Here is a 72,089-nt window from a genome sequence, read left to right on the forward strand (position 1 = left end):
CCAGGCCGAGCAGCAGGGGCGCAGAGGTGAGGGAGGATGTACAGCTTAAAACGGGCGTATTCGGCGCCCTGGATCGCGAGAATCGCAATACAGTACCCCTTGATTTGGACCGAATGGGACCCAGAGGCGAGGGCGATGGTTTGGGATGCGGGATAGGTGCGCAGGGAGCAGCGCCTTACCGTTTCTGGGTGCACAAAACTCTCCGTGCTCCCGGAGTCGAAAAGGCAGGGAGTGTCGTGCCCGTTGATCTGGATGAGCATCATGGAGTTCTGCAGGTGCTTTGGCCGCGACTGGTCGAGGGTGATTGCTCCCAGCTGTGGGTAGTCTGAGTCTTCTGCCGAGTCGGAGTCACAAAATGGCCACCCCCGTCGGTTGCACGTGTCAGGTTTAGAAGATGGCCTTCACCAAGATGGCCGCCCCATGACTTGCACGAGGCCGATGAAGCGTCAGAAAGGGGCGTGCCGGCCCGTGGGCAGCCGTGTTGCGGGGCATGCGGGCCTGTGAGCTCGATTCTCGGGCCTGTTGGGCTTTTTGTTTCTGGGCCTTGGGCCTGGTCAGGCAGACCCTCGCGAAATGCCCCTTCTTTCCGCAGTCGCGGAACGGGCTGGGCAGCGCTGTCGTGGATGCTACCCACAGAAAAAGCACGGTGTGCCCCCGGTTTGGGCGGTTCGCCACGCGGCGCAGGCCTGTGGCGTGGCCGAGTCTGGGGAAGGCCAAGAGGGGCTTGCAGGGTCCGCGGGATACGTGCCGAGGTTCTGGTAGGCCACCTCCAGAGAGGAGGCGAGCGTTACCGTTTCCTGCAGATCTTTCACCCCGTTTTCCAGGAGTCGCTGCCTAATATAGTTCGATCGGATTCCAGACACATAGGCGTCGCGGATGTTTAGGTTCATGTGGACCTCCACGGTCACATCTTGATGGTTACAGTTTCTAGCGAGCATGGTGAGCTTTTCCAAGTACTCATCCAGCGATTCCCTTGAGTGCTGCCGGCGAATAGAGAGCAGATGCCGTGCATGTACCTCATTGATGGGTTTTACGAAACGCTTCCTCAGAATCTCGTTCGGCGCGCTGTAATTGGCCGCCTTCTCGATCAAGCCGGAGATTCTGTGGCTCACCCGGGCGTGGAGTAGGCGCAGCTTGTGAGGCTCGGCGACGGGGTCTGCCGAGGCGTCCAGGTAGGCCTCAAAACACCAAAGCCAGTGTTCAAAAATTTCTTTGACTTCTGGCGTACGTGCGTCCAGGTTGAGCTTTTCTGGCTTGAGACCGCTATCCATCCTATCGTAATCTGTTTATTAAATTGATATACTCTCACTTATGACACGAGAGAGTCTACTCGTAAAACGAAGGGTTTAATAAACAGAGAATTTCGCCAGCCGGAGAGATGAGTGCTCACTGTGCGCCGCCCACAGGACGTCACCTTATATCCAGCCCTGGGAGATGGAGTCGGAGGCGGAGTCCCCCGGGGTTCCAAACCCGGTCTTATAGGGGCATTACATGCATCATCTTAAAGGCACATTACCCATTCATCACAACCCATGTTCAACTTATACCCTGGAAAATTGCCAAATTCCCCCAGGATTCGAATTACTTCCCCCAACCCCTCCAACGGGTCTGAAATATACAAGAGCAGGTCATCTGCGTAAAACGAGACTCAGTGCTCCCCCCCCCCCCCCACCTACCCAACCCAGCCCTTTACAGTTCCTAGAGGCTCGAAACACCATGGCCAATGGCTCTATGGCCAGAGAAAACAGTAACGGGGAGAGGGGGCACCCTTGCCTCGTCCCTAAGTGTAGTTTAAAATATGCCAACCTCAGCCGGTCCGTATGCACACTCGCTACTGGTGCCTGATAGAGCAACCGCACTCTGTCAATAAAGTCCTCACCAAACCCAAACCTTCCCAGCGCCTCCCACAGGTAATTGCACTCCACCTTGGGCCTTGCCCAACTGCATGCCCTCCAGCCCCTCGATTATTTCCTCAATCTCAATTGGGGCTCCCAGCCCTTCCACCAGATTCTCATCTACCCTCGGAAACCTCAACTGATCCAAAAACTGCCTCATCTCCTCCACCCCAGCCGGGGTTCTGACTCATATAGTTTACTATAAAAGTCCTTAAACACTTCATTCACCCCCACTTGGTCCAGGACAGTATTCCCGTCTCGACTCTTTACTTTACCTATCTCCCTGGCCGCCTCCCTTTTCCTGAGCTGGTGCGCTAACATTTTGCTTGCCTTTTCCCCGTACTCATAAATCGCCCCCTTTGCCTTCCTCAATTGTTCCACTGCTTTCCCTGTGGTCAACAACTCAAACTCTGCCTGTAACCTCCGCCGCTCCCTCAGTAGCCCAGCGTCCGGGGCCTCCGAGTATCTCCTGTCCACCTGGAGTATCTCCTCAACTAACCTATCCCTCTCAGCCCGTTCCGCCTTTTCTCTGTGGGCCCGTATCGAGATTAATTCCCCTCTGACCACTGCCTTCAGAGCTTCCCAAATCGTCGCTGCAGAGACCTCCCCCGTATCATCTGTTTCCAGGTAGTTCTGGATGGACTTGTTAACCCGCCCACAAATTGCTTCGTCCGCTAGCAACCCCACATCCAGTCTCCACAGTGGGCGTTGCCCTCCCTCCAAACTAACCCGTAGATCCACCCAATGTGGGGCATGACCCGACACTGCGAGTACTCAGTATCCACCACCCCCGGTATTAGCACCCTGCTCAGAACAAAAAAGTCGATGCGAGAGTATACCTTGTGGACATGTGAGAAAAAATAAAGCTCCTTCGCCCTTGGCCGTGTAAACCTCCATGGGTCTACTCCTCCCATCTGTTCCATAAACCCCTTCAATTCCTTTTCCGCGGCCGGCCTCCTCCCTGTCCTGGATTTTGACCAGTCCACATCCGGATCAATGACTGTGTTAAAATCTCCTCCCATAATCAGGTTATGTGACTCTAAGTCTGGGAAATTCCACATCATCCCAATTCGGGGCATATATGTTCACGTGTACCACCCACTCCCCCTCCAGCTTCCCACTCACCATTACGTACCTACTCCCCTTATCTGACACGATTCTTCCTGCTTCGAATGCCACTCGTTTATTGATCAAGATCGCTACCCCCCTGGTCCTCGAGTCCTGAGTGGAATACTTGGCTAACCCACCCCTTTCTCAATCTTGTCTGCTCTGTAACCCCCCCCCCCCCCTCCCCCGCCCACTAGCCATGACCCTTTCTAGGCCAGCCTCTGGCTCGTGCCCTCCGCCTCCTCGAGCCCCCCCTCGGACATTCGCCATTCCAGACCTCCCATTTGTCCCCTAGTAACAGTTCCACCTCTGTCAGCAAAGCAGCTCCCCCCTCTCCCTCCCCCCTAGAAACAACACTAGAAACCCAACCCACAAGTCAAGCTCAAGCTTAACCCCTGCTTGCCCCTCACTGTGCTTCCGTGAGTCAGTTGACCCAAGCTGACTTGATAGCGCACGCCCCTGGCACCAAGCAGTCTGTCTCCCTATTGTTCTCATCCCTCTCCCCCCACTTGAACAAACATATTAAGAACATCACATTCTCCAGTAAACAAACATCAGAAAAAAACAGTGAAGAAACAGCCACTTTAACAAATAAAAACTCCACACAAAAACAGAACCAGCCCCAAAGATCACACCCCCTAACCAGCTCCCTGCCAGCCAAAATTACCTTTAGCCATCCAAATAGCCCCTTATTACACATAACACTATTTATACTTGTACAGCATAGCATAACAAATCGCCACCACAGTACTCTCCAAAGCTACAGTGTCTTTTAGTTCGTCTCCAGCCTATTTTCTTCAATAAAAGTCCATACTTTGTCTGCTGTTTCGAAGTAGAAGTCCCGTTCCTCATGTGTGACCCATAGACGGGCTGGGTATAACATCCTGAACTTCACCTCCTTCTTAACGAGCGTCTCTTGGTCAAACCCGGGCCCAGGTCTAGATCAATGCGCAGCTCACAATTCTCCCATTTGCTGCTCCGTTCCTTCTTGGCCCACCGCAGAACGTGTTACTTGTCCAAGAATCGGGGAATGCGTACCACCATCGCCGTCGGCGGCTCGTTCGCTCGGAGCTTCTTCACGAGGGCTATGTGTGCTCTATCCACTTCCAGGGGCCGAGGGAACGCCTCAGCCCCCATCATCTTCTCCAGCATGTCCGTCACATAAGCCCTCGCATCCGATTCCTCACTGCCTTCAGGGAGGCTGACAATTCTAAGATTCTGCCTCCTGGACCTGTTCTCCAGGTCTTCCAGGTTCTCCTGCATTCTTCACTGGCGGTCGTTCATCATCACCATCTTGGTCTCCAGCACGGTTATGTATTCCTCGTGCTCGGACACCTTTTTCTCCACCTCCTGGATCGCTCTTCCTGGGTCTCTTGATTCTGCACAACTTGATCAATCGAAGCCTTAATGGGGTCGAGCGTGTCCATCTTCAACTTGGTGAAGCAATCTTCGAAAAACTTCACCAGCTGCTCCGTCGACCACTGTGCTTTCCCATGTTAACTGCCCTGCTTGCGTCTTTCTTAAAGTACTTTGTCTTCTCACACGGCCACTTCTGGTCCAATTCTCCATACACCGGAAGGGGATTTTTCCTCATTGTCTCACTATTCACCGACTTATCCCATAAAATCCGGTAAGAAACGGGGGGAAAAAGGTCCAAAAGTCCGTCACAGGCGGGAGCTATCAAATGTGCGACCTACTCCTCCATGGCCGCCACCTAAGTCATAGTCATAGTTTTTACAGCACAGAAAGAGGCCCACTGGCCCATTGTGTCTTGTGCTAGCCGTTAAGCACCTATCTACTCTAATCCCCTTTTCCAGCACTTGGTCTGTAGCCTTGTATGCTATGAGATTTCAAGTGCTCATCTAAATGCTTCTTAACTGTTGTGAGGGTTCCTTCCTCTCTCACTCTTTCAGGCAATGAGGTACAGATTCCCTCTGGGTGAAAAGGTTTTTTCCCTCAAACCTTCTAAATCTCTTACCACTGCCCATAAATCTATGCCCCTGGTTATTGACGCGCCCCCCTCTACTATAAGACCATAATACCATAAGACATACAAGCAGAATTAGGCCACTCAGCCCATCGAGTCTGCTCTGCCATTCAATCATGGCTGATATTTTCTCATCCTCATTCTCCTGCCTTCTCCCCATAACCCCTGATCCCCTTATTAATCAAGAACCTATCTATCTCTGTCTTAAAGACACTCAGTGAATTGGCCTCCAAAGTCTTCTGCGGCAAAGAATTCCACAGATTCACCACCCTCTGGCTGTTTTAAAGGATCGTCCATTTAACCTGAGATTGTGTCCTATGGTTCTAGTTTTTCCGACAAGTGGAAACATCCTCTCCACGTTCACTCTATCCAGGCCTCGCAGTATCTTGTACGTTTCAATAAGATCCCCTCTCATCCTTCTGAACTCCAACGAGTACATAGCCAGAGTCCTAAAAACGTTCCTCATATGACAAATTCTTCATTCCAGGGATCATTCTTGTGAACCTCCTCTGGACCCTTTCCTAGGCCAGCACATCCTTCCTTAGATATGGGGCCCAAAACTGCTCACAATACTCCAAATGGAGTCTGACCAGAGCCTTATACAGCCTCAGAAGTACATTCCTGGTCTTGTATTCTAGCCCTCTTGACATGAATGCTAACATTGCATTTGCCTTCTTAACTGCCGACTGAACCTGCACATTAACCTTAAGAGAATCGTGAACAAGGACTCCCAAGTCCCTTTGTGCTTCTGCTTTCCGAAGCATTTCCCCATTTAGAAAGTAGTCTGTGCCTAGATTCCTCCTTCCAAAGTGCATAACCTCACACTTTTTCACATTGTATTTCATTTGTCACTTCATTGCCCACTCTCCTAGCTTGTCCAACTCCTTCTGCAGCCCCCTTGTTTCCTCAATACTACCTGTCCCTCTACAGATCTTTGTATCATCTGCAAACTTAGCAACAGTGCCTTCAGTACCTTCTTCCAGATCATTAATGTATATTGTAAAAAGTTGTGGTCCCAGCACAGACCCCTGAGGCACACCGCTAGTCACCAGCTGCCATCCTGAAAAGACCCCTTTATCCCCACTCTTTGCCTTCTGCCAGTCAGCCAATCCTCTATCCATGCCAGGATCTTACCCTTAACACCATGGGCTTTTAACTTATTTAACAGTCTCCTATGCGGGACCTTGTCAAAGGCCTTCTGGAAATCTAAATAAATCATGTCCACTGATTCTCCTTTGTCTAACTTGCTTGTCACTAAGGGAAAGCTTCTTCCTATCTACCCAACTATATCCCTCATAATTTTATATGCCTCAATCATATCCCCCCTCAGCCTTCTCTGTTCTAAGGAAAACAACTCCAACAAGGGAAGGGGCCGTACTAGATCTGGTATTGAGGAATGAACCTGGCCAGGTGGTCGAAGCTTCAGTAGGGAAGCATTTGGGGATCGGTGACCATAATTCAGTATGTTTTAAGGTACTGGATAAAAGCGAATTACTGCGGATGCTGGAATCTGAAACGAAAGAGAAAATGCTGGAAAATCTCAGCAAGCCTGGCAGCATCTGTAGGGAGAGAAAACAGCTAACGTTTCGAGTCCGATGACTCTCTGTCAAAGCTTTGAGTCAGGATTCTTCGAGTCAGGATTTACTCCCATTTGGAAGCAAATGAACATCTTAGTGTGGTAAACCACGTTATTGCATTATATGTATTGTATCGTATTGCGCATGCCTGGGCTTGTCCAGTCTGGCCCCGCCTGTGGCTCCTCCCCTCGGGCTTCTGTATAAAGGTGGCAAGTCTCCGCCTCCGGACCCAGTTCGGGTCCAGAGGCAGGAGGCTTGCTGTTTAGTGTATTAAAACCTCAGTTACGTTCATCACTCGTCGTGTGTTATTGATGGTGTATCAATTTAATACACTAAACTCCTAAAGATGAACTCATCACTCAAGCCTGATCGCTTGGAGCTGGACCCACAGGCAGCCGACGCTACAGAAATGTTTGAACACCGGCTAAGCTGCTTCGAAGCGTACCTCACATCCTTCAACGAAGACTTCACAGACCTCCAGAAGAAGCAGATACTCCACGCACGGGTGAGCCCAAGAGTCTTTCTCCTCATCAGGGACGCCCCCTCGTACGCGGAAGCAGTAACGCTGCTAAAAGGACAATACGTGAAATCCGTTAACCAGGTATATGCTAGGCACCTCCTCGCCACGAGACAGCAACGCCCTGGGGAATCACTCGCAGAATTCCTGCGTGCCTTGAGCATACTCTGCCGGAACTGTGACTGCCGGGCGATATTGGCTACCCAGCACGCGGAGCTGATGATCAGGGACGCTTATGTCGCGGGCATGAACTCTGACTATATCCGCCAGTGGTTGCTAGAAGGGGGGACACTCGGCCTCCCAGAGACAGTACAACTCTCCAACTCGCTGGAGGAGGCCTCCCAGAACATGGGGGCCTACACCTCGACCCCGCGGCACCCTCGTGGGGGCAGCCATCAAACGACCCGGATGCCTCACAAGTCTGCGCCGAGTAACGGCCCGCCAACGCCGGAGGCCCGAGGTGCTACTTCTTCGGCCAGGGTACTCACCCCAGACAAAGCTGCCCGGCACGGAATGCAACTTGTAACGGCTGTGGGAAGAAGGGCCACTTCGCAAAAGCCTGCTCCCCTAAATCTTCTCGGCCCAGCAACGCTGCCTGCTGCCTGTTGGGACCACCCCCAGCTGCTGCGCCACCCGCCATGTGCGACCCATGGGTGCCGCCATCTTCGCTGCCATCTTTAATTTCAGCCACCACGTGTGACCCACGGGGCCACCATCTTGGACGCCATCGCCGTTGCCACCCGCCATGCGCGACTCATGGGGGCTGCCATCTTGGGACCACTCCGCAGCTTCCCGGGAGCCCAGCTCACCCGACTGTATGCTGGCTACCTCTACCTCCGACCAGCCTACCGACCGCCTTCCGACGCTCGCCTCCGTCACACTCGACCAGTCCCGGTCACACCACCTCGCAAAGTCCACGATGACTGTCCGGATCAACGGGCACGAGACGGTCTGCCTTTTCGACTCCGGGAGCACAGGCAGCTTCATACACCCAGATACGGTTACGCACTGCTCCCTCCCCATCCTATCCGCGACCCAGAAAATCTCCCTGGCTTCCGGATCCCAGCAGTAGTAATCCAGGGGTACTGTGTCGCGACCCTTATCGTACAAGGCGTAGAGTACACCAACTTTAAGCTCTACGCCCTCCCCCATCTCTGCGCTGCCCTGTTACTGGGGCTCGACTTCCAGTGCCATCTCCAGAGCCTTACCTTAAAGCCTTACCTGTAAGCCCGTCGCTACCAGAAGCAGACTATATAGTGCCCAGGACAGGGCCAATATCAGGTCGGAGGTCCAGCGACTCCGGCGAGAGGGGATCATTGAGGCTAATAACAGCCCCCGGAGAGCCCAAGTAGTGGTCGTCAAGACTGGGGAGAAGCACCGGATGGTCATCGATTACAGCCAGACTATTAACCGCTACACGCAGCTCGATGCGTACTCCCTCCCCTGCATATCTGACATGGTCAATCAGATTGCACAGTATCGAGTCTTCTCCACAGTCGACTTGAAGTCCGCGTACTACCAGCTCTCTATCCGCCCGGAGGACCGCCAATACACTGCCTTCGAGGCAGATAGTTACCTCTACCGCTTCCTCAGAGTACCCTTCGGCGTTACCAACGGGGTCTCGGTCTTCCAAAGCGAAATGGACCGAATGGTTGACCAGTAAGGGCTGCGGGCCACGTTCTCGTACCTAGACAATGTCACCATCTGCGGCCATGACCAGCAGGACCATGACGAGAACCTCCGGCGCTTCCTCCACACTGCTAAACTCCTGAACGTAACCTATAATAGAGAGAAATGTATCTTCCGCACAACCCGCCTAGCCATCCTTGGCTACGTCGTAGAACATGGAGTCCTAGGGCCCGACCCCGACCGCATGCGCCCCCTCCTGGAACACCCCCTCCCCCACTGCCCCAAGGCCCTGAAGAGATGCTTGGGGGTTCTTCTCGTACTATGCCCAGTGGGTCCCCAACTTTGCGGACAATGCCCGTCCACTGATCAAATCCACCATTTTTCCCCTGACGGCTGAGGCCCGACTGGCCTTCAATCGCATCAAGGCAGATATTGCCAAAGCCGCGATGCACGCTGTGGACGAGTCCATCCCATTCCAAGTGGAGAGCGATGCGTCGGACTTTGCTCTGGCTGCGACACTCAACCAGGCGGGCAGGCCCGTGGCTTTCTTCTCCCGTACCCTCCATGCCTCTGAAATTCGACACTCCTCTGTCGAAAAGGAGGCCCAAGCCATCGTAGAAGCTGTGAGAGATTGGAGGCATTACCTGGTCAGTTACCTTCATGTTCAATAATACACAGCAGGGCAAGATCAAGAATGACAAGATTCTGAGGTGGAGGATCGAGCTCTCCACCTACAGCTATGATATCTTGTATCGACCTCGGAAGCTCAATGAGCCCCCAGATGCCCTCTCCCGCGGTACATGTGCCAGCGCACAGGTAGACCGACTCCGTGCCCTCCACAACGACCTCTGTCACCTGGGGGTCACCCGTTTTTTCCACTTCATCAAGGCTCGCAACCTGCCTTACTCCATCGAGGAGGTCAGGTCCGTGACCAGGGACTGCCAGGTCTGCACGGAATGCAAACCACACTTTTATCGGCCAGACAGAGCACATCTGGTAAAGGCCTCCCGCCCCTTTGAGCGCCTCAGCATCGGCTTCAAAGGGCCCCTCCCCTCCACTGACCGTAACGTGTACTTCCTCAACATCGTTGACGAGTACTCAAGATTCCTCTTCGCCATCCCCTGCTCTGACATGACCTCTGCCTCTGTTATCAAGGCCCTGCACAGTCTTTTCACCCTGTTCGGGGTCCCCGCTTACATCCACAGTGACCGGGGCTCCTCCTTTATGAGCGACGAGTTGCGTCAGTTCCTGCTCAGCAAAGGCATCGCCTCCAGCAGGACGACCAGCTATAACCTCCAGGGAAATGGACAGGTGGAGTGGGAGAATGCAACGGTCTGGAAGGCCGTCCTTCTGGCCCTGCGGCCGAGAAGTCTCCCAGTCTCCCGCTGGCAGGAGGTCCTCGCCGACGCGCTCCATTCCATCCGGTCGCTCCTATGTACAGCCACCAACGAGACCCCTCATGAACGTATGTTTGCCTTCCCCAGGAAGTCCACCTCCGGGGTCTCGCTTCCGTCCTGGCTGATAGTCCCGGGCCCATCCTTCTCCGGAAGCATGCAAGGAGCCATAAAACCAACCCCCTCATCAAAAAGGTCCTGCTCCTCCATGCAAACCCCCAATATGCCTACGTGGCACACCAGGACGGGCGGCAGGACAGTGTCCCTTCGGGATTTGGCACCTGCAGGCTCCCCGACGACCATCACCACCACCCCCCACCCTACACCATCTTCCCCCACCCCTGCCCACCTCCCTCACAAACTGACACCCGCAGCCCACCGGCGACAAGCACCACCATCTCCGCCCATACACTGCCCCCCACTTCGCCGACTCAACATCTGGGTGAAGAAGAAGACAACACGCTCCTGGACGGGCAGGTCTCGACGCAGGCGCCCACACCACAGCCAGGACTGAGGCGATCACGGCGGAAGGTCAAGGCCCCTGACAGACTTGACCTTTAAGACCACTTTGCCCCTGCCGGACTCTTTTTTTAAACAGGGGGTGAATGTGGTAAACCACATTATTGCATTATATGTATTGTATTGTATTGTGCATTCCTGGGCTTGTCCAGGCTGGCCCCGCCTGTGGCTCCTCCCCTCGGGCTTCTGTATAAAGATGGCAAGTCTCCGCCTCCAGACCCAGTTCGGATCCAGAGGCAGGAGGCTTGCTCTTTAGTGTATTAAAGCCTCAGTTACGTTCATCACTCATCGTGTGTTATTGATGGTGTATCAATTAGCGAGAGGCAACATGGTTTTATAAAGGGAGGTCGTGTCTCACTCACCTGATCGAGTTTTTCGAGGAAGTGATGAAGGTGATTGATGAAGGTAGGGTAATGGAAGTTGTTTACATGGATTTCAGTAAGGCCTTTGACAAGGTCCCTCATGACAGACTGGTACAGAAGGTGAAGTCACACGGGATCAGGGGTGAGCTGGCAAATGGATACAAAACTGGCTCAGTCATAGAAGAGGTAGCAGTGGAAGGGTCCTTTTCTGAATGGAGGGCTGTGGCTAGCGGTGTTCCACAGGGATCAGTGCTGGGACCTTTGCTGTTTGCAATATATATAAATGATTTGGAGGAAATGTAATTGGTCTGATTAATAAATTTGCGGACAACACAAAGGTTGGTGGAATTGCGGACAGCAATGAGGACTGACAGCAGGATATAGATCGGTTGGAGACTTGGGCAGAGAGATGGCAGATGGAGTTTAATCTGGACAAATGTGAAGTAATGCATTTTGGAAGGTCTAATACAGGTGGGAAATATACAGTAAAGGGCAGAACCCTTAAGTGTATTGAGAGGCAGAGGGATCTAGGTGTACAAGTCTACAGGTCACTGAAAGTGGCAACGTAGGTGGAGAAGGTAGTCAAGAAGGCATATGCCGGGGCATTGAGTATAACCATTGGCAAGTCATGCTGCAGCTGTATAGAACATTAGAATCTTAGTTAGGCCACACTTGGAATATAATGTTCAATTCTGCCAAACTACCAGAAGGATGTGGAGGCTTTGGAGAGGGTATAGAAGAGGTTTACTGGGATGTTGCCTGGTATGGAGGGGCATTAGCTACGGGGAGAGGCTGGATCAACTCAATTTGTTTTCTCTGGAACGACGGAGGTTGAGGGGCGACCTGATAGAAGTCTACATGATTATGAGGGGCATAAATAGAGTTAATAGTCAGAAGCTTTTTCCCAGGGTGGGAGTCAATTATTAGGGGACATAGGTTTAAGGTACAAGGGGCAAAGTTTAGAGGAGATGTGTGAGGGAATTTTTTTACACAGAGGGTAGTGGGTGCCTGGAACACGCTGCCGGAGGAGGTGGTGGAAGCAGGTATGATAGTGACGTTAAAGGGGCGTCTTGACGAATACATGAATAGAATGGGAATAGAGGGATACAGACCCAGGAAGTGTAGAAGGTTTTAGGTTTTAATGGGCAGCATGGTTGGCGCAGGCTTGAGGGCAGAAGGGCCTGTTGCTGTGCTGTACTATTCTTTGTTCTTTGTTCCAACCAGCCTCCCTCAAAACTGAAATGCTCCAGTCCAGACAACATCCTGGTGAATCTCTTCTGCATCCTTTCTAGTGCAATCACACCTTTCCTATAATACGGCGATCAGAATTGCACACAGTATTTTAGCTGTGGCCTAATGATTCTTTTATACAGCTCCAGCATAACCTTCCTGCCCATATAATATATGCCTCGGCTAATAAAGTTAATTATCCCATATACCTTCTTAACCACCTCAGGGGACACGGAAGCACAGTGGCTAGCACTGTTAGGCATGATTTCCTCTTGATGAAGCCATGCTGAGTATCTTTGATTAATCCTTACTTTTCCAAGTGAAGATAAATGAAATGAAAAATGAAATGAAAATCACTTATTGTCACAAGTAGGCTTCAAATGAAGTTACTGTGAAAAGCCCCTAGTAATTCTGTCTTTCAGGATTTTTTGAAATAATTTCCCTACCACTGATGTTCAACTCACTGGCCTGTAACTACCTGTTTTTTCCCTGCTTCCCTTCTTGAATAATGGTACCATATTAGCTGTCCTCCAATCCTCTAGCACCTTTCCTGTGGCCAGAGAGGGTTTGAAAATGGCTCCTGTGACCACACCAGCAACCGCCACTCCCCAGTTCGATGTGCACCACCCGATGCCACGAGGTCTGTCTGAACGCCATTCACAGGGAAGTGGTCGAAATGTCCGGTGCACTTAACCATGAATGTGGACGTTGCTCCGGACTTAAGGGAGGAGGAGTGTTACAACCCAAATGCATGTCTCGGGATCAGGACCAGACAGTTTCCCATGGCCTCCTCGGAATATGAACGTCCCCTCTAAGGGGGTGGGACTTCCCCACTAAGAAGGTGTGGTCATGGAAGCCAGCAGGGGCGGTGGCAGAACATCCGTCTCAGATTCCAAGTCGGGGATAGGTGGTTCTTTGTCTAGCATTTCGGTGTCCTCAAAAATGACTTCTGGATCCTCGAGGGAGTGGCAGAGGCAGCTGGGAAGATGATGGAGCGTGCTGAAAATGTGCCAGAGTTTCTCTATGGTGGCCTGGGCTGTCGGTACTTGACCTCCAGCCACTTGAAGTGGGCATCGATGAGGATGAAGAACATTACGCCCTGAAAGGGGCCCGCAAACTCTATATGGAAGCGAGACCACAGATGACCGGGCCATTCCCATGGGTGGAGTGGGGCTGCAGGGGGTAACTTCTGTTGTCCCTGACACTGGACGCAGTGCTGGGCCACCCGCTTGATGTCTGTGTCGATGCCGAGCCCCCACATGCAGCTGCGAGATAACATTTTCATCTTTGACATACCTGAGTGTCCATTGTGAAGGTCCATCACGAGCAGGCCGCAATCACATTCGGGGACCATCACGTGGGCCCTCCAAAGAAGCACGCCGTAATCTATGCTAAGTTCCTGCATTTTGGTGGTGTAGACCTTCAGATCCTAGGATAGAGCCCTGTGCTGAGCCTCATACTGCCCAATGTGGCTGATGCGGTACAGCTGGGGGCTGCCCACAGTCACGTCTCCTTGTCTACCTGGGCAGGACCACGTCATCTGGGACACTCCAGCCGTCTCATCGGTGTGGGAAATCTTGGCCCCGGAGTGGTGCTCCAAACATGGCTATATGGTGCGAGCAGCAATGCCCATCGCTGAATGCGGGCGGAAGCAATGGGGGGAATTGCTCAAACTTCTTGTGAGGAGCTTGTGATCTGTGAGAACAGTGAAGTGATGCCCGTAGACATATTGATGACATTTCGTGACCCCGAACACAACAGCCAAACCCTCCTTCCTCGATCTGGGCATATCACTTCTCTGCGTCGGCTAACGTTCTTGAGGCGAAGCCGATCTGTGATTTCCGATCCGTCGTCCATGGTGTGAGCCAGCACAGTCCAGCGCCGCACAGAGAAGTGTCGTGAGTCAAGTGGAGTAGTCGGGATGGGTCGAAGTGGGTTAGCAGTCTTGATGAGGAAAATTGTTATTTCACCTTCGCGAAAACTGCATGCTGTTCTCAGGCCCACTCCCAATGTTGCTCCTTCTTTAACAGACGATAAAGGGGGACTAAGTTGGTGCTCAGGTTTGGGAGGAACTTTCCATAGTAATTCACCAGACCAGGGAATGATCGGAGTTCCGTTGGGCCACCTCGTACAGAGCCTGCTGATTTGCCTGGATCTTTTCTTCCACCGGTTTCAAACCATGGTTGTCTACGTGGTAGCCGAGGTATGTTACTTCGGCAGTGTTGATGACACATTTCTCTCACCAAAGGCAGACGGCAGCTTCTTCAAAATACCTCAACACCTGGGCCAGGTTTTTTAAGTGCTCCTGGGCGGACAAACCCGTGATCAGGATGTCGTCGAGATAGACAGCTACATGAAGTAGACCTTGCAGGATGTTCTCTATTACATGATGGAATATTGCACACGCGGAGAAACTCCAGAAGGCAGATGGGTGCACCATATAGCCCTTTATGTGTGTTCACGGTTATGAAACGTCTGGACTCAGGGGCCCGGACTAACTAGAGGTAAGTGCGACTCATGTAGAGTTTCGTAAATGTGCGACCTCCACTGAGCGTCGCGTAAAGATCCTCAATCAAAGGGACCGGATAATGGTCCAGTCAAGACACATGGTTAACCGTCATCTTATAAACACCATACAAACATATTGATCCACCCAGTTTCATGACCGAGGTGACCGGCACCACCCAGTTGGAGAATTGCACTGGACTTATAATGCCCAAATTCTCCATCCGGTCAAATTCAGCGTTCACCTTGGGTGTGGCACGGAAGTAGTGTGGTTGGGCCACCGACTCCACCTGTAGGGCAGCACGGTAGCGCAGTGGTTAGTACAGCTGCTTCACAGTTCCAGGGTGCCAGGTTTGATTCCCGGATTAGATCACTGTCTGTGCGTAGTCTGCACGGTCTCCCATTGACTGCGTGGGTTTCCTCTGGGTGCTCCGGTTTCCTCCCACAGTCCAAAGACGTGCAGGTTAGGTGGATTGGCTATGCTAAATTGCCTTTGGTGTCCAAAAAAAAGGTGAGGTAGGGTTACAGGGATAGGGTGGAGGTGTAGGGATAGGCTGGAGGTGTGGGCTTGGGTCAAGTGCTCTCTCCAAGGGCTGGTGCAGACTCGGTGGGCTGAATGGCCTCCTTCTGCACTGAAAATTGTATGATTCTATGATTATTCGGGCATAGCCCTTTTTATAGTGCCCAAGCCATCCTGGGACACTGATGGAAACCTTGACAGAACCGCTTCAGGGCCATGTGGGTGCATGGGTAGCAGGTACAATGTTTGTGTGGTCTCATGAATATTAATCAAGCCATTGGGTTGAATTTTACATTTGCAAAGCGGGACTGCCATCCTGCCACAGACATATAAATGTGGTGTGGTGACATTGGGCTGAACCCAACATTATCATGCCGGTCTGCCACGATATGGTCAGTGGCTGTGTGCAAAATCAGCAGTCAGCCCTCCATTTTAAAAAAACGCATTAACAAGTGGTTAAGCTTGTTTGAAAGCCAATTGACCGCAATGAAATGTTGCCCATGCCACAAATTGGTGGATGTACGGGAAACATGATTGGTGGAGGTAGGATTTTTTTTCAGGCACTGTTGAAAAGACGGATATGAAGGCTGCAGTTCATGCCTGACTTCAGCAGAAGAATTTGCTGCTGAAGCTGTAATAATTAGCTAGAGATGTAACTTTTAATTTTCATAAAATTTACATTTACTTCAGGGCATTTCCTCAGGAAAGGGGGAGAAAAGAGAGTACTCGCATCAACCTTGTGCATTGCACAACTTGTGCTGTAAATTGGTGTCCTATATGGAAATTGTCCATTCCATTATAGGCATCTCCTCCAATGAGGAAAATAAGAGGGGAGGAGAGATTTTTGCTAGTTTACATTCATAATCTGTTCTCCAGTTCTTTATCAGTTTCTTGGTCTTCCTTTGCTGTATTCTAAAAACCTCTCAATCCTCAGGTTTACTATGATTTCCAGCAACTTCACAAGCCGGTTCTTTTAATCTTTTAAAAAAATAAATTTAGAGTACCCAATTATTTTTTTCCAATTAAGGGGTAATTTAGCATGGCCAATCAACCTACGCTGCACATCTTTTTGAGTACTGGGGGTGAGACCCAGGTAAACTCTGGGGAGAATGTGCAAACTCCACATGGACAGTGACCCGTCTATGTCTCATGCCCATGTCGGTGTCATAGTCATTGGTCGGCACCTGGGGTTCTGGCTGTGGTGTGGCTGTGGGCGGGGGACACCAGAAAGGCCTGCCCCATCACCACCAGGTACTGCAAGATACAAGACAAGACGCATGATTAGACGACTGGCCGGGGGGGGGGGGGGGGGGGGTTGTGTTTGGAGGGGGGAGTAGGGGTGGTGGTGTGTGGTGGTGTGGGGGTGGGAGTGATGTGAGGATGGTGTGGGGGCTGAGGGTGGTGTTGGGGCGTGGCTGACACACTAGCCATGGTGAACCACAACTCAGCTGGTTCTCACTTCCTTTCCCGACGCCGACCTCTACTCCGGCGACTGCTCTTTCCTCGGGCCCGCTGACCACGTCCAGGGCCCGCTGCTCTTCCGCGGTGAGGGGCCATAGGTCCGGCGGTCTCCCTCCTGTCCTTTCTCACTCCCATCGGTTTTGGGCGGTCTTCTCATTGCGGGGGGGGGGGGGGGGACAGAAAATGCACAGCATTATACAGTCTGATGCCTGCAGCCCAGGGGGTGTGCAGCTGGTGGCCATGGAGGCCGATGTGGGTGCCAGCATGTGGTGCAGGGTGGGGTTCGCCTGCCCTCCTAGTTGGGAGGAGGGGGTGGGGTAGGATTACAGGTATGTGGTATTGGGGTTGGTGCAGGGGCACAGTGGTGCCGATTCACCCTAGCTGCCCTGAGGAGTTTCTTCTGCCGCTGCTGGCTGGTGTTGCTGATGGCGGTGACAGCCTCTGTCACCTGCGCCCAGACATGGCGAACAGCGGTGGCTGGCAGCCTCCTTCCCGGGCCAGGGTACAGGGTGCCCTACATCTCCTCCACAGCGTCCAAATGGTCTTGACCTCGGCATCTGTGAATCTTGCCACTGCTCTCCTCGCTGCCATCTTATTGCTGGTGTGTGCGGAGAGTGAAGTGTGTATTGTGGCTGCAGCTAGTTAGCTTCCTGAGTGTCAATTTCGAACCTGGCGATTCCCGCACTGCTTCTCGTTGGAATCGATTGTGTTCCACATGACGCCAGTGCTAGCCCCTTAACAGTCGTTGAATCAGGCCAGGTGCGGCGCTAGTTTTGCTGTCATAGAACTCTGTGAATCCTGCCCCGGTGTCAAAACTCAGAGCTGGATTCTCCGATTCTGGGGCTTTGTCCCCACGCCGGCATGGGAATGGTACGTTTTACACCAGAAAAAATGGCGTAAAACGGCCACCGATTCCCCATTTTGCAGGGGCCTAGTATGCCGGCAGCTTAGAGCACTCGGCTCTAGCTGCCGATACAGCTTGGAGAATTGCAGGGTCCGTGGCTGCGCATGCACACGGCCGTGTTACATGGTGGAAGCAGCTCGCGAACACGGCCTGCGAAACAGTGCCCCCCCCTTTGGCCGGCTCACGCTCCCCGGACCATCGCTCCACAGTCCTCCCCGCCCATGGATCGACCCTCCCCAGACTGTGGTGGTGCTGGACTGAGCCCGCAGCTTCCAAGGAAGCCTCTGACACTTGTAACAGCTGCTCCTTTGAACACCTCTATCTGAGGCAGCAGAAGTAAGTGAAAATGCAATGATTTTTCAACGTACTGCCTGGACTGCTGTTCAGCTACAGGCAGGGGTCTCTGATGAGGGGTGAGGTGAGAGGGGGGGTCTCTGTGGAGTTTGGATTTGGATTTTGTTTATTCTCACGTGTGGTGGTATGTATTAGGGGTAATACGGTACACCACGTGTCGACAGGCGATTGGTGGAGGGATGCCAGGTCCTGATAGGATCTGCCACCTACTGGACTCCACCCAGAAATGTCGGTATAAGAACCCAGTTTTTCCCTCCATTTCCCTCAGCAGTTGCATTCTGTAACCACGCTGCTGGGGATAATGTTCTGCTTAATAAAGCCTTCAATTGACATTACCTCAACCTGCCTCACGTCATATTGACGGTGCTACATCACGTGTACCGAGGTACATGAAAAGTATTTTTCTGCGAGCAGCTCAACAGATCATTAAATACATGAAAAGAAAAGAAAAGAAAATACATAATAGGGCAACACAAGATGCACAATGTAACTACATAACACCAGCATCGGATGACGCATACAGGGGCGTAGTGTTAATCAGGTCAGTCCATAAGAGGGTCGTTTAGGAGTCTGGTAACAGCGGGGAAGAAGCTGTTTTTGAGTCTGTTCGTGTGTGTTCTCAGACTTTTGTATCTCCTGCCCGATGGGGTCTGGTGGGGGGTTCTCTGTTGTGGGCCTGATGGGGCATCTCTGTTGGGGGCTGGGAGGGAGGATTTGTGTTGTGGGGATACCTCCAATGTAATCTACATTATACACACCCTGATGTGTTGGGTGCTCTGGAACCGTGGAACACATACAGGCCACCAACACTTAAAATAGTACAACACTATTTTATTAAGTTAGAAACTGTTGAACATACTTTCACGATGGGTTAACACGATGTTAGATTAAACTAAAAACCTATGCCTGTCCTAACCAGTCTATGCACTCAGCACATGGTGAAGATCTGTGCTGTAAGCTGTAAGCTCTGTCCTTCTGAGAGGCTGCATCCCGAATTAGCGGGAACTCTGATGCCTTCTGTCTATATAGTGAGTGTGCTCTAACTGGTGATTGGCTGTGGTGTTGTGTGTGTTGATTGGTCTTGCGGTGTGTCCATCAGTGTGTGTGTGTCTGCACCATGATACACTGGTGTATATTATGACATCTTCCCTTTTATAAAAAAAATGTATGTGTGTGGCAATAAATAATGTGTGGTGAGAATGTTCCTAACTACGTGTGGCGTGCGAAGACATATTTACAGGACTACGTACATGAGAACTAAGGTATTTACATGGGAAGGTGCCTGGTGCAGAGAAGCAGTATGCAACAAGAGTAACGAGATCAACACTATATACAAACCAGGGAAACGATCAAACAAAGCAACAAAACAATTCAGAGAGTCCATAAATTCAAAAAGTTCATATTTAGTCTCTGAGGTGGGCGACGAATTCTGGTTGACCGCCTCAAGGGTGGGTCGAGAGCCGCCAGTTCAGGAGCGGGCTGGATGGCGTCAAAGTCAGGGGGAGGCAGAGTGACAGGGAGCTCTGCATAGTCCGTGACAGGGTCAGCAGGAGGGCGAGGCGACACTGGAGGATCACGTGGCGAGCATGGAACGAGACAAAGGGCGCGCCGATTGCGGCGCAGAATAGAGCCATCCGATAGACGAACCAGGAACGAGCGGGGGGCCACCTGCGGAAGGACAACAGCGGTTGTAGATCAGCCACCATCCGGACGATGGACGCGGACGTTGTCATCTGGAACCAGAGCAGGGAGATCAGCTGCACGGGAGTCATGAGCCGCCTTGTGCTGTGCACGAGACAGCTGCATCCGGCGAAGGACCGGAATGTGGTCGAGGTCTGGGACATGGATGGATGGCACCGTCGTCCTCAGGGTGCGACTCATGAGTAACTGGGCTGGAGACAGGCCAGTGGACAGTGGGGCTGAGCGATAGGCCAGCAAGGCAAGGTAGAAATCAGACCCAGCATCGGCAGCCTTGCATAGGAGTTGTTTGACGATATGTACTCCCTTCTCTGCTTTGCGGTTGGATTGGGGGTACAGGGGACTGGACGTCACATGGGCAAAATTGTACCACCTGGCAAAGTTGGACCATTCTTGGCTGGCGAAGCAGAGGCCATTGTCCGACATAACCGTGAGTGGGATGCCGTGTTGAGCAAAGGTTTCTTTACATGCACGAATGACTGCAGATGAGGTGAGGTCGTGCAACCGTATCACCTCCGGGTAATTCGAAAAGTAGTCCACGATCAGGACATAGTCTCTACCCAGCGCGTGGAACAGGTCGATGCCCACCTTGGTCCATGGTGACGTGACCAACTCATGGGGCTGCAAGGTCTCACGTGGTTGGGCCGGCTGGAAGCGCTGACAAGACACGCAGTTGAGCACTGTGTTGGCTATGTCCTCATTAATGCCGGGCCAGTACACTGCCTCTCGGGCCCGTCGGCGGCACTTTTCCCCGCCAAGGTGGCCCTCGTGTAGTTGTTCCAGGACAAGCTGGCGCATGCTATGCAGGATGACAATGCGGTCCAGTTTTAGAAGAACCCCGTCTACTACCGCCAGATCATCTCTGACATTATAGAATTGAGGGCATTGGCCCTTGAGCCACCCGTCCGTTAGGTGGTGCATGACACACTGTAGCAAGGGGTCAGCCGCCATCTCGTGGCAAATTTGGACGAGGCGTTCATCCGAGGCAGGTAGATTGGAGGCCGCGAATGCCACATGGGCGTCAACCTGGCAGACAAATCCCGCTGGGTCACATGGAGTGTTGACTGCCCTGGAGAGAGCGTCAGCAATGATGAGGTCCTTGCCTGGGGTGTATACCAGCTGGAAGTCGTATCGCCGGATCTTGAGAAGAATACGCTGGAGGCGGAGCGCCATGTCTTTCAAGTCTTTCTATATTATATTGACCAGCGGGTGATGGTCGGTCTCAACGGTGAATTGAGGAAGTCCGTAGACATAATCGTGAAACTTAACAACACCGGTCAGAAGGCTCCTTTTATATTTGCGTGTAGCGCTGCTCCGTGGGGGTCATCGCATGTAACGCATATGCAATGGGGGCCCATGATGAGGCCTCATCACGTTGAAGGAGCACTGCCCCAATGCCGGATTGACTGGCATCGGTCAAAATTTTGGTCTCCTTTGCTGGATCAAAGAAAGCTAAGACTGGGGCCGGTGGTTGGGAGTCTGTCGTCTTCCTGACCAGGTTCCTGAGAGCCGTGGTATGAGAGGCGAGGTTAGGGATGAATTTCCCTAAAAAATTGACCTTGCCCAGAAATCGGAGGACCGCCTTCTTGTCCTCTGGTGTTTTCATAGCTGTGATGGCAGCTACCTTGTCCGCATCCGGCTGCACACCCAATTGGATTTATCGAGTTGGATTTGCCAGAATCCTTTTGAGGCGTCGCGTTTGGTAAAGACCTTGGCGTGAGCCATCTCACATGTGAGCTCTTCGCGCTTGGGAATTGGATAGTGCTCTCTCATAATATTGCGATTTAGATCCTTGGGATCAATGCAAATTCTCAATTCGCCGGAAGGCTTTTTTACACATACCATGGAACTGACCCAGTCGGTCGGTTCCATGACTTTGGAAATCACTCCTTGGTTCTGGAGGTCCTGCAGCTGCTGCTTGAGGCGGTCCTTAAGGGGTGCTGGGACCCTGCGAGGTGCGTGCACCACAGGCGTGGCATTCGGTTTTAATAAAATCGTGTAGGTGTACGGGAGCGTGCCCATGCCCTCGAAGATGTCGTGATGCTGGTTGATAATGGTGTTGAGGACTTCCGGGTGCGGCTATGCAGAGCTAGGTCGCATATTCGGTAGCTCCCACTTGGAATGGACTTTTGGGCTCTTGTAAACAATGCCCACGGCATTTGTTTGACATTTCCCGGTGTGGGAAGAAGACTGCAACATTCCCCTGACAGTGTCCCCCAGGAATGGTATGTCTCTTGGTTACCAGACCCGGCAGAAACAGTAACAGATTTGGCTGTAACTGCAGGAGAGAGAGGGGCCTCTTCCAGCATGCAGGCGGGGGGAGGGCAAGCTTAAAGTTGCAAGCTGACTTGAGGGCCTTTATTAAAGGTGAATTCTAGCAGCAGAGGGAACAACTGTGAAAAGATCTATCAAGGCCATTGAAGAAGCGGGGACAAGGCTTCCGGTGGCGGCCATGGAGGAGTAGGTCGCGCATTCGGCAGCTCCCGTCTGGAACGGACTCTCAGACCTTTTTCAGGAGTTTCCACAGACTTTTGGGGCAGATTGGTCAAGCGAACACTGCCAAAAGGATTCCCTCTCGAGACTTGCAGTTGCGGCTAGGCAGAGCTAAGTCGCACATTCGGCGACTCCCGCAAGAACAGACTTTTGGGCTCTTTTCAGGGCCCCCAAGGGCACTTTTTCGACGTTTCCCGGTGTGGGAAGGAGTTAATAATAGCTCCCCGTCAGTATATGGCTTTAACTAGGAGCGGGGCGACAAAAAAGGTGGTGGTGGACCAGAAGAAGGGAGGGAAGAAGGACAAAATGGCAGCGGGCGGAGACCAGGCAGCGTGGAGGCAGTGGGCGGAGGAGCAACAGGAGGGTATCCAGCGCTGCCTCAGAGAAATTAAAATGGACCTGCTAGAGCCGATGAAGGCTTCTATTGATAAGCTGCTGGAGACACAGACGGCCCAGGGGGTGGCGATCCGAGAGGCTCGACAAAAGATCTCTGACAATGAGGACGAGATCTTAGGCCTTGCGGTAAAGGTGGAGCACACGAGCCGCTCCACAAGAAATGGCAGGAGCGGTTCGAGGAGATGGAGAATTAGTCGAGGCGGAAGAATCTGCGGATTCAGGGCCTCCCGGAGGGGCTGGAGGGGTCGGACGTGGGGGCCTATGTGGTCACCATGTTGAACTCGCTGATGGGAGCGGGGTCCGTCCAGGGGCCTCTGGAGCTGGAAGGGGCCCATAGAGTGTTGACGAGGAGGCCCAAGGCTAACGGGCCTCCGCGGGCGGTGCTGGCGCGGTTCCATCGGTTCGTCAATCGGGAGTGTGTGCTCAGGTGGGCCAAGAAGGAGAGGAGCAGCAGGTGGGAGAATGCGGAGGTTCGAATATATCAGGACTGGAGTGCGGAGGTGGCGAAGAGGAGGACCAGGTGCAATCGAGCGGAGGCAGTGCTGCACAGGAAGGGGGTGAAGTTTGGCATGTTGCAGCCGGCGCGACTGTGGGTTACCTACAAGAACCGGCACCATTATTTTGAGTCTCCGGAGGAGGCGTGGGCCTTTGTTCAGGCCGAGAAGCTGGACACAGACTGAGGGTCGGGATGGGCAATTGGGGACTGCGGTGGATATGTTATGCCTAATTTTGGTTCCGGGGGTGGGGGGCCTTTGCATTGTTTTGGGTTTCTTTTTCACTGTGTTTTTCTCTTTCGGGTTGGGGAGGGTGGATGGGGCGGGTTGGGCACTGTTTTGGTTGGTGGCGGGGCCTGGTAGGTGGAGAGCGCGGGCTTTTTTCCCGCGCCGAAGACTGTGGGCGGGGCCATGGCGGGGAAGCGAGGATTGTTTCCCGTGCTTAGAACGGAGGGGGGAGGGGGACAGCCTGTGGATGGGGAGTGGGAGAGGAGGGTGTGCCACACAATGGGAGGAGTCGAAGGGGAGGCGGGAGTGGCCGGGGTCAGCAGGAGTCAGCTGACTTGCAGAAGTGCAATGGGGGAGTAAACCAGCTAGGATGGGTCCTAGCCGGGGGGGAGTGGGGGGTGGGTGGGGGGGGGGAATCGAGTTGCTGCTGCTAAGGTCAAGGAGTAGCTGGAGCGAGTGGGGGGGTCGAGACGGGGGTATGCCGCTGTGGGGAACGGGCCGGGTATGGGGTGCGGGCGCGTGGCTGGCCGAGGAGGGGTCATGGCTAGTCGGCGGGGGAGGGGGGGCGGGTAGCCCCCCTGATCCGGCTGATAACCTGGAATGTAAGGGGACTGAATGGGCCGGTTAAGCGGGCCCGCGTGTTCGCGCACCTGAAGGGGCTCAAGGCGGATGTGGTTATGCTCCAGGAGACACACCTGAAGGTGGCAGACCAGGTGAGACTGAGGAAAGGGTGGGTTGGTCAGGTGTTTCACTCGGGGCTAGATGCCAAAAATCGAGGGATGGCGATCTTGGTGGGAAAAAAGGTGTCATTCGAGGCGTCGAGTATTGTGGCAGATAATGGCGGTAGGTACATAATGGTAAGTGGTAAGTTGCAGGGAGCAAAGGTGGTACTGGCCAATGTGTATGCTCCGAACTGGGACAATGCGGGTTTTATGCGGCGTATGTTGGGTCGGATCCCAGACTTGGAAGTAGGGGGCCTGATAATGGGGGGAGACTTTAACACGGTATTGGATCCGGCACTGGATCGCTCCAGGTCTTGGACGGGTAGGAAGCCAGCGGCGGCTAGAATGTTGAGGGGATTTATGAACCAAATGGGAGGGGTGGACCCTTGGAGATTTGCAAGGCCAGGGGCTAGGGAATTTTCATTCTTCTCACATGTCCAGAAGGCTTATTCTCGAATCGACTTTTTTATTTTGAGTAGGGCGCTGATAGCGAGAGTAGAGGATGCCGAGTATTCGGCAATAGCCATTTCGGACCACGCCCCGCATTGAGTGGACTTGGAGATGGGGGAGGAGAGGGACCAGTGCCCACTGTGGCGCTTGGAGGTGGGGCTGTTGGCGGACGAGGAGGTGAGCGAGCGGGTCCTAGGAAGTATAGAGAGGTACTTGAAGACCAACGACAACGGGGAGGTCTGAGTGGGGATGGTATGGGAGGCACTGAAGGCGGTGGTGAGGGGAGAGCTGATCTCCATTAGGGCCCACAAGGAGCGGAGGGAGGGGGGGGGAAAGGGAGAGGCTAGTGGGGGAGATTGTGAGGGTAGACAGGAGGTATGCGGAAGAGCCTGAGGAAGGATTGTTGAGGAGGAGGCGCAGCCTCCAGGCCGAATTCGACCTGGTGACCACCAGGAAGGCGGAGGTGCAGTGGAGGAAGGCCCAGGAGGCGGTCTACGAGTATGGGGAAAAGGCAAGCCGGATGCTGGCGCATCAGCTTCGGAAGCGGGACGCAGCTCGGGAGATCGGGGGAGTTAAGGACAGGGGAGGGAGCGTGGTGTGGAGTGGGGTTGGCATCAATGGGGTCTTCAGGGACTTCTACAAGAAATTGTACCGATCCGAGCCCCCACGGGAGGAGGGAGGGATGGGCCGTTTCCTGGACCAATTGAGGTTTCCAAAGGTGGAAGAGGGACTGGTGGCGGGACTGGGGGCCCCGATTGGGTTGGAGGAGCTGATCAAAGGGATAGGAAGCATGCAGGCGGGGAAGGCACCGGGGCCGGACGGTTTCCCAGTTGAGTTCTATAAAAAATATATGGACCTGTTGTGCCCGCTGTTAGTTAGGACCTTTAATGAGGCAAGGGAGGGGGGGGCTTTACCCCCGACGATGTCCCAGGCATTGATCTCCGTGATCCTGAAGGGGGACAAGGATCCCCTGCAATGTGGGTCTTACAGACCGATTTCCTTGCTAAATGTAGATGCCAAGATACTGGCGAAGGTCTTAGCCATGAGGATTGAGGATTGTGTGCCGCAGATCATCCATGAAGACGAGACGGGGTTTGTGAAGGGGAGACAGTTGAATGCGAATGTGCGGAGGCTTTTGAACGTTATCATGATGCCGGCGAGGGAGGGGGAGGCGGAGATAGTGGTGGCGATGGACGCTGAGAAAGCCTTCGATAGGGTAGAGTGGGGGTACCTGTGGGAGGTGCTGAAGAGGTTCGGGTTTGGGGAAGGGTTTGTCAGGTGGGTTGGGCTGTTCTATGAGGTCCCGATGGCGTGTGTGGCCACAAACAGGAGGAGGTCCGAGTACTTTTGGTTGCACCGAGGGACGAGACAGTCCACTGTCCCCCCTGCTCTTCGCACTGGCGATTGAACCCCTGGCTATGGCACTGAGAGAGTCGAGGAACTGGAGGGGGTTGGTGCGGGGTGGGGAGGAGCATAGAGAGTTGCTTTATGCGGACGACCTGCTGCTATATGTGGCGGACCCGGTGGGAGGAATGCCAGTGGTAATGAGGATCCTTAGGAAATTCGGGGACTTTTCGGGGTACAAGCTCAATATGGGGAAGAGCGAGCTGTTCGTAGTTCAGCTAGGGGACCAGGAGAGGGGGATTGGCGAGCTCCCACTAAAAAGGGCGGAGAGGAGCTTCAGATATTTTGGGGTCCAGGTGGCCAGGAGCTGGGGGGCCCTGCAGAGGCTTAAATTAACAAGGCTGGTGGAGCAAATGGAGGAGGAGTTCAAAAGATGGGACGCGTTGCCGCTGTCCTTGGCGGGTAGGGCGCAGTCAATCAAAATGACGGTGCTCCAAAGGTTTTTGTTCCTGTTCCAGTGCCTCCCCGTGTTTATCCCGAAGGCTTTTTTCAGGCGGGTTAACAGGAGTATAATGGGGTTGTGTGGGCGCGAAGGACTCCGAAGGTGAGAAGGGTGTTCCTGGAGCGGAGTAGAGATAGTGGGGGACTGACGCTGCCCAACCTCTGTGGGTACTACTGGGCCGCCAATGCGACAATGGTGTGCAAGTGGGTGATGGAGGGGGAGGGGGCTGCATGGAAGAGGCTGGAGACGGCGTCCTGTGTGGGTACGAGTCTGGGGGCGCTGGCAACGACGCCGCTGCCGCTCCTTCCAAGGAGGTATATCACGAGCCCGGTGGTGGTGGCAGCCCTCAAAATTTGGGGGCAGTGGAGGCAGCATAGGGGGGAAGTTGGGGCCTCGGCGTGGACCCCATTACGGGGTAACCACCTGTTAGCCCCAGGAAGAACAGGTGGAGGGTTTTCGGGGTGGCACAGGGCAGGGATACAAAAGTTGGGGGACCTGTTTGTGGACGCGAAGTTCGCAAGCTTGGGTGAGCTGGCGGAGAAGTATGGGCTCCCCCCCGGGGAACACCTTCAGGTACTTACAGGTAAGGGCGTTTGCCAGACGGCAGGTGGTGGAATTCCCGCGGCTTCTGCCACACACAGTACAGGACAGGGTGCTCTCAGGGGGGTGGGTGGGAGTGGGGAAGATCTTGGAAACTTACCAGGTGATGCAGGAGGAGGAGGAGGGCTCGGTGGTGGAGTTAAAAGGTAAATGGGAGGAGGAGTTGGGAGAGGAGATCGAAGAGGGGACCTGGGCAGATGCCCTAGGGAGGGTGAATTCTTCCTCTTCGTGCGCGAGGCTCAGCCTCATACAGTTCAAGGTGCTGCACAGGGCACACATGACCGGGACAAGGATGAGCCGGTTCTTTGGGGGTGAGGACAGGTGTGTTAGGTGCTCAGGGAGCCCAGCAAATCACACCCATATGTTCTGGGCATGCCCAACGCTGGAGGAATTTTGGAAGGGCGTAGCGAGGACGGTGTCGAGGGTGGTAGGATCCAGGGTCAGACCGGGCTGGGGGCTCGCAATATTTGGGGTGGCAGAGGAGCTGGGAGTGCAGGAGGCCGGAATTCTGGCCTTTGTGTCCCTGGTAGCCTGGTGAAGGATTCTCCTTCAGTGGAAAGATGCGAGGCCCCCAAGCGTGGAATCCTGGATCAGCGATATGGCAGGGTTCATTAAATTGGAGAGGATGAAATTCGCCTTGAGAGGGTCGGTACAAGGGTTCTTTAGGCGGTGGCACTTTCTGGCAGAACGATAGACATTGGTCAATGGCAGCAGCAGCTCGGGGGGGGGGGGGGGGGGGGTGGGGGGGGGGGGTTACTTTATTTTTGTTTATGTTATTTACACTGGAGGGTTTGAGGGGGTGTATACACCTGTTGTGTTAAGTCGGGGTGTTGACGTTAATTTATTATTTATGTACAAGGGGGGAGGGGTTTGGGGGGGTCACTTTTACAGATTGTGTTTTGTACTTAACCCTGTTGGGTTCTTTTTTCTTTCTCATTTTGTTATTGATATTTTATGAAAAGCTTTAATAAAAATTATTTTTTAAAAAAAGATAATGGCGTTGAGCTGCGCCCTGAAGTCAGTGTCCTGAAAGGCAGATGTGTCATCAGGAGAGAGAGAGTGAACTCTCTGAACTAGGTTCAACAGCTTGCATGCCTGCGCGCCAAGCAGGGAGGCTTTCGAGGAGCCCACGATTTCAAAGGGAAGGATGGCTTTGTGTGACCTGTGCGCCACTTCAAGTTGGCATGAGCCGCTGGCAGCAATGGCATTGCCATTATAATCTAATAGCTGGCAGGCTGATGGCAGGATGGCTGGTTTGACATGAAGGCTTTGGAGGTCAGACCACGCATTGTGATTGGCGGAGGCACCAGAGTCCAGGCGGAATTGTATTTGGGACCGGTTGATCGTAAGGGTGGCACACCACTCATCGTCTGGATCGATGCTGTATACCGATAGAGGCTGGATTCTTTGCTTCGGGGCCACCCTGTTTTTTGTAATGATACCGACTCGAAAAGGCGCCTTCGGGTCCTCGGTGTCAATATCGGGTAGCAGGTCCGAATCGGGCTCGGTGTCCGCGGGTTGAATGGCCCGGACATTCCTGCGAGGCTGGCTGGAGCAACGAGAGTTGGCAGGCTGAGCTGATCTGCATAAAGCAGCAGAGTGGCCAAGTTTGCCACATCGCAGACATTGTCGGGATTTGGCAGGACATTGCCGCTTTAAGTGGGTGGAGCCACAGTTGCCGCACGTTGTAGCGTCAGTACGTTCGCTGTGCCACCGCGCATGCGTGGTGCGGTCGTACGTGGTGTGCGCCTGCGCAGTACGTTCGTCGACATCGCCGTCCCCTCGTTCGGTGCGCACAAGCGCGGGAGTCCGCGAAAAGCGCGCGAAATGGCCACCCTCATCCAGGCTGAGGCCCTGGAGTTGCTCGATTGCTTGGACCCGTACTGCCTCGTGGGGACCTTGCCGCGCCATTTCAGCCGCTTGGATGTGGGAATACCGACTAGTGGCGTGTTCATGTAGCACGCAGGTCTCGATGGCAATCGCTAGAGTGAGCTGCTTTACCTTGAGGAGCTGTTGGCGTAGGGGGCCTGACTGAACACCGAAAACGATCTTGTCGCGTATCATGGAGTTGGAGGTGGACCCGTAATTACAGGACTGCGCAAGGATGCGGAGGTGGGTGAGAAAGGACTGGAAAGGTTCATCCTTACCCTGCAAACGCTGTTGGAATACATAGCGCTCGAAACTTTCATTCACCTCGATGTCGCAGTGACTGTCAAACTTAAGGAGGACCGTCTTGAATTTTGATTTATCTTCACCATCAGCAAAGTTGAGAGAATTGAAAATGTGGATGGCATGTTCCCCGGCCATGGATAGGAAGAGAACAATCTTCCTGGTGTCTGAGGTAGCTTCCCGGTCTGTGGCTTCAAGGTAGAGCTGGAAGCGTTGTTTGAATATCTTCCAGTTGGCCCCTAGGTTACCGGTGATGCGGAGCGGCAGCGGCGGCGGGCGGACGCTGTCCATTTTGCAGGATGGCTGTATGCTGGTGGAAGGCAGATCACTTGCAGGTAGGTCTAAGAAGTTCTAACATCCCTCAACTACTGGTACCATGATGTGTTGGGTGCTCTGGATCCGTGGAACACATACAGGCCACCAACACTTAAAATAGTACAACACTATTTTATTAAGTTAGAAACTGTTGAACATACTTTCATTGTGGGTTAACACGATGTTAGATTAAACTAAAGACCTATGCCTGTCCTAACCAGTCTATGCACTCAGCACATGGTGAAGATCTGTGCTGTAAGCTGTAAGCTCTGTCCTTCTGAGAGGCTGCATCCCGAATGAGTGGGAACTCTGATGCCCTCTGTCTATATAGTGAGTGTGCTCTAACTGGTGATTGGCTGCGGTGTTGTGTGTGATGATTGGTCTTGCTGTGTGTCCATCAGTGTGTGTGTCTGCACCATGATATACTGGTGTATATTATGACACACCCCTTTGACACACTGCAGAGTCCAGCATGTCAGGGCCACGTTTGGAAATACCTGCACCAATCCACACCCATGTGAATCCTGGCTGAGAGGCCTGAAGCATCATGGGGATATGGAGATTCGGGCTTACAGCCCGTTAATCGGATGCAAATGGGTGCAAATTAATCAATTGCATCCTTCTGCAGGCGCGGAGCACGTCGCTCACTGCCGCTGCCGGCAGGAGACCGGAGTATCGGAACAGGATCGGAGCCTAACGCTTGATTCTCTGTCGGACAGAGAACCCCACTACTGCCGGTGAGCAGCAGAAAACCCACCCCTATAAATATATTAAAGTACAATTTCTCCAACAACTTAGCTTTTACTTGATGTCAACATTGTAATTCTTTTACTCAAAGAAATGTCATACAAAATAACACAAATAACAGTTTTTGGTTTGGCATTTGTTCAAATATGTTTTCACTGAAATGAAAACCATCTGTTAGTTTAAGTATTGAAAATGGGTGATATTATTAAAATGGGTGATATTATTATATTATTAAATGTTATTGTTGGCAGTAAAAAAGGTTTTGTTCCTGACCTGTGCTACAGTTTCACAGGTAACAGTTACTTCCATCCTTTGCTGAGTTAGGCAGTTTAGTTCTCCAATAATTGCACCACTGGTCCTGTAATCAGTGAATGAGGGCCTGCTTTGACCTGAATGTATTTCATCATCTTCGTCTATATCCATGCCTTTGCTGCTGGTTCCAAGTGATGGTTTGACACCATGTAACTATTAAACATAGGGAAAACAGTCTAATTTATCATTTTTGACAATAAGAACAAGTAAAAAGACCAAAAATACATGCGTATACAGTTAATAATGATTTGGCAATGGGTGCAACTCCCAGTGATCTCTCATGGCACTGAAATATGCTTCATCAGTTACCTGAGATATTCATTCAGATACTAGGCCTAGATTCTCTGTTTTGGAGACCAAGTTCTCCCGCCGCAACTGAATCTCTCCTGGTCCCTGCTGATGTTGGGAGCGTCAGTCATGCACTATTCCTTGGCCATGAAAATTTATGCATGGTGGGGTGCCTGCCTGATTTAGATAGAACACCAGTATCGCGCCACCATTTTGAGCGGGCAGCCCAATCCTAGCAGCCATTGGCAGGCACCGCCATGAAGCTGATCCTGTCCTCCCTCCACCTATCCCCCTCATGAGAATCCCCCACCGACCCCCCCATGAGAGACCCCCATGAGAGCCATCCACCAGGGCCCCCTAAATGAGAGACCCCCACACTTTTGTCTGAGGCAGTAGGTGTAAGGGACTGGTAAATGAAAAAGCAGTGATTTTTCAGTTTCTGCCTGGACTGCTCTTTAGCTTCCAGGCAAGGGTGACTGATGTGGGGGTCTCTGATATGGAGGGTTCTGACGGGGGTCTCTTATGGGAGTCTCTCATGGTGGGGCTCTGATGGGATCTCTCACAGGGACTCTCATGGGAGCCATGAGAGACCACCATTGGTGGCCATTTTCCAAAATTCTTTGACTCTAGAATGGTTCCTACAGATTGGAGGGTACTAATATAACACCACTATTCAAAAAAGGAGGTAAAGAGAAAACAGGGAACTATAGACCAGTGAGCCTAACTCCTCGAGCAGGGAAGTTGTTAGAGTCCATTATCAAGGATTTCTGAGCACAACATTTGAAAAGCAGTGGTATAATCAAACACTGTCAGCATGGATTTACAAAAGGGAAATCATGCTTGACAAATATACTAGAATTCTTTGAAGATGCAACCGGTGGATATATATATTTTTTGACTTTCAGAAAGCTTTTAACAAGGTCTCACATAGCGATTATGTAAAGTTAAAGCATAGGATTGCCAGTAGTGTCTTGAGATGGATAGAAATCTGGTTAGCAGATAGAAAGCAAAAAATTGGAATAAATGGGTCTTTTTCCGATCGGCAGGCAGTGACTTGTGGGGTACCACAGGGATCTGTGCTAGGACCTCAATTGTTCACATTATATATTAATGATTTGGACGAGGGAACTAAATGTATTATCTCCACATTTGCAGATGATACAAAGTTGGGTGCGAGGGTGAGCTGTGAGGAGGAGAGTAGAGTAGAGTAGTGAGGCCGTGGAATGCCCTACCTGCTACAGTGGTGAACTCGCCAACATTGAGGGCATTTAAAAGTTTATTGGATAAACATATGGATGATAATGGCATAGTGTAGGTTGGATGGCTTTTGTTTCGGTGCAACATCGTGGGCCGAAGGGCCTGTACTGCGCTGTATTGTTCTATGTTCTATGTTCTATGATGCAGAGTTGCTTCAGCGGGGATTTGGACAGGCTGAGTGAGTTGGCGTATGCATGGCAGATGCAGTATGATGTGGATAAATGTGAGGTTATCCGCTTCGGTAGCAAAAATGGGATGGAAGATTATTATTTGAATGGGTGTAAATTGAGAGGTGGATACTCAGCGAGACCATGGTATCCTCGTGCAACAGTCATTGAAAATAAGCGTGTAGGTACAACAGGCAGCAAAGAAGGCAAATGGCATGCTGGCCTTCACAGACAGAGGATTTGAGTATAGGAATAGAGATTTTTACTGCAATTTTATCGGACATTGGTAATGCCACACCTGGAGTTTTATGTGCAGTTTTGGTGTCCTTATAGAGGAAGGGTGGAGGGAGTGCAGCAAAGGTTTACCAGGCTGATTCCTGGGATGGTGGGACTGCCATATGAGGAGAGACTAAGTCGGTTAGGATTATATTCATTGGAGTTTAGAAGAGTCCTAAAATTCTAACAGGATTGGACAGGGTAGATTCAGAAAGAATGTCCCCGATGGCAGGGGGGGTTCAGAACTAGGAGTTATAGTTTGAAGATAAGGGGTATTTAGGACTGAGGTGAGGAGAAATTTCCTCACCCAGAGAGGTGAATCTGTGGAATTCACTACCACAAAATGTAGTTGAGGCCAAAAAGTTGTGTAATTTCAAGGAGTTAGATATTGCGCTTGGGGCTAAAGGGATCAAAGTGAGTAAGGTTGGATCAGGGCATTGAACTTGATGATCAGCCATGATCACAATCAATGGCGGAGCAGCTCAAAGGACTGAATGGCCTCTTCCTGCTTCTATTTTCTATATATGTTTCTATGTATGTCCCAGTCTCAGGTGGGCAATGCCGAGGCACTTCAGAGCATGTCTCAATTGTTGAGATACTTGTCCCAGACACAGGTGAACATTGGCGAGGCACTGCAGACCGTGGCTCAGTCACAGAGGGGCATCACTGAGGGCATCAACACCATAGTGCAGACAATGGGGAGCCAGATGACGCAAGGGCCTCTGGAGCTCAATCCAGCTGCTCCTCCATCCCAAGATGATCCTCAGGGCCCTATGGGCACTGACCGGTAGGAGGGAGTGCTGGATGCCAATCCGGAGCCACCCGGAGACAACGGCGGTCACCAGGTCTCTGGAGTAGCCTCCCCCCACCCCCACAATGGCACATCTTGGGGTCAATGGGCGGAAAGGAGTAGCACAGTGAGGCACGTGCCACCAGCAAGTCAGCCGGGCCCTCCGACCCCAGGCCCTCCAGCGGATGCCTGCCGGGGCATCACAGGGTGCGGTAAGCAGCAGACTGCCTCCACCTCAGAAGTGCATCCTGGAGACACACCTAGACATAGCGGCAGAGCGCGGAACGCTAAGAAGCTTGAGGGTAACTATGAGGGAATGGGGGTGGGGGTGGGGGGTGGGTGGGCGGGGTTTCGATTGTACACCATTAAAACATTAAAATCCGAGACATGTGAAGCCCCTGACACGTTATTCCGTGCTGCGGGCTCGCCTGCACCCCGCTCTGCCATTTACCCTCCATCCTTCTCTGGTCCCAGCTCCCCCCAACGCACTCCGGGCATGGTGGTCCTGAATCCATCCCTCTTCCACCCCCGCCTCCCAAGGCATACCAGGTGCAGCTGATGGGTGGGAGGGTGCTGTCAGCAGGAGTCCGACTATGGCATAGATTGAGGAGCACCAGTGCTCAACTCGCAGTGGGTTACCATCACCGTTCTGCCTTGTATATTGATCCGCTGACAGTGCCAACACAGGCCCGCACCCTGGAGTGATGTAACACAGACCCTGGAAGGATGAAACAGGACGATTTGTGGGGGAGAGCACGGGGATTAGTTGGGTGGGCGGACTAGGGTGGGAGGGTGAAAGTGGGTGGGAAGGAGGGAGGGGGTAAGATGGCGGACGAAGCCACATCCTATGAGAAGTGGGCCATGATGAGGGCCTCCCAGGCCCTCCAGGCATGCTGGACCCTCGCCCCCGGTTGTCCTCCATCTACTGGCTGCTCCTGCAGGTCCTCCCCCTGGCTTGTCCTCTAGCCCCTCCTGGTCTGTCACCTCCTTGTCCTCTTACGTGGCTACATGTTCCTCCTTCCCACCTCCAGCACATGCCCCGCTGCTGTGCCAGGTTGTAGGGAGCACAGTAGACCACCAAAATGCAGCGACCCTCCGGGGGGGGAGGTGTGGGTGTGTGTGTGTACGGCAGTGTACCACCAGAGCGGTCAAGGCATCGGAAGTTGGATGCACTGTTCAAAGACAGCCCGGGTGACCACATGGGCGTTGTTATATGGGCATCATTAGCCAGGACATAAGCAGGTACCCCTTATTCTCCTGCACTGGCATCTCATTAGCTAGGATATAAGCAGGTACCACAAGAGCCAACCGGTCATCCTGGGAGTCCCTCGAAGATGCCGGAGATCTCTAACTGCCTCAGGATGTAGCTGCCGTGCACCCCCCCCCGGGGAAGTGTGCGCACACAAGCATGATCTTGAGGTGTTGGTCGCACACAGGTTTAACGTTCAGCAAGCACCGAGCTCCTGGACTGCCCGGTGCGCGCAGGGCGACATGCCACACCAGGTCCAGGCGATCTATTATCTCCTGGACCTGGGGCATCCTGCGGATGGTGGAGAATCCTGCTGCTTGGGTATCTTGATGGGCCTGGTCCAGGTCAAAGTTTATATAGTCAGCTGTCCGAGCAAACAGGACATCCGCGACTTCATGGATGCACTTGTGGGTTGTAGTTTAGGATATGCCATATAAATCCCTGCGCGAGCCCCAGAATGAACACAAGGTGTAAAGGTTCAGGGCCGCGGTAACCTTGATGGCCACTGGGAACAGGTAGCCTCCTCCTCTATGTGGTGCAAGGTCCACAAGGACTCGGCACAGGCGCCGCACTGTCCACATGTTGAGGTGGAGCCTCCTGCGACACATGCTGTCTGACATGTCTTCAAATGACCAGTGACGCCTTTACACCTTGGGCCATCACCGGTCTCCCCCTTAGGGTCCCTCCCTGGCCTGATGGGCGACCGAGTCCTCATGGTGTGGGGCGGGTCTGCACATGGGCTGCCGCCTCGAGCCTCTGACGACGCTGCTGCCGCTGCCTTTTCCAACGCCTGACGCCTGGACTGCCACCGCCACTACCACCATGAGGGCAGCTGCTGGGTGTTCCATAATATCGTCCATACTATGATATCTGTAAGGAATTGGAGAGGGTGAGAGAACGACAACCAGTTATGGATCCCAACCCGATACACTAAAATCCTCTCTGTGGGGCCCCCCCCCACCCTTATATTCCCTGTCATCACTCAGGGTGCCATCAACGAGCCTGTTGTGCTGAGGGACCCCACCTTGCAAACACACCCATGGCCACAGCAGGGCCCCTGCACAATGGACTCCAGAGCCCCGCCGGGATCAGCACTGGGACCGGGCTCATCTTGATCCACACACCCACCGTCTGGTCACGGGGATATCCCCAGTGCTACGGCCCAGCACTTGGGTGTTCGATTGGAACTTTTGGAACTTGTGAGAGGAAACCGGAGCACCCGGAGGAAACGCTCGCAGATACGGGGAGAACCTGCAGACTCCGCACAGACAGTGACCCAAGCCGGGAATCGAACTTGAGTCCCTGACGCTATGAAGCAACATTGCTAACCACCGTGATACCGTGCCACCCCGGTGGTATGCTAGAGAGCAACACCTGCCTGCAATGTGGCACATCTACCCACGGGAATCTACTTTGGAACTGTGAACTGCTCACATTATTAGCATTGTCAATTCCCCATTAGCGATAGCCTTGCGGCCAGAAGCGGCCATAATCAGTGGGGGTTAAAGTGACCTTCACCATATTACCATGGACGGTGCTCTGTCTTGGAGGTGTTTGGTGGGACGGACAGGCAGACGCTGAAGTTGGCCCTCGTATGGTATACATGATCTGGGGGATGGCATGTTGGGTCCCTCGGCCCCCCAGTGGTGACCCCCCACCGATGGCAACTGAACCCCAACTGGGCCCATCCTCCCCTAGGGGGCTCCCTCCCACCCAAGCACTGGGGCAACAGACCCGATGCCCCTGGGCTGACTGTCCATTTTCCAAGATGGCTACTCACCGCCTCCGATCCCCACCAGCAGCCTTTTCGCTAGCTTCATGCTTTTAAATAGGTGTGCCAAAGGGCGGCAGCATGACCTCTTGCTGGGGATCCGGTTAGATCAAAGGGAGGTCATTAGATAGGGAGTCTTCCTGTTAATATGGTGGAGATTGGCCTTCTCATGGGAGGGTACCTTGAAGACATGGATGTTTAAGCAATGTATCTTTAAGAAAACAGTGATGTCAGAGAGTGGGTGGAGCTGAGGTCAGGTCAGCCATTTTGCAGTTTAGTTTTGCAGTTGGAAAAAGCAGTTGGTGTGTGTCTGTGTGTGTCCAGAGAGCTGCAGGAAGAAAGCAAGGTGCTGGAGTGAAGTCAACCAAGCTAATATATCTCTGCCATTCTACAGAAAATATATATATACTTTAACCTGATGTGATACTGTTTAAAGGTGTTAAGTCTCTTGGAAGTTTGAAGGAACATTTTAAGGAGTTGTTTACTGTTGCAATATTTTCTGAGTTATCTTTGAAGTAAGGGGTGTTAAGAGATCCAATGTTTATTTAAGATGTTAAGTTGAGTTCATGGAATAAACTGTGTTTTGTGTTTAAAAACCAACGTGTCCATAATTGTAATCCCACACCAAGGGAAAAAGCCGTGTGCTAGGAAAAGCAATAAATCCATTAAAGGAAGAGGTTGGTTGAACTCCATGATACTTTTTGGGGTTCTGAAAACGCCTCGCCCATAACAGCCTTAATTTGTGATTATTGGTTTCTCACCCCACAACAGTGGGATCCGGATCCTGCCAACGGGAGCGGGCCAGTTAGATTGAAAACCAATTGCTGCCCGGCGCGGTTCCAATTTTAGACTCTCGTGATATAACCGGCTCTCTTGGATTTGTGCCCAGCGCAGTGCACCATTAGATCTTGCCCAGAGTCTTGAGATAAGGGGTTGGTAATTTTGGAGTGAGATGAGAAATATCTTCACTCAGAGAGTTGCAAATCTTTGGAATTGTCTACTCCGACGGAGTTCTGAATGTTCCATCATTTTCAAGACTAAGATCGACAGATTTTTGGTCATTAGATATGAGAGAGTGCGGTAAAATGGAGTTGAGGTATAAGATCAGCCATAATCATATTGGATGACAGAGCAGACTTGAAGGATCATATGATATACATCTTTGCCTATTTCTTAAGTTTTATGCAAAGGTTAAATTGTGTTTTTGTCAGATTATATGGAGAAGTATTGAACAACACTGTCCATTGGATGAAACAGGCAACTATATAAGCACGGTAGCACAAGTGGATAGCACTGTGGCTTCACAGCGCCAGGGTCCCAAGTTCGATTCCCCGCTGGGTCACTGGCTGTGCGGAGTCTGCACGTTCTCCCCGTGTCTGTGTGAGTTTCCACCGGATGCTCCGGTTTCCTCCCACAGTCCAAAGACGTGCAGGTTAGGTGGATTGGACATGATAAATTTCCCTCAGTGACCAAAAAGGTTAGCAGAGGTTATTGGGATATGGGGAATGGTTGGAAGTGAGGGCTTAAGTGGGTCGGTGCAGACTCGATGGGCCAAATGGCCTCCTTCTGCACTGTATGTTCTATGTTGTGCAGGTTTCTCCGTCCCGCCAGATTTCTGGTTCAGCCGCAGTTGGGATTCTCCATTTCACTGGCTGGTCAATGGGTTTCCCATTGTGGGGCAGCCCCATGCCATCGGGAAAACCCCGGACCGCTGGCAAAATGGAGCATCCGACGGCGGAAAATTCAGTCTGAAATTGTTTACGTAGTATTGTTATGAGCCAGGGTTTAGAGAACTCCAAAGTGTATCATGGAGTTCACCTGACTCACAACTTTTAATAGATTGTGGTTATGGGGAGCACACAGTCCACTCTACAGGTGTGGTGCAACAGAGCTCTACAGTGCTTTTAAATTAAAACAATTGTTATTTATGAAACCAGTTAACACTTTATAAACCCACAGTAAACATCTTAACACCAATCAACACCAATAAATCCCCAAAGAATACAGTACTCGATAGATACCCCTTAATAAATTCCCAAACAACATCCGGAAGACAAAAGACCCTTTTTAACACAGAGATTAGGTTTAAATTCACTATTGAGAGCAGTCAGCACTTTGAAATCACCCAACTAATTTGGAGACAGTCTTTAGTTTGCAGAGAGATCTTTATACAGCTCCTTGCTTTGCCTGCAGCTATCCAGCTCTCAAAAACAAAACTAACCACTCTCTGTAGCAAACAGCCTAAAACAAAAGTAAAGCAGACAGACAGCCCAGCTCCACCCACTCTCTGACATCACTGCAGCTCTCTAATAAACACCCATTTCGTAAAGGTACTCTCACATGACACCTCCCCCCAAGAAAAAAAAACCCATCAACTTCAAGATGGTTTCATTTTTCACCTTTTCACTTTCCTTTAAGAAATTTGGACAATAAATATACGTTTTTTTTAAAAACAGAACAAAACACCCAAACATTTAATAATAACAGTCCATTTTTGTTCTTCTTCCTCCAACTGGAATTCTTCTTGATTGACAGTCTCTTTGAACAACAAGGTCTTTGCACGATCCATCCATTTCTCTACGCCTCGTCATTTCTCTTTAAAGTCAGATACTTTAGCTCAATCTGATCACAGAGTCCCTTGTAATTCTCCAACACAGGAGTGTTGGTTATCACAGTTTTCAGGCAGTCAAATGCCTGTTGAGACTCTGCTGTCCACTGAAATTTTTGACGTTTCTTCAGCAAGTCCATCAGTGGAGCAACCACGCGACAAAAATTTTGCACACATGGTTGATCAAATCCACTCATGCCAAGAAATTACATTATTTCCCTTCGTGTCGAGGGTATTGGAAACTCCCCAATAACTTTTGGTTTCACATCCCTGTCCGATTGTATGGCCAAGGAAAGTGACTTGGGCTTTTCCAAATTCACTTTTGGCTAGGTTTACCACCAAACCCGCCTCCTGAAGTCGATTGAATAACTCTATCAGATGTTTTAAATGTTCTTTCCATGTCTGGCTAAAAATTACCAGATCGTTGATGTATACCGCACAATTGGGTAATCCTGAAACAACTTTGTTAGTTAACCGTTGAAATGTGGCTGGGGTGTTTTTCATGCCAATTGACATATTTTGAATTGGTATAGACCATCTGGAGTCACAAAAGCTGAAATCACCTTCGCACTTTCAGACAAAGGTACCTGCCAGTAACCTTTAAGTAAATCCAGTTTGGAAATAAAATCAGATTCTCCCACCTTCTCAATGTAATCCTCCAAACGTGGGATAGGATAAGAGTCCGTTCTTGTAACTGCATTAACTTTTCTATAGTCCACACACAACCTTTGGGTACCATCTGGTTTAGGTACCATCACTATGGGTGAGCTCCATTGGCTGCAACCCCTATCAATTATGCCATTTTTAAGCATACCCTCAAATTCTTTGTTAACCTGTGCCAATTTTAAAGAGTTAAGTCTATATGGATGTTGTTTGATTGGAGCAGCCTTTCCCACATCTGCATCATGTAAGGCCATTTTAGTGCTTCCCAACTTATCTCCACAAACTTGGCCATGTGATATCAATAACCTTTTCAGGTCAGACCGTTTTTCCTCTGGAAGGTAACTCAACAATTTATCCCAATTTTTAAGAACATCCTTGTCTTCCAATTTAATTTGAGGTATGTCAAATTCACAGTCGTCTGGATTTGGTTCGTCACTTTGAGTTTGAATCATTAAAACCTCCTCCTTTTGCTCTCCTTCCTTTTCAAAGTACCTTTTTCGCATATTCAGATGACACACTTGGTGAGTTTTCCTTCTATCTGGCGCTTTTACCACATAATCCACCTCACTTAATTTCCTTTCAATCTGATAAGGTCCACAAAACCTTGCTTTTAAAGATTCACTGGTAACAATCCAAAAACTTTTTCTCCACAGGCAAAACTACGAACTTTGGATTTTTTGTCCACTACCCGTTTTATCGCATTCTGTGCAACTTTTAAATGCTGTCTAGCCAATTCACCTGCTCTATTTAATCATTCCCTAAAATTTGGCATGTAATCCAATAATGTAAGTTCCAATTACTAACTCACCAATTTTCCTGAATCAATTTAAGTGGTCCACTTACCTCATGACCAAAAATTAGTTCAAAAGGACTGAATTTGGTTGACTCATTAGGTGCATCCCTAATCGCAAACAGTACGAATGGAATTCCTTTATCCCAATCCTCTGGATAATCTTTTTTTTAATATTTTATTGAAAATTTTTGGTCAACCATCACAGTACATTGTGTATCCTTTACACAATAATATAACAGTATAAATAACAATGACCTGTTTTATAAACAAAGAATAAATAATATATAACAAAACGAAAACTAAAACTAAATGGCAACTGCCTTGTCTCAGATAAACACTCTCCAAAAATATGATTTAACAGTCCAATATACAATTATTTATAGCAACGACCTATACATATTATACATATATATTAACAACCCTGAGAGTCCTTCTGGTTCTCCTGAGTACTCCTGCTCTTTGCCATATTCCAAATCCCCCATCCATTCTCCCCGGGGCAAACCTATGGTTATTTCTTATCGGGGACCCCACCAAGGCTCCCGTCTTTCCCCTATGCCGTCTCCACTGTCCCCAAATTTTCAAAGTCGCCACCACCACCGGGCTTGTGGTGTATTTCTTCGGTGAGAACGGCAATGGGGCCGTCACCATGGCTTGTAGGCTAGTCCCCCTACAGGACGCCCTCTCCAATCTCTTCCACGCCGCTCCCTCCTCTTCTCCCATCCACTTACTCACCATTGAGATATTGGCGGCCCAGTAGTACTCACTTAGGCTCGGTAGTGCCAGCCCCCCCTATCCCTACTACGTTGTAAGAATCCCTTCCTCACTCTCGGGGTCTTCCCGGCCCACACAAAACTCATGATACTCTTTTCAATCCTTTTGAAAAAAGCCTTCGTGATCACCACCGTGAGGCACTGAAACACAAAGAGGAATCTCGGGAGGACTACCATTTTAACCGCCTGCACCCTCCCTGCCAGTGACAGGGATACCATGTCCCACCTCTTGAAGTCCTCCTCCATTTGTTCCACCAACCGCGTTAAATTTAACCTATGCAATGTACCCCAATTCTTGGCTATCTGGATCCCCAAGTAACGAAAGTCCCTTGTTACCTTCCTCAGCGGAAAGTCCTCTATTTCTCTGCTCTGCTCCCCTGGATGCACCACAAACAACTCACTTTTCCCCATGTTCAGTTTATATCCTGATAATTCTCCAAACTCCCGAAGTGTCCGCATTATCTCTGGCATCCCCTCCGCCGGGTCCGCTACATATAACAACAAATCATCCGCATACAGAGATACCCGGTGTTCTTCTCCTCCTCTAAGTACTCCCCTCCACTTCTTGGAACCCCTCAATGCTATTGCCAGGGGCTCAATCGCCAGTGCAAACAATAACGGGGACAGAGGGCATCCCTGCCTTGTCCCTCTATGGAGCCGAAAGTATGCAGATCCCCGTCCATTCGTGACCACACTCGCCACTGGGGCCGTATACAACAGCTGCACCCATCCAACATACTCATCTCCAAAACCAAATCTCCTCAGCACCTCCCACAAATAATCCCACTCCACTCTATCAAATGCTTTCTCGGCATCCATCGCCACCACTATCTCCGCTTCCCCCTCTGGTGGGGGCATCATCATTACCCCTAGCAGCCTCCGTATATTCGTATTCAGCTGTCTCCCCTTCACAAACCCAGTTTGGTCCTCATGGACCACCCCCTGGACACAATCCTCTATCCTCATTGCCATTACCTTGGCCAGAATCTTAGCGTCTACATTTAGGAGGGAAATAGGTCTATAGGACCCGCATTGCAGCGGGTCCTTTTCCTTCTTTAGGAGAAGCGATATCGTTGCCTCAGACATAGTCGGGGGCAGCTGTCCCCTTTCCTTTGCCTCATTAAAGGTCCTCATCAGTAGCGGGGCGAGCAAGTCCACATATTTCCTGTAAAATTCAACTGGGAATCCATCCGGTCCTGGAGCCTTCCCCGCCTGCATGCTCCTAATTCCTTTCACTACTTCCTCTATTTCGATCTGTGCTCCCAGTCCCACCCTTTCCTGCTCCTCCACCTTGGGAAATTCCAGCCGGTCCAGAAAGCCCATCATTCTCTCCCTCCCATCCGGGGGTTGAGCTTCGTATAATTTTTTATAAAATGCCTTGAACACTCCATTCACTCTCTCCGCTCCCCGCTCCATCTCTCCTTCCTCATCCCTCACTCCCCCTATTTCCCTCGCTGCTCCCCTTTTCCTCAATTGGTGGGCCAGCAACCTGCTCGCCTTCTCCCCATATTCGTACTGTACACCCTGTGCCTTCCTCCATTGTGCCTCTGCAGTACCCGTTGTCAGCAAGTCAAATTCTACGAAAGCCTTTGCCTTTCCCTGTACAGTTCCTCCTCCGGTACCTCCGCATATTGCCTGTCCACCCTCAAAAGTTCTTGCAGCAACCGCTCCCGTTCCCTACTCTCCTGCTTTCCTTTATGTGCCCTTATTGATATCAGCTCCCCTCTAACCACTGCCTTCAGCGCCTCCCAGACCACTCCCACCTGAACCTCCCCATTATCATTGAGTTCCAAGTACTTTTCAATGCACCCCCTCATCCTTAGACACACCCCCTCATCTGTCATTAGTCCCATGTCCATTCTCCAGGGTGGGCGCCCTTCTGTTTCCTCCCCTATCTCCAAGTCCACCCAATGTGGAGCGTGATCCGAAATGGCTATAGCCGTATACTCCGTTCCCCTCACCTTCGGGATCAACGTCCTTCCCAAAACAAAAAAGTCTATTCGTGAATAGACTTTGTGGACATAGGAGAAAAACGAAAACTCCTTACTCCTAGGTCTGCTAAATCTCCACGGGTCTACTCCTCCCATCTGCTCCATAAAATCTTTAAGCACCTTGGCTGCTGCCGGCCTCCTTCCAGTCCTGGACCTCGACCTGTCCAGCCCTGGTTCCAACACCGTATTGAAATCTCCCCCCATTACCAACTTTCCCACCTCTAGGTCCGGGATGCGTCCTAGCATACGCCTCATAAAATTGGCATCATCCCAGTTCGGGGCATATACGTTTACCAAAACCACCGTCTCCCCCTGTAGTTTGCCACTCACCATCACGTATCTGCCCCCGCTATCCGCCACTATAGTCTTTGCCTCAAACATTACCCGCTTCCCCACTAATATAGCCCCCCCCCTGTTTTTCGCATCTAGCCCCGAATGGAACACCTGCCCCACCCAACCTTTGCGTAGTCTCACCTGGTCTATCAGTTTTAAGTGCGTTTCCTGTAACATAACCACGTCTGCCTTAAGTTTCTTAAGGTGTGCGAGTACCCGTGCCCTCTTTATCGGCCCGTTCAGCCCTCTCACGTTCCATGTGATCAACCGGGTTTGGGGGCTTTTTACCCCCCCCCCCTTGTCGATTAGCCATCCCCTTTTTCCAGCTCCTCACCCGGTTCCCACGCAGCTGTGTCCCCCCGAGGCGGTGCCCCCCCGCCCATCCCACCCCATACCAGCTCCCCCCTCTCCCCAGCAGCAGCAGCTCAATAATTCCCCCCTCCCACCCCCACCGCTAGATCCCCCACTAGCGTAGTTACACCCCCCATGTTGCTCCCAGAAGTCAGCAAACTCTGGCCGACCTCGGCTTCCCCCCGTGACCTCGGCTCGCACCGTGCGACGCCCCCTCCTTCCTGCTTCCCTATTCCCGCCATGATTATCATAGCGCGGGAACCGAGCCCGCGCTTCCCCCTTGGACCCGCCCCCAATGGCCAACGCCCCATCCCCTCCACCTCCTTTCCTCCCCCCACCACCACCTGTGGAAGAGAGAAAAGTTACCACATAGCAGGATTAATAACATAAAACTCCTCTTTCCCCCCTTTTTACCCCCCTCTTCGCCCCCCATACTCGCCCCACCACTTTGTTTCAAACGTTCTTTTTTAATAACCCGCTCATTCCAATTTTTCTTCCACGATAAAAGTCCACGTCTCATCCGCCGTCTCAAAGTAGTGGTGCCTCCCTTGATATGTGACCCACAGTCTTGCCGGTTGCAGCATTCCGAATTTTATCTTCTTTTTGTGAAGCACCGCCTTGGCCCGATTAAAGCTCGCCCTCCTTCTCGCCACCTCCGCACTCCAGTCTTGGTATACGCAGATCACCGCGTTCTCCCATTTACTGCTCCGAGTTTTCTTTGCCCATCTAAGGACCATCTCTCTATCCTTGAAACGGAGGAATCTCACCACTATGGCTCTAGGAATTTCTCCTGCTCTCGGTCCTCGCGCCATCACTCGGTATGCTCCCTCCATCTCCAGCGGACCCGCCGGGGCCTCCGCTCCCATTAACGAGTGCAGCATCGTGCTCACATATGCCCCGACGTCCGCTCCCTCCGCACCTTCAGGAAGACCAAGAATCCTTAGGTTGTTCCTCCTCGCGTTGTTCTCCAGCGCCTCCGGCCTTTCCACACATCGTTTATGGTGTGCCTCGTGCATCTCCGTCTTCACCACCAGGCCCTGTATGTCGTCCTCATTCTCGGCAGCCTTTGCCTTCACGACCCGAAGCTCCCGCTCCTGGGTCTTTTGCTCCTCCTTTAGCCCTTCGATCGCCTGTAATATCGGGGCCAACAGCTCCTTCTTCATTTCCTTTTTGAGTTCTTCCACGCAGCGTTTCAAAAACTCGTGTTGTTCAGGGCCCCATATTAAACTGCCACCTTCCGTTGCCATCTTGGTTTTTGCTTGCCTTCCTTGCCGCTGCTCGAAAGGATCCACTGCAATCCGTCCACCTTCCTCTCCTTTTTCCATCCGTGTCCAGGGGGGATTCCCTTCTGGTTCACCGCACAGTACTTTTAGCCGTTAAAATTGCCGTTGGGGCTCTTATTAAGAGCCCAAAAGTCCGTTCCACCGGGAGCTGCCGAAACGTGCGACTCAGCTGGTCATCGCCGCACCCGGAAGTCCCCCTCTGGATAATCTTGACAATAAGCCCTTAACATTGTCTTTAATGTCTGATGCCACCTTTCTAAAGCTCCCTGCGATTCTGGATAGTACGCAGATGATTTAAATTGTTTTATTCCTAAGCTATCCATAACTTCTGTGAATAACTTTGAGGTAAAATTTGATCCTTGATCCGATTGTATTTCTGTGGGTAGTCCATATCTAGTAAAGAATTTAAGTAACTCCTCCACAATCTTTTTAGATGTAAACCGGGATTCTCCCCTACCCGGCGGGGCGAGGGGTCCCGGCGGGATGGAGTGGCGGGAACCACTCCGGCGTCGGGCTGCCCCAAAGGTGCGGATTTCTCCACACCTTTAGGGGCCAAGTCCTCACCTTGAGGGGCTAGGCCCGCACCGGAGTGGTTGGTGTGCCGCCGGCAGGCGGGAAAGGCCTTTGCCGCCACACCAGCCGGGGCCGAAGGGACTTCGCCGGCCGGTGGAAGTCCGCTCATGCGCGGAAGCGTCAGTGGCTGCTGACGTCATCCCCACGCATGCGCAGGGGGGTCACTTCCGCGTCGGCCATCGGGGAGGCTATGGTCGAGGCAGAAGGAAAAGAGTTCCCCCATGACACAGGCCCGCCCGTGGATCGGTGGGCCCCGATCATGGGCCAGGCCACCGTGGGGGTACCCCCCCGGGGCCAGATCACCCCACGCCCCCCCACAGGACGCCGGAGCCCGCCCGCGCCGCCAGTCCTACTGGTAAGGTAGGTGGTTTGATTCACGCCGGCAGGACCGGCATGACAGCAGCAGGACTTTGGCCCATCGCGGGCCGGAGAATTGCCGGGGGAGGCGCGATTCCCGCCCCGCCGAATTTTCAGTGCTGGAGAAAGCGGCGGCCGGCGGGGGCGGGATTCACGCCGCCCCCCCCGGCGATTCTCCGACCCGGTGGGGAGTCGGAGAATCCCGCCCATTGCGTACTGGAATGGCCTCTGGAAACCTAGTAGACACATCCATTACAGTCAAAAGATATTGATTCCCACTTTTTGTTTTAGGAAGCGGTCCTACGCAATCATTTAGGACCCTTGTAAAAGGTTCCTCAAATGCTGGGATGGGTATTTAAAAAAATATATATTTTTATTCTCCTCCTTTTTCACATTTTCTCCCAAATGTACACCCACCAACAATAAATAAACAATAATAAGCAACAAATATGTCAATCCCCATAACAATAACAATGATCCCATCCTCCCACAAACCCCCAAACATTAGCCCGCATGTTCACATAAACAAATGACAAAAAGGAATCAGGGATTACCCATCGTCACCCTTAATACACATAGCCCCCCACCCCCCCAACCCTCCCATCCATCCCCCCCAACTAATGGTCGATGTAATCCAGTTCTTGAAAGTGCATAATGAATAATGCCCATGACTTGTGGAACCCCTCTGTCCTTCCCCTCAGTTCAAACTTAACCTTCTCAAGAGTCAAGAATTCCAACAGGTGCCCCCACCACGCCAGGGCACAGGGTGGAGAGGCTGCTCTCCATCCCAGCAGGATCCACCTTCGGGCGATCAACGAGGCGAAGGCTACGATATCTGTCTCCGCAACCATTTCCATCCCTGGCTGGTCTGACACCCCAAATATTTCCTCCCGGGAACCCAGGTCCAGTTTCACAGGCACCACCTTGGAAATTAACCTAAAAACCTCCTTCCAGTAATCCTCTAGCTTTGGACAGGACCAAAACATATGAACGTGATTAGTGGGCACCCCCCCCGGAACGCTCACACATATCTTCTACCCCTTCAAAGAATCGGATCACCCTCGCCCTTGTGAGGTGTGCTCTGTACACCACCTTCAGCTGTATCAGCCCCAACCTCGCACATGAGGTGGAGGCATTTACTGTCCGGAGCTCCTCACACCAGACCCCTCCTCTATGACCTCTCTCAACTCTTCCTCCCACTTTGCTTTGATCCCTTCCAGTGGTGCCTTATCCTCTTCCAAAATAGCTTCATACACCGCTGACACTACCCCCTTCTCCAGTCCCCTTGTCGTCGGCACCTCCTCTAGCAATGTGGAGGCCGGTTCCTCCGGGAAGCTCTGTATCTTCTTTCTGGCAAAATCTTGAACCTGCATGTATCTAAACATTTCTCCCTGCTCCAGCCCATACTTCACTCCCAGCTCCTTCAATCCTGCAAACCGACCCCTAAGAAACAAGTCTTTTAGCGTCTTAATCCCCTTCTCTTCCCATTTCCGGAAATTTCCATCCCACCTCCCTGGCTCAAATCTGTGGTCCCCCCCGAATCGGCATTTCCCTTGACCCTGCCCCCAACCCGAAGTGTTGGCGAAACTGCCTCCAGATTTTCAATGAAGCTATTATTACCGTACTCCCTGAGTATTTCCCCGGAGCTATCAGGAGCGGCGCTGTTGCTAGTGCTTTCAGTCCCGACCCCCTGCACAAACTCTCCTCCATTCTGACCCACTGGGAATCAACCCCTCTGACCCAGCTCCGCACCTTCTCCACTTTCGCCGCCCAGTAGTAGTACATCAGGTTCGGTAGACCCAAACCCTCTGCCTGCCTTCCCCTCTGTAGCAGCGCCTTTCTCACTCTGGCCACCTTCCCTCCCCATATGAACGAGGTAATCTTCCCTCAATCTCCCGGAAAAAAGCCTTAGGCAGGAAAATCGGTAGGCATTGAAAGATAAACAGAAATCGCGGCAACACATTCATTTTAACCGCCTGAACCCGACCCGCCAGTGACAGAGGAAGACCATCCCACCTTGCCAGATCGGCTTTCACTCTCCCCACCAAACTAGAGATGTTGTACCTGCAAAGCCTCCCCCACTCCCGGGCAACCTGCACCCCCAGATACCTAAAGTGAGTCCCTGCCCCACGGAATGGCATCCCCCCCACCCCTGCCCCCACCCCCGGCCAAGACACCACAAAATACTCACTCTTGTCGAGGTTCAGCTTGTACCCCGAGAAAGATCCAAATATCCGCAGTAGCTCCAATATTCCCCCTATCGACACACTCGGTACCGACACATATAACAGCAAGTCGTCGGCATATAAGGACACCCTAGGCTCTATCCCCCTCCGCACTATTCCCTTCCATGCTCCCGAACTTCTTAATGCGATGGCCAACGGCTCAATCGCAAGTGCAAACATCAGGGGGGACATAGGACATCGCTGCCTTGTCCCACGGTGGAGAGAAAAGTATCTCGAGCTGGTGTTGTTTGTATGGACACTTGCCTTCGGCTCCTTACATAGTAGCTTCACACAGTTCACAAATCTTGGTCCAATCCCAAACCGCTCCAGAACTGCCATCAAGTACCCCCATTCTACCCGGTCAAACGCCTTCTTGGCGTCCAATGCAACAACCACCTCTGTTCCCTTCCCTTCCGCCGGTGCCATAACAACATTCAAAACCCTCCTAATGTTCGAAAAAAGCTGTCTCCCTCTCACGAACCCCGTCTGATCCTCACCTATCACCTTCGGGAGGCACTCCTCCAGCCTACCCGCCAGTACTTTCGGCAATACCTTTGCGTCCACAATCAGAAGTGCTATGGGCCTATACGACCCACACTCCGTTGGATCCTTATCTTTTTTTAGCAACAGTGAAATCGATGCCTGCTCCAAGGTTTGTGGCAACACCTCCTTCCCTATCGCCTCTTCAAACATCCCCACCATCAGGGCTGCCAGCTTATCCTTGAATTTTTATAATATTCCACCGGAAACCCATCCGGCCCTGCCACCTTCCCCGACTGCATCCTCCCAATCGCATCCTTTATCTCCTGCTCCACTATTGCGCCTTCTAATGTAGCCCTGTCCCCCTCCCCTAGCCTGGGGTACTCCAACCCATCTAGAAATTCCTGCATCTCACGGTCTCCCCCGGGTGGCTCTGACCTGTACAACCTCTCATAAAACTCCTCAAAAACCTTGTTAATCAGTTCCGGAGCTACCACCAATTTCCCTGCCCTATCCCTCACCTGAAGTATTTCCCTTGCCGCTGCTTCCCTCCGGAGCTGACCTGCTGACCTGCCCCGCCTTATCTCCATGTTCATAAACTGCACCCATTGCTCGTCTCAGTTGGCGCACCGCCTTCCGGGTAGACAGTCGGTCAAAGCTCTCATGTAGTTCCTTCCTCTTTTCCAGTTTCGCTGCGTCCCCATCTTCTGCATAACTCCTATCTACATCCAACATCTCATCTATTACCCTCTGCCGCTCCAACCTCTCCTCTTTGTCCACCCTGGCTTTAAACAAAATTACCTCCCTCCTCACCACCGCCTTTAGAGCCTCCCAGGCAACTGCCTTCGACACCTCACCCGTACAGTTGAAATCTACATATTCCTTAATTACCTTTTCAATTTTTTCACTGAACACTTGGTTCCCCAAAAGACCCACACCCAGTTTCCACCCCAGCCTCTGCGCTACCCCCTTCTCCAGTACCATATCCACCCAATGCGGAGCATGATCTGGCACTGCAATTGGCGAGTATTCCGACCCCTTAACGCCAGCCAGCAAAGCCTTCCCCACCACAAAGAAGTCGATCCGCAAGAATACCTTATGGACTGCTGAGAAAAACGAGTACTCCCGTTCCCTTGGGTACAGGAACCTCCAAGGGTCCACCCCTCCCATTTCCACCATTAGCCCAGCCAGCGCCTTCGCCCCCCCCCCCCCCCCCCCCCCGATGGAACCAGCGAGCGCGGCCATGATCTGTCCAACCTTGGCTCCTGCACCAAGTTCCGGTCCCCCCCCCACAATCAATTTGTGTGTGTCCAAGTCGGGGATGGCCCCAAACACCATCTTTGTGAATCCCACATCGTCCCAATTGGGACCGTATACACTTAACAGCACCACGAATCTCCCCTCCAGCGCTCCTTTCACAATCACATATCTATCCCCCTGATCTGCCACCACCTTCTCCATCTGGAAGCGTACCCTTTTGCTTACCAGCACCGCTACCCCTCGAGCCCTTCCGTCAAATCCAGAGTGAAACACTTGACTAACCCAGCCCTTTTTAAGTCCCACCTGGTCCTTCACCCTCAAGTGAATCACCTGCAGCATTGCCACATCGTCTTTCAAACTTTTAAGATGCGCAAGCACCCTTGACCTCTTGACCGGACCTCCTAGCCCTCTCACGTTCCACGTTACTATCCAAACAGGGAGTCTCTCACCCCCCCCCCTTCTTATCCCCTATCATCATACCACCCGCCCCTGTCCATTGTTAACATCGAACCCCTTCCTCCCCTCCCAAGACCCCCCCCCTATATTTCCCTTGAAAAAACATCTCCCAGCATTAATCCCTTCCACCCTCTCGCTCGCCTCATAGGCCCATTGAAGCCTGCTATCCAGGCGTCAATGTCCGCAGCCCTCCTCTCACCTCACCTCCGTTCACCAGTGACTTTAGTTAGCTAGTGCGGGTGGCTCCCCCGCCAAGATATATCGTCCCCTTCCACCCAGTCCCAGAGAAAGAAAAAACAAAACCAACAATCCAACCCATACAATTCACTAACATAAGATTTAACCGTCGCAACACAGAACGCCGATCAACCCAACCATTAACTTGAACTCTGTTACAATGCAAAGAGAAGTAAATTACAATACACATCTGTAAAAAGAAAGTTGTAGCATTTATACATTTTCCAGCTGCCCAAACACAGTCCACGGTCTCTCTTCCAGTTCCGCTCCTCACGACTGTCCCAAGCCTTCTGCCCTCACGAACACCTCAGCCGCCCCCGCTGTCTCAAAATAAAAGTCTTTGGCTTTATACATTACCCTCAGCTTTGGCGGGTACACCATACCAAATCGCACCCCGTTTTTGTACAGTGCTGCCTTCACCCGCCCGAACGCCACTCGTCTCTTTGCCAACTCAACCATCAAGCCCTGATAGATCCGAACTCCAGCACTGTCCCACTGCACCTCGCGCTTCTGCTTCGCCCAGCTTAATACCTTCTCCTTCATGCAGTACTTATGGAAGCAGACAATTACTACTCTTGGCAGCTCATTCACCTTGGGCTTCGGCCTTAATGACCGATGAGCTCGGTCCAGCTCGTACTAGGAGGAGTTCTCTCCCTCCCCCATCAGCTCCGCCAACGTCTTAGCGAAGTACTCTGTTGGCATTGGGCCCTCTGCCCCTTCGGGCAAGCCCACAATTCTCAGATTGTGCCGTCTCGAGTGGTTCTCCAAGTCCTCGAGCTTTGCTCGGAGTACTCTTTTGACCTCCACCACTCTCCGCAGCTCGTCCCCTATCGAGGTGAGCTGGTCGCTGTGCTGCGACAGGGCTTCCTCCACTTCCTTCATCTACTCGCCCTGCTCTCTCGCCTCGGCCGATGTCTTTGCCACAGCTACCCTCACCGGGGCGATTGCCTCCTCCACCAATGATTTCAATGCGACGGCCGTCTCCTTCCTCAAAGCCTCCATATGCCTCACAAACTGCTTTTCCAGCTCCACCGCCATCACCTCGGTCATCTTTTCCACCGTAAGTAGTGCGGTCCCACCATGCGGTCCGGCATCCGCCATCTTGTCAGCGCTTTTGATGGCCTTCTCATTCAACGGCAAACCCGGGTTTTCTTCCTTCTTCCTAGCTGCTTTTTGCATCCTCTGACGACTTATTATTTCTTCTTTCTTTCTTCAATCCGAAAATAACTAAATCTTTATTTTCACAAATTTTTTCCCAAAGATTCCAAAGTCAAGAAATCGCTTCCCCCGGAGACCGGACTTCAAACTCCTCAAAGATCCATTTTCAGTGGGAGCCACCCAGTGTGCTCTAGTCCCCCTCTACATCAACTGCCACCTAGATTGCTCCGCCTCGTGTCAAGCTCCGCCCACGCATCCGACCTCTGGGTCGATGCCTCCCGCTCCGGCCGCTGGATACTCCCGCAGGGCTCCTCACCGGCTCCAATCCGGACCGACCCGACGCCCGTCCCTCAGGCCCCAAAGGCCTAAGAAACCCAGGAAGAGAGAACCATGGGGAAACCCCCGAAAAAGTCCAAAAAATCATGGACCGGCGGGAGCCTCTTCTCGACGCAACCACTCCGCTCGCGAGCGCCACCGTAAGTCTCGCTGGAATGGGTATTAAGGGAGCTGGTTTTATCATTGCTTGGGGTTTCCCTACCACTTGACATGTGTGACATGATCGACAAAATTTAACTACATCTTTATGTAGTCCAGGCCAATAAAAATGTTTTTGGATTTTCGTTTGAGTTTTCCTTACTCCCACTGGCACCTCATGTGCAACTCGCAACACCTCCTTTCTATACCCTACCGGCAATACTATTTGATGAACTTCTGCCCACTTTTCATCCGCCTGCATATGTAAAGGTCTCCATTTTCTCATCAAGACATCACTTCTACGGTAATAACACTCTGGTATACCCTCAGATTCCTCTTCCGTGTATGCTTTCTGATACATTCAGTTTATTTCTACATCTTTCTGTTGTAACTCCGCCAATTTTCCTGAACTAAAAATATCCGCCTCATCCTCCACCTGTTCTTTTCCAACCATCTGATCAAAAATTGTTTCTGATAATTGCACGTCACTCTCTGATTTCTCCTTTTATCTTAACCTGTGACTTTGCGACCTTGTTACTACACAATCCAGAAAAATCCCAGGATATTCGTCCTTCAACACTTCAGTCATCTGATTGTCCACTGGCTTATCAACCACAGTAGGCATCACTCCCACCTGCGATCCAGCTATATCATTACCCAAGATAAACTGTATTCCTGGATAAGATAGTTTCTCTATTATTCCTACTACCACTTCACCACTCTTCACTGGCCTTTCCAACCTTACCTTATATAATGGAACGCTACTCCTCTCACCCTGAATTCCGCATATTACCGCCTTTTCTGGCAACATTCTTCCCAAACTACAGAACTCCTCATCTCTTATCAATAAAGATCGACTAGCTCCCGTATCTCTTAAAATTGTGACTTCTTTACCTGCTCCTTCTAGTACACATGAGTAAACTTTACCCACATAAATTCTTTAAAGACATCTGGCACCTTCTTATCAATCGCCTCTTGATCAGGCTGTACAATCTTTTGCCCCTCCTTCACTTCACTTGGGCTTTCCTTTACCACTTTAACAAACCCCACTGTCTTATTCTGTTTTACCATATCAGCCTTCCCAGTGCTTTTCTTCAACCACCAACACTGTGACTTTATAAAGCCGAGTTTATTACAGTGAAAACATTTGAAACTTTTCATGTCTCTTCCACCCTCCTGGATTTCTTTTTTACTCTAAGGTACGCTCTCCTTATTATCTCCCATCAGATACCCTTTACCTCTACCACTTGTGTATTTCTCATGTCCCCAGTTTCTATCCCTCACAGGCTGAAACTGGTGTCGGAAACCAAGCGTTGATTCATGAACTAATTCATAATCATCTGCCATTTCTGCTGCTTACCTCGCAGTATAATTTCTCTGATAGCTTCATACGTTTGGTCTATTTTCAAAGCCCCTATCCACTTATCAAAATTAGTCTGTTTGATTCTTTCAAACTCCATGTATATTTGACCAAATTATTTTCTTAAATTTCTAAACCTTTATCTGTAGGCTTCAGGCACTAGTTCAGATGCACCTGAGATGGATTTTTTCACCTCCTCATACATCCCAGATACCTCCTCCAGTAGTGCTGCAAACACTTCACTAGCCCTACCTACCAGCTTTGTTTGAATCAGTAATACCCACATGTCCTGAGGCCATTTCATTTGTTTAGCTACCTTCTCAAATGAAATGAAAAAGGCTTCTACCTCCTTCTCGTCAAACCTTGGCAATGCTTGGACATATTTAAATAGATCCCCACCAAGCCTTCGACTATGACGCTCTTTCTCACTATCCTCATCACTATCATCCAACTATGCGTTTCCCTTTACATCCGCCAATTTTAACTGATTTCATGTTTCATGGCCATTTTTTGAAGTTCAAACTCTCTCTCTTTTTCCCTTTCCTCTCTCTGTTTTTCTTTATCCCTGATCTGTATTTCCCTTTCTCTTTCTTTTTTTTCTGCTCAGGCTATTCTTTCTTTTTCCATCATTTCGTATTCAAGCTGCTTTAATTCTTTTTCATGGTCAAGTTGCTTAATCTTCAACTGGATCTTTGCCATTTCCAATGAGTCAGACTGTATCTCAGGCAATTTTAAATGCTCAGCTACCGTGGTAAATACCTCATCTTTACGCATTTTGTCAGGTAATGGTAACTGCAATGTTTTTGCCAACTCTATAAGTCTGTTTTTAGTCTCTGTCCGTAAGGTACTGCATGTGACCGTCTCCACCCCCAAAAACTTCTGAGCCTCTGAAAGAGTCATTGTCCACAACACACACCCTACTCAAACTATAATACCACACCTGAAAAGACTTTGGAAGCTGCATGAACCTGATTGTATCACTATTCAAATCCAGTCCCTGAGTGTATGAAAAAGGTGATTTAACAGAATTCCAGAAGATAGCTCCAATCCCTGAGCAATCATTGTAAAAAAAATAAAGGGTGCGATTCTCCGGCCGTGTTGCACCCGTTGCAAATCCCGGTACGTTGGGAAAAATCTGGGTGGGGTCCGAAATGGAATTTGCGTTGGGTGCAAAACAGTTTCCGGTACTGCTAGCCCGCTCCACCCCAGAAAGGGCAAGAAACTGATCACAGCTCATTTGCATTCATTCTAATCTCATTAGTGAGATTAAAGTCGAATGCAATATTCTCCCCAATATTCCCCCTCCAAAGCGGAAAGTCACCCAGGTTCAAATCACTACTAAGACTTAAAACAAGGAACCACGTGCCATGGACTCCTTGGGTAGGCAAGGAGGTGAGTACCCCTCTCCATTTACCGCCCAGGAGCACAAGGGCACAGCAGCCACTAGCCAAGAGCCCTGAGGGGGCGGGGGGAGAGACCTTCAAGGGAGTTGGGCCTAGGGGGCTTGGCTGGGCAAGAGGGGGCTAGGTTAGGGGTCTCCCTGGGATGGGGGTCGTTTGGGTCTGTGAAGCCTTTACAATGGCTTTCTTTCACGTTTAACACCCCATAACGTAAATAACAGTTGCAGCCTTTCTGTCCTAAAATCCTCTCATAGAACAGAGCCATTCTGCAGCTTGTTTCTTGGAAAAACATTTCACTCCCCTTGAAGTTTCTGTGGTTTCACTGTTGCAGCATGCCTTTTTTAATCCACTTGTACATTGTTCGTTACATTGAATTTCACACCCTATTGACTTTTATGAGGCTATGAGCCTTTTATGAGACAGCTGTAGGCTATCTCAAAGGAGGGTTTGGCTTTGTTTGTTTTTCTATCGCTTCACGGTCCATTCACTCTGAAATGCTTCCTCTTTTGAGCAAGTGTCCTGTCTGACTGCATTTTTTCCATAGTGAATATTTTTCTACTCTGAATTGGTTCCTGGAAAGAGCAGGTGCTCTGTCTCAGTGCTTTCTTTTTATAGTGGGTTTATTTAAAGTCTGAAATGCTTCCTAGAAAGAGCAGGTGCTCTGACTGACAGCAATTTTTTTAATAGAATCTTTTTCAACGTCTGACGCTTGAACAGCATGCTTGCATTGGAGGTACTTTTCCACCAGAGAAGCAGCTGGCACCACTCAGAAATTAAAGTGCAAGGGTTCCTCAATGAGGACCTTCTCACTGCCCTGTTGAATTCTCTGGATAGACGTAATGACTATGCCCGGGGGCTCGAAGGCCTGAGTAGCCCTTGAGTGGTCAGGGACATGGCTGTGCAGTGCCTGGTACTGCCAACCTGGTGCCTAATGACAACGATGTGTTTGGGGGGGGGGGGGGGGGGTGGTGAGGGGTCTTTGCCAGCAAGTGGACCTGGGCTCTAGGGTTATGTTGAGATTGGGGCACTCTTTAAAAATGGCACCCTGATCTCCGAGTATCCAGCTTTGACGGTGTCTTTGGGTCCCACATATCATATTTCCGGCACGAATCTGCCCTGGTTCCAAAGAAGTCTGGGTCGACTGCAATATGGATCTTGCCGAAGCAGATAGCAGGAATAGGACCTTGTTACCAGCCAGAGCCAACACTTCGGGGGCGATTCTCCGGAAAGATTTCTAAGTGTGGTAGCGATTGGGAACCAGCAATGCTGTTCAACGTTAATCGGTTCACTTAATGAGGCCACACGGGTTTCTCACCGCAAATGAAGGCTCGCCAGCTGATTCGTCGGCACTGCGCTCGCCAGCCCCCCGCTAATATTGTCGGGCAGCACTTAAACAGCTCTAGTACAGCCAACCCCAGCCGGCTCGCAACAATGGCACCCAAGAGACCGGCCCCGAGATTCGGGGCTGCAGATTGGGTGAGGCTCCTAGATGCAGTGGAGGCCAGGGGGGATGGCAAGTTCCCCCGAGGGCCGCGGCGGATCAGCCATAGGGCAGCCAGTGCTGCCTGGGATGAGGTGGCGGCAGCTGTAAGCTCCAGGAGTGTGACCAGATGGACTGGCTTCCAGTGCCGAAAAAAGCTGACTGACCTATGCCGGGCAGCATGAGTGAGTAGACACCAATGCCTCCACCCACCCCCTGAGACCTATCCACCCCTACGCGAGCATCCATCCCCCAACACTCCATGCAATGCCCAACCCTCCCTCCTTCCCCCTTTGCCTTCAACCCCCCAACTCTTCTGTCACCGCCACCCTCCCACCCCCAACCCCCCCACCACGGAGAACCACTTGTGTGGCGAACAGTGCCCTCTCTGTGTCTCCTCAGGAAAAGCTCTCCCACAATTTTCGGGAGTGGGTCCAGACTGGCGGTGGGGTGCCGGACATAAGAATCCTTATCACTTTTGAGGCGCAGGCCCTGGAGGTGACTGGGGTGGCCGAGGAGTGGGTGCTCACCAATGCGGAGGCTGGTAGCCACCACAGAGGTGAGAAACCACCGGGCCCTGGCCAAATGACCTGTCAAACGTGAGTTGTTATTATCTTACTGACTGACCCATCCCTTCCACTGACCACATGTCCACTCTCCCACAGGTCCTCCAGCCGACGGCGCCGGCCTACCCCAGCTGGCCCCATCTCCAGCCCCCCCATCAGAACCCCTCGGAGGGGAGCTCTAAGGAAGACATGATTGAGGCATCTTAACTGTCATTCCCACCCTCCACTAGCACATATACACACACCTCGGTGGGAAATGTTAGTGGTCAGGCTTCTGGGCAAAATCTGGTGAGCACCACACACCTGCTGATGCACATCAGGTGGAGGCAGGAACCTAGAGGTGAGCAGCAGTCAGAGGGTTGCTCGATCCCAGGACCCAGCTGGATCCCAGCTTGATGCTGAGCCTATGGAAGAGGCTTTCCTGGAGCTGATGGAGATGTTAGGGTGTGACCATGACATTCAGATTGAGATGTCAACAACACTGCAGCAGGTCCACAGCCGATTCGAAGAGCCCCAGAGGCTACGGGCGCAGGAGATGTCGCCAGTAATGCATGGCACCGAGGCCAACACTGCTAGGGTGGTGATCACAGTGAAGAGCCTGGTGCACGGCGTCGCCATCATTAGTGGTGCTGGTGACTGCCATGGCTGAGGGTCTAGGCAGAATGTCTGACTTGCTGGGGGTTGTGACCCAATACCAGGCTGACCTAGATATGATGCTGCGTGACATATCCCCCTCTCAGATGGGAATGGCTGAGGCGCTGCAGAACTTGTCCCAGTTACAGGTGGGCATTTCCGAGGTGCTGCTGGGCATGGCCCAATCACTGAGGAGCATCACCGAGGGTGTTGACACGATGGTGCGACCATGGTGAACCGCCAGTGCTGACAGAGCCAGATGATGCAAGGGCAACCGGGGCTCGAATCTGCTGCCCCTTCATCCCAAGGTGAACCCCACGGTCCTATTGGCACCGAGCAGGGGGAGGGGAGGGCGGGGAAGGCGACCCTGCGGGTAGCAGAGTGATTATTGTGACGAGTGAGTTGTACCATTTCAGCTTGGCCTCTCATGGAGTCTTTGCCTCTGACTACAACACTGGTGACGAGGATCAAGTGGAGCTGCTGTAAGTGTCAAGTGCTGTGAACTAGGACCGTTTTTCAACTGTCACTCTCCAGCCGGAAGGCATGGCACACAAAGGTAAAGTTGAGCCTTTTGACGCCGACTCGGGCTATTGGGCCCAGTACGACGAAAGACTTCAACTTTTGTCCGCATTAACCAGTCGACATCACCAATGACGAGCGACAGACCGTCACATTACAGACCACCGTTGGCGGACCGACTGACGCACGAATCAGGAAGTTGACTTACCCAGACAGATTGTCGTTTGCCACGTTGATCGACTGGGTGGGCCGTCACCTAAATCCACAGCCTCCGATTATGATCCGACGGTACCGCTTCCTTACCGCTTCACAGACGCTGGCGGAGTCCACAGGGGAATACTTGGTGCACTTATGAGGGCTCGCTGCCCCCTGCTTGTTCGGAGTTGTCTTGGCTGAATCACTGCAGGACCGCTTCCTTTGCGGACTTTGGGACCGGGGGATGCAGCGGAAGTTGTTAATGAAGATTCCCTTGACCCTCGACAGGGCCGTCGTCATAGCTCTCACCCAGGAAAGCGCCAACCACAGAATCAAGAACTCCAGGGCCTGGCGGTCCTGAACATTTGGCATCACAAAACCATCGGCCGACAACTACCGGAAACGACTGCCAGGAAGGCCCCAGGTCAGAAGTCATCGCAGGTCCTACAACAGCTGCCGCGACTCACCCTGGAGTGACTGTGGAGCTTCCCCTGACTCAGCGTTTCAGTATGTCAAGTGCCAATATCGGGTGGGAAACCGAGGCCAGGAATGAAACTCCGGGCGATCACAAGAGGGCGCCGTCCCCCGGCAATGGACAAGTCGCTATTTCCCCCCCAAGAGGCCGCACGCATTTCCTGGAGGACTTGGAAGTTGAGGAGCCAACCCACTGTGTGATTGGCCCCAGAACGGCACCTATCCGTGTGACACTGCTGCTAAACGGACACCCGACCGAGATGGAACTGGTCACGGGGGCAGCAGTTTTGGTTGTCTGTCTTCGCATGTTTACTGCCATCCGGACAGGCCCTCAGCCGCTGGAGCTTTGTGAACCTGTGGCCCGACTGGCCATGTATACCGGGGAGCCCTAAGAATCGAGGGCAGTTGTGTTCGTAATGTTTTACGAGTACGTTGCTTGGCGGATGTTCATGGTATATACTGCTGGGGTTATTCAGGGAAGATCAGGTGATTCCACCGATAGCACCTGCCCAGGTTCAATGGTGGGCCCTGCTTCTGTCTGCCTACGAGTACACGTTAGAACATTACCCGGGCACAAGACTTCCGCACGTGGACGCACTGAGCTGCCTGCCCATATCCACAAAGCCACCAGCTCCCGCCGCAGCCATGGAGGTAGTAGCTGCCATCTATTTCATGGACACTTTGCCAGTAATGGCAGCTCATATCTGAGAATGGACCCAGAGCGACCCTGAGTTGTCGAGGGTCCAACATATGGTCCAATACGGGCCCCGACATAGGGCAATACCAGACGGGCTGAGAGCTTATAACTTTAAGCTACCCAAAATGAGTGTAGAGGATGGCATCCTCCTGTGGTGGACGCGGGTGGATGTACCCGAACGAGGCACAAGGCCCTGTTGAAAGACCTCAATATCGTGCACCCCGGGTGGCCAACATGAAAATGTTGGCACGCAGCTATATTTGGTGGCCTGGACTGGATGCCGAGATCGAGCGATGGCCCGCAATTGCACTCCATACCAGGAATACCAGAAGGCCCCACCGGCGGCCCCAATGCACCCCTGGGAGTAGCCCAGGAAGCGTTGGTTCCATGAACACATCGAATTTGCCGGTTAGCTTCAGGGCGCCCACTCAAAGTGGCCTGAAGTACACCGGGTCCCCACGGCGACCACACGAACAACTACGGACAGTCTGAGGGCTATTTTTAGCACACACGTACTGCCCGAGGTCCTGGTGTCCGACAATGAGGCGGCATTTACAAGCCAGACGTTTGCTTCATTTACGGGCACGAATGGTATCAGGCACGTACGGACGGCCCTGTACCACCCGGCCTCCAATCGGCTAGCTGCATCAGCGGTGCAAACATTCAAGCGAGCCATAAGAAAGATGACCTCAGGGCCGTGGGAGATGCGGTTAGCATGGTCCCTTTTCAGTTATTGTATGACGCCTCATGCGATGACCAGTGTCGCACTGGCTGAGTTGCTCATAGACACCGACTCCGGACGCGTTCAGCTTCGTTCTGCCCGACGTCGGGGCACGGGTCTATCAGTGGCAGGACCCTCAGAGACGGACTCTCACCGCCCTGTACAAGTGCGCACCTTCACGACAGGTGACGTGGTTTATGTGAGGAACTTCGGCACTGGAGCCACATGGATCCCTGGGGTAGTCCTCCACACGATGGAGCCAGTCTCCTACGCAATCCAGGTACAGGGCACAGAGATGCACCGACACCTGGACCACTTACAACGACGCAACCAGGAACCACAAGAATGTGGCGCGGAGGCCCCACGCAAGACCCAGACTGTGTCTCCCATATAGACAAGGAGGAGCCCCGAGACCAGAGGTGAACCAGAGTCCCACCCGCTTGTTCTGCGCCTGTTGAATGTCAAGACGCCGGGGACCTGTGGCACCTGTGAACCTGGCCAGCGATATGGACATATACGGAACGCCGGCACCGATTGTACCAGCAATGTTACGGCCTTCATTGCGGAAGCAACGGTCCCCGGTACGCTACACACCTTCCGGGCTGGCTGTACAACCCCTGGAGCTCCGCCCACAACCCAAGAGGCCACGGGGTCCTCCACCTGAGAACATGGATATTTCTTCGGACTTGCGGGGGGGGGGGGGGGGGGGGGAGAGGGGAGTTACGACCTCCTACATGATAGGGCTTGTATAGCATCTGGTTCCCCTCTTGCACCTCAGAGTATGAGCTGCTCAGGTGACTAGGGGGCGGAGTTTCTGTGGTGATATGAATCACTCTAAATACACAAGGGGTTAATGTAAATACACTACGACTAAGTAAACACTAGAGGGAGCACCAGAGACATCATGACATGCAGACATGCAGCTAATGAACACTAGAATAGGACACGACCAATGGGCAGTCAAGACACCCAGAGGTGATACTACCACAAGGGGGCATTACACAACCAATGTATAGAGGGACAGGGCACACATGCTCTGTCTCTTTCCACAGGCGACACTTAGACAGTAGGACAGGGGCAGATCAGAAGCATCACACCCACCCACGTGGTTTAGAGCAGACTGGCTAGTTAGACTGAGTTTCTATCGCAAGGTTAGCAGGAGAGTCGAACTCATAGAGAACTGTGCTAATGGCTCAATAAATCACACTGAACTTACTTCAAAGTCTGGAGTATCTTTTGGTCAAAGCTGCATCAAATTGCAGCCTGTGTTATCCCAGAGTACATGACACAACATGGTACTAGTAGTGCCTGTTGAATCTATATAGTTCAACTCAGCAACTGCACCTAGGCAAGATGATCGAGATTCCAGTTCCTCAGCAGCTCAGGTACCATGGCAATCTCAGTGCCAACTGGCTTGCATTCAAGCAGAGAATTGAGATTTACATGGTAGCATCCAACATAGATGGCATGGCCGATGCTGTGAAGATAGACCTTCTACTCACCATTGCTGGTGAAATTGCAACAGAAATCTTCAACTCCTTCAAGTACTCCAAAGGGCAGGACAAGAGAGACTTCCAGACAGTCCTGGACAAGTTTGAAAACTACTGCGAGGTGAACAGAAATCGGTAAAACTGGCGCCTATACTCACCACGAGGCAAAGGTAGGCTTGCACAGAAGCAAATGGCAATTTTGATTTGCAGCCATCTTGCGCAAGGAGCCGCACATGCGCAGTTCCCAAGAAGACGCAAACCAGCGAAACAGTGTTTTGCGCATGCACGAGAAGCCACGCATGCGCAGTTGCAAAAAGAGCGCACAGTGAAGAAAAAGCGATCTGCACATGTGCAATCCATTCCTACTCTGTATGTCACAAGTGTCAGAGGCCCCGGACCACACTCACTTAAAGGGGAAATGTCCGAAAATAGTGAAAAACAATTTTAAAGCCAGAAAACACAATTCTTTCACCTGGAACGACAGCACAATGCCTGAACTTCGACCAGTAGCTGAAAGTAACCTCTGCAGAACCCTGCAACAAGCAGTTAGCACCACCCTAAGAGATGATTTACTCCTTGAAGACTACGACTCAGACGATGATTTCATCATTGGACGTGGCGACCTCAGTACCAAATCCGAACCGCAACGAGATGTGTTGTACATTGAAGAATCGGACACAGTCACGGACGAGTTCTTCGGATTTGCGGATCCTCAGCCCAGCATAGGCGACATCCCGACCCATGAGTACAGGATTCTGCTGCGGCCTGACGACAAGAGACAGAGAGCGGTACAAGCCCACAGAGAGCGGCCTGACGCCAAGAGAGTGGTCCACGCACCACGAAGAGTCCCCGACGAGTCCCCGACTCCACACAGAGAGTGGTCCATGCACCACAAAGAGTCCCTGACTCCGCACAGAAAGCGATCACAGACTCCACAGCAAGACCACAGCACGTCTCCACACAGAGAACACAGAAAGACTCCACAGCGAGACCACTGCACGACTCCGTTGAGAGCGCACAGATCACCTCCACAGCGAGACCACTGCATGACTCCACACAGGGAATGATGCCAGATTCCACAGAGAGAGTGACACAAGCCTCCACAGCGAGCTCATTGACAGGCTCCACGATGGAAGCAACGCAAGACTCTGGAGCGCAGTCCTTGCATGGACAAGACCGTGAAGGTCTAGCAACCTTATCTGAGCAACCAGCAGCAGACGATGCAAGTCTGCCACGCTCAAGTGCATAGCAAGACGACTATGATAGTCTACCATGCTCACGTGAACAACAAAAACACTATGACAGTCTACCCAGATTATTTGAGCCACCAGAAGAAGACTCTGACGGTTGTTGCTCTTTTTAACCTTAGTCTATTGGCTCTGATTACGTCACCTTTGCTCACGAGTCGCCAGGTATCTTTATGATACCGCCACGTGGTTCAAGTTCAGGTTATGATTAATAATACAGCACACCGCTTAGTAAGGATTAAAACAACGGTCATTTATTATATACAACAAGCAATATTAATACCCTAATACTACTTTCTATATAATAAACCTATCACTACTGGCCAATACTTAACTTAGGAAGAGCCCACCAGGTCAGGGAAGCGAATGGCTTGTCCAATCAGATCTGGCCCGTGGGATTCAAAAGGCTGCTACAGGTCGGTGGCTAGGTGTCTCTACCGGATAGCGATCGCTGGATTCTAACTTACTGTTGCCGGTTGCTGTTCTTGCGAAGGTCTCAAGCAGGCGAAGAGGAGAGAGAGATCTGAACTTGGACCCTCACTTTTATAGGGCCCAGGGGCTTCCCGCCTCCCGGGGCGGCCCTTGACCCTGAGTTCCAAGTGATTGGATCTGTCCCCAATCTCTGGGGTCGATGTGTCCAATGGTGAGGCGATTCCTCGATCGGGGGGTGGTCGCTCACCTGTCTTTGTTTCGGCCACTGCAGGCGCCGATAGGTCTGGCCCGGTATTCAATTGCTAATATGTTGCAATTGTTCCCGGGGATAGCCGATTTAACTGTGGAAGTCTGAATAGATGGGCTGCAAACAGTCCTGAATGCAACTGCAAATACCTGGGTTGATGGGCTGTTGATAGCCCTGAGTATCGATCTGGGCTAACTTCCCAGAGCCGAATATGCAATACTGTCTGCAGCTGCCTGCTTGTGTCTTCTTAGCTGCTTTTTCGGGTCTTTCGGGTTAGCCATTTTAAACTGGGTTTTGGCCAGATTAATCGGAACGCAGCCATTTTACGTGGCTACACGGTCTACCCAGCTCATCTAACCGACAAGAAGGCACTGGAGGTCTACCCACCCTATGTGCGACAAGTGACAAAGGCTTCACGATTCCCATACAAGATGTGCGACATCTCAGCGAGACTGACAGATCTCAGCTAGTATGTACAGAGGCACTCGACAATCAAAGTGAGGCTACTAGTGACTCCAGTGATACCATGTTAATTCAAACCTCATCTACTCGAGCCTCTCCACAAGAACCTGAAATGGCTCCAGATGGGGTGCATCAAGAAACCAAAGGTGATTCAGGTGAACCAGAAAGGGCTGCAGATGGGGAGCATCGACAAGCCAAAGATGATTCAAGTGAACCGGACATGACTCCAGACGGGGAGCGCCGAGGAATCAGAGATGGCACGCTCAATGAACCAGCAGATGCCACAAAGGACACTGTCTTCTTAGCTGCTTTTCCCAGCAGTCTTTCGGGTTAGCCATTTTAAACTGGGTTTTGGCCAGATTAATCGGAACACAGCCATTTTACGTGGCTACATTCCCGCCTTGTGATCCTAACGCGAAGCGTGAAGGATCACATAAATTTTGTCCTCTTCGTTCCCTGACCGGCGGGGGTGGGGGGCACCTCCTACATGGCCACTACTCTGACCCTAGCTATGCACAAAAATTTACCTAAACAATTCTTGAGGGCGCTATGTCAGGCAGGGGCATGTATCTATAAAAAAATAAACTGGGAACCTCTAATTTTACCTAAACAATTTTTCAAGCATTATACAAACTTATCTCTCTAAACATACAATAACAATCACAACATTTAATATATTCTTTCCTGGCTTGGCAGTCAAGCTCAGGATCATACATTTCCATACATTTTCTTTTTATTTACAGGAAAAACCGCCAGTGTATGTTTTATTATTCATATGACGCGGGGGTCTGGGGTCTGGTCATAGCCGAATATCGGGGATCGGATCCGATAGACCGGGGTTCGAGCGCGGTACGCTCTCCTTTTCCACTTGCGGAGGCGCATGGTCTGTACTGTACAACCGAGTATAGCCAATGCCAACAGTGCCTCAATGATGTACGATAGGGAGTACCAAGTTATGAACTTGGCACACCAGGATAATGCAGCGTGGTTGGTGACTGGGCCCTCGGTACTACTGGGCCGTGAAGTGTTAACAGTAAAGGGGTTTGGAGTGATGGGGTCCGCATTCCCGCGCAACCAAAAGTTCATCAAAAGGGTGTTGAACACGATGAAAGGAGTCCTCATGGCTGTCTTCTTTCCTTCCTTTTCCTGTGTTCGCTGGTTTTCTCCGGACCTGGAGCTTCTGGAGTTCTGGAAGACAAGCGTAGTGTGTGTAAATACTTCGGTTTAATATCTGGTGTGTTAGTGTGTCTGTCCTTCTTGGGGCCAATTAAACCCTTATAATTGGTCACAGTATGTGACTCTCCACCCATTTTTTTTTTTCAAAACAAATGTTTGGACACGGCACACTTCCCAATGGTGGACCAGTGCTAGGTTTATCATCCAAATGTTACAGGATGTAAATAGCATGTGGCAGCAACCCGAAGGTTGCCGAAATAAAATAAAACTGTTTTTGAAAGAAAAGGTCAAATTAGGTGCGTGTGGGCCGCAACGGGTAAGACTTGGGTGGAGTCCCCGGGTAGGACGGCTACCAATACCGTATCTTCCCTACCCGAGCGTTTTTGACCAACGGGGGGGTCCCCAGGCAGGGCGGGTCTCACGCCGTTTCTCCACTGCCTGAGCGACCAAAGAACGGACAAAAATGTAGTCATCATGGTGGGGTTACTGTTCTGATTCTACCATCAAATCAGAAGAGTAGCTACGATCGGGCGTCTGGTCTGGTGACCACGTATCAGCTGAAAAGCTAGTTCCTCAGAATGGGCGTCTGGTCTCGGTGGGCCTCTGAGGCAAGTCCTCAGAGGTTTCGGCAGAATGGGCGTGTGGCCGCGGTGGGTGTCAGTGGGAAAAAGTTCAGGTGAATGGGTGTGGGGCGGTGAGAAAATTCTCCTGTAGGACGAACAACATTTAACAAACAGACAGACAACATAAAACATTCTGCAGGTTCCATCAGAAAGGACAACACTTTTCAGCAAGTGTCTCCTTTAAATCATCATGTGGACACCTCAGTTCTCGGTTGCGAACAGGGTCGCAAAAGGGTTGGCGGAGTCAGGCCCGAGGTCGTCACCTTCTCCCGGGTGCCAAACTCTGGAGTGGATCAGGGCGGAAAGGGCTGCGTGGTGTGAGTTGGGATCGTCCTCGTCGTTGCGGACGAGTCTGCAGGAGTTGTCGCGGTGCCAATGAGTGGTGTCGGGTTGGGTGGGGACAAAGTCGGGGTCGTCCGTGTAGTTCGGTGGTCGGTGGTGGGGTTTATTTAAGTAGGTGATGAGGAAGGGGTCACTGGAGTCGAGGTCGGTGTTGCTGGGTGTGGGACCAGGATGGTAGGGAGGCGTGCTGTGGCTGTCGTCAGAGTCACAGTCGCTGTCTGTGCTGCTGCAGTCTGTGGGTGTTCCGGGGCGGAGCGTAAAGTTCGTGGGTGGAGTCGGTGGGGAGTCCGTGTCTGTGCTGGACGTGGAAGGGGTGGGTATGGTTACGTTGGCTGTGGGCGGGGTTTGGTCGGCTGCGTCAAGCATGACGTGGTGGGAGTGGTTTGACTGTGCTCCATAAACCTTGAGCTGGTTTATGTGAAACCATGTAGTCTTACCATTTTGGTATTTAATTTTATATACCGACGGGCTTATTTTGTCCGTAATTGAATAGGGACCCGAGTATTTTGGAGACAGAAACGTGCTGGGGTTGTACACGGACAACATTACTTGCTGTCCTATGTTGTACTCCGTGGCATGTACTGCCTTAGCAAAACAGGCCTTGCTCTGTTTTCTTTTAGTGCCTAGTTTAACAGCGGCTGCTAGCTGAGCCGTTTTTATATTTGCAAGTAGTTGTTCCACGGCCTTCTCGTGGGTGAGGGCCGTGACTTCGGGGCTGGTTAGGTCTAAATCTAGCAAGTATTCTGTCCCTTTCATGGGGCGTCCGATCATGAGGGTGTGCGAGGTGGAAACAGTGTTACGCAAAAACATCAGCGCAAAGGGGAGGACTGAATCCCAAGTGGTGTTGTTTTGCTGGACCATTTTTCTAAGGGTGGTTTTTAGGGTCCGATTCATGCGCTCCACTATACCACTCGACTGAGGGTGGTACGCAATGTGAAATTTTTGGGTTATGCCAAATATCGTGAGGACGTTCTGCATGACCCGTCCCATAAAGTGAGAACCTTGGTCCGATTCAATACTGCGGGGGAGTCCCCATCTTGTGAAGATGTGGTGGGTTAGGATTTTGGCAGTGGTTTTCGCGATGTTGGTGCGGGCTGGAAATGCTTCCACCCACTTTGTAAAAGTGTCAATGACCACCAGAACATATTTATAGCCATTCCTGCAAGGGGGCAAGGGACCTATAAAATCGATCTGGAGGTTAGTCCAGGGGCCGTTAACGGGTCGGGTGTGGCTGAGATGTGCCTTTTTGGCATACCTATCTGGGTTGTTTTGCGTGCAGATGAGGCAATTTTCGATGTAATGGGATACATCCTCTTTAAGATTTGGCCACCAACAAAGCTGCTTGAGGTGGGCTGTGGTGGGTTCTATTCCCTGGTGTCCATGGCCGTCATGGAATAGACAGATCATCTGATTCCTATCTTGTACAGGAACCACGTAAAAGCTGTCTTTTAGCACCACACCATCATGTGTGGTTATGGTATTCCGGACCCTCTCGTATGAGGCTGGAAACTTCCCTTTCACGATCTCAGTGAGAGCACTATCCTGCTTCTGGGCCGCTACTAGATCCTCGATCCTAGTCTGCGCGACCTGAACTGCACTCACTGGCGCACTCACTGGGGTGCTCCCGGGGGGCTCCCAAAAGTACCCATGCCCGGATCCTGCCTTAGCCAGCGCGTCGGCTTTTACATTTCCAGGGGGGGAAGAACGATGGTGGCTGCGGACTTTTATAATGCCAAAAGTCCTGTTCTTGGCCTTTTCCAGAATATGGCGGAGTAATGGGGCTGAGGGGAGGGGTTTTCCATCCGCGGAAACAAATCCTCTTGTTTCCCAGAGGGGCAGAAATTCGGTGAGGCTGTTGCAGACGTACAGACTGTCTGAATATATGTCTGCTGGGCTGGGGAATCTGGGTGGTCTACAATGTAGGCGATGGCCGCAAGCTCTGCAGCCTGCGCGCCTAAGTGCCCGGGCAATTTTAATGCGATTTCTTCGAGGGCACGTCCCTGCGCGTCCTCCACATAAATCCCACAACCTGTGATGCGTTGCCCATCCAGGATTGTGGAAGATCCATCCGCATAAATCCTGATGGGGTCACACGTGTCCGGGTGAGGGGGGTTCTGAGATGGAGTGGCTAGTTTCCTGGAGGGTGTTCTGGCTATAAAGGGGCTTGTATTATGGTGGTGCGAGATGATTTCACACTCATGGGGGGTTCCGGGGTACTGTAGATTGTCCGCTAAGTATGTGTGAGTCTTTGTCCGTTTTACTGTGATGTCCCGTCCTTGTAAGAGAAGGGTCCACCTAGCAGCGCGGATTTGGCTGACGGTACCGTCTTTAAGTCGTCCGTCCAGTAAAAGTTGTGTGGGGGTGTGTTCGGTCAAGATGGTGATGGGGTTCAGTCCGGTAATGTAGGAAAAGTACTGGACTGCCCAGAAAACTGCGAGCAGGTGCCTCTCACAGGCTGAAAATCCCTGCTCCACAGCGTCTAAAATTCGAGAGGCATAAGCTACGGGTCTTAGCTGGTCGTGCCGTTCCTGCAGGAGCACGGCTGAAAGGGTGCTATCTGTGGTCGCTACCTCTCTGGCGAAAGGGGAAAGCGGGTCGGGAACTTGGAGTGCGGGGGCGGCTATGAGTGCCTGTTTCAGTGATTCCACAGCCTCCGTATGCTGCGGAAGCCATTCCCAGGGGGTTCCTTTCTTTAGGAGGTCTGAGAAGGGCGCTTCCTTGCTGGCGAAACCGTCAATGTGGTTTCGGCAGTAGCCAACCAGTCCTAAAAACGACCAGAGGGCTGTCACGTGTTGGGGAAGGGGCAATTTAGCGATTGAGTCAATTCTTTTGTGCTCGATCTCGCGTTTGCCGTGTGTGATGATAGTACCCAAATATATCACCTTTTCTTCCAATACTTGGGCCTTCTTGGGGTTTACTTTACAGCCAATGGAGTGTAGTAACTCCAGGAGTTCGGACAGAAGCTCAATGTGCTCTTCCTTTGTTTCTATCTGCAGTAGTAGATCGTCTACATACTGTACCAGACATTCGGGGCGAGAAAATTTTGCTAGCCCATTTGTCAGCTGCCGGTGGAAAATGGAGGGGGAGTTGTGGAAGCCTTGTGGCAGGCATGTCCACGTGTACTGCTGAGCTCGGAAAGTGAAGGCAAATTTGTACTGGCACGCCTTTGCCAATGGAATGGACCAGAACCCATTACTGACGTCCAAAACCGTGAAATATCGGGCATGGAGTCCCTGTTTGAGCATGGTCTCGGGACTTGTTGCAACGGTGGGGGCTGCTGCGGGGGTGACTTTATTGAGTTCCCGATAATCAATGGTTAAACGCCATGATCCATCGGGTTTCCTTACTGGCCAAATCGGGGCATTGTTAGTCGAGGCTACCGGTCTTAGGACGCCCTGTTCTAACAAGCTTTCTATGACCTTTAGGATTTCTCCATCTGCTTCTAGGGGAAATCCGTACTGTTTCTGGGGTCTTGGGTCCGGTCCGGTTATCTGTACGGAGCCAGTCATCCGTCCACAGTCGTGTTTATGGGTTGCAAATGCTGCCCTGTTTTTCTGCAGGACTGCCCTGACCTGTCTGTCCATGCTGAGTGTGCTGGGGTTAAACCAAAACTCGCCTACGGCACTGATTTTGTTCATGTATTCTCCTATATTGAGTGTTGCGGGGGCTCTAGCGGATTTCGCCATCTTCCAGACACACTGGTTGACTGGATCGAAGGAGAGGTGGTGTGAGTTCATAAAATCGATCCCTCAAATGTGCTCTGCTGTTGGGGGCAGGTCGACTAACACTACGGGGTGCTTTGTATTAATATTTCTGATCTGGATGGGTACAGGGGTCGTGATATGCCCCTGTTGTGAGTGGCCTGTGAAGCCGCTGAGGCTAATAGTGGATGTGGTTGGCCACGTGTCCTTACCAAGGGTGGAGGAATTTAAGGTTGTGCGGGACCCTCCTGTGTCCCAGAGAAGCTCGATCGGCTGTCCCCTAACCTTTGCTGCGACTACGGGTCGTCCTGACCTATCCCAAAGGGTATCGCAGACCCAGCTGGGGGAGCCTATACACCGTCAGTACGTTTCGGTCATGTCTGTCTGATTGGACTGGGCGCTAACGCTATGTATGGGCTCTGCCTTTTTCTTATTGGGAGTGCCGGTCTGATGGGCTCTCTGTGTTTTTTTAGGGCCATTGCATTCTCTAGCAAAATGTCCCAAGTGTCCGCAATTGTAGCACTCTTGCTGTTTGGCTGGGGGGTTTTCTGGACTGCCCAGAAAACTGCGAGCAGGTGCCTCTCACAGGCTGAAAATCCCTGCTCCACAGCGTCTAAAATTCGGGAGGCATAAGCTACGGGTCTTAGCTGGTCGTGCTGTTCCTGCAGGAGCACGGCTCGTTTACCCAGGCGGGGTTGTGGAGAGTGGTTCTTATTGCCTGCATGTCTGCGGCAGCTTGGTTTTCCTCGGGGGTTCTAGTTGATGATTTGCCGTGAGCTGCTTGTTCCCAAATGCGGGACAATCTTTTGACCACCCACTTCTCATTATGCGCCTCCTCCGAGGGGTCATAATTGCTACAGGCATTCTGTCCTGCTTCCGTGGCATGGGAGATAAGGGTGCGGGCCCACTTGGCCATATTGTCTGGGGACAAATGGGCACGATCTACGTTGCCGAAAACGGCTTCAAAATGAATCCACAAGCGTCCTGCGAATGCTGTGGGGTGTTCAGACTTTTTCTGTCTGCATTTATTCAGACCGTCTACGGGGTCGCCCCGGTTGTACCCGATCGCATCCAGGATCGCGGTATGCATTTCTGCAAGGGTGCCTCCTCCTACATTCTGTGTGTCGGGAAGGGCTGCTGCGACCGATGGGTCTAAGCTGAGGACCGTGAGCTTTACCTGCTCTTTCTCATCCAGGCCGTACATGGTCGCCTGGTGTTTGACGGTGGCAAAGAAATGGTGTGGGTCTGAAGAGGGGAGGAACGGTGTGATTTTGGCACACGCGTCCCGTAATTGGGTCACTGTGAGGGGGGTGGAATATAAGACCTCCGCCTCGTCTGCTGTGGCGGTGCGGTGGGTTGTTACAGGGTTCATGGGAGCCTGTATTATCTGTTGTGTGGGGGGTGGGGGTGCTTTCCTCCTTTGGGGTTTTCCCTGCGCACATGCTCCCTGAACATATCTCTGCGCTGTCTCTTGCAATTCTTCCCAATCAGGGCCGTCTTCCTGGTCTAAACTTTCCCCAAAGGTTTCTTGAAATCCCTTTTGGACAGAAAGCAGTGCTTTCAAGTCTGCAATCTGCTTTTGGCACTTTGCATGGTCCAAAGTACTCTGCCTTTGTTCCGTGGTTGTGGCGTGGAGCACTCTCAAGGCTGCCTTGAGATCACTGCGTTGTTTCTGGAGCGTCTCTAACTGGTTTTCTGTTTCTTTCTTTACCAGGACTGCACGCTGCAGGTCCTGATAAACCTTTTCATATTGTGACTGGAAACTACTCAAGTGCGCCAGACAAGATTGGTGACCCCGTTTGGCGTCAGCCACCTCTTCATCTTTTGCTGCTAATTTCCCTTTTAACTCCAGGTTCTCTTTCTCAATTTTGCATACATCGATTTTACTCATCCGATGTATGCCTTCTATTTCCTTGCGGAGCGTCCTGACGACCTCCTCTGTGCCTCGCAATTGTGCCAGACAGGACACAATTGCCATCGGCTTGCGCGCTTTTGCTAAACTCTTTTTGTGGATCTCACTCAGGTTCTCCCACCAAGTATGCACTATACTTCCAGGACCTGAGTCGTCGTTATTGCAGAAATC

The sequence above is a fragment of the Scyliorhinus torazame genome, chromosome 10 (assembly GCF_047496885.1).
Source record: "Scyliorhinus torazame isolate Kashiwa2021f chromosome 10, sScyTor2.1, whole genome shotgun sequence".
NCBI classification, from domain to species: Eukaryota; Metazoa; Chordata; class Chondrichthyes; order Carcharhiniformes; family Scyliorhinidae; genus Scyliorhinus; species Scyliorhinus torazame.